The sequence below is a fragment of the Artibeus jamaicensis genome, unplaced genomic scaffold (genome assembly GCF_021234435.1).
Source record: "Artibeus jamaicensis isolate MK-2021 breed Jamaican fruit bat unplaced genomic scaffold, CSHL_Jam_final scaffold_847, whole genome shotgun sequence".
Lineage (NCBI taxonomy): Eukaryota > Metazoa > Chordata > Mammalia > Chiroptera > Phyllostomidae > Artibeus > Artibeus jamaicensis.
In genome coordinates, this window is record NW_026522057.1 from 9,394,801 (window position 1) to 9,465,054 (window position 70,254).

Here is a 70,254-nt window from a genome sequence, read left to right on the forward strand (position 1 = left end):
AGCTCTGCACTCATGTTTTACCAACAGCGTCTCCTTTTATTGCTACAACAACCCTAGGTTCTGTCCCTTTGCCTCTCTGCTCTGTGCTTCCCCCTTCTCCACCCTGCTCTGTGCCCTGGGAGGCTGACCGCCTCAGTAGGCGCCCTTATCCTCTGGCTTCTGGTGGGGCTGGATCCCTGGAATGCACCGGTGTGTGAGCAGGAGATGGCAGAGTGAAGTTGGGGTATTTATTTGGTCACAGCCCACAGCTCCTGTGTGTTAATCCTGTCCACTGCTACCCTGGTGCCAGCCCCAGGATACTGCAGCCCGTTGTGGATCTCCTCAATCATGCAGAGACCTTCAAAAACAGCCCTCATCCCGGAAACTCTTTTGAGTTATTTGGTTTGAATGCGCCACCTGTTTCCTGCCAGGACCCTGCAGTCAGGGTCCCGCCGTACTGGTGACAAGACTGGTGATAAAACCCCCCTGTACTGGTGACAAGACTAAGGTTCTGTGAGCTTGTCGAGCTGTAACAAGGTGAAGCTGTGATCGTGCTGTGGTTGTGCCGTGATTCAGACCTGGGGGGTGGTGTCTGCCCAACCCTGGGCCCTTGAACTGGGCTGGTGTATTCTCTCACTGATGGCCACCCTTGAGAGCGAAGGTGAACCGCAGCCTGTTCCCTCTGCACGGTGACCTGATCTCTCCCTGCCTGCACTGGCTCTTGGCTGACTGCCTCCTGGACTTCTGGCTCCTGGCCTTGGCTTTAATAGTCACTGAACGTTCCTCCAGGTCAGTACGGACTTTGCACCTCCTTATTCTTTGTATTCAGGTCTGGATGTCGATGTTGGTGTCCCCTAAATTTCAGGGCATCACACAGCACTGGGGACAGGGCTGTGAGCCACCCCAGAGGGCTGTTAACGCAGACGAGTGTGCTTCTGGCTCCCCCAGGCTCTTTGGGCTCTGCTCCTACTCCCTGTGCAGCCCCAGCATCCTGCCAGGGGCCAGCATGGAAAAAATACTCAGGAAAAATGAAAAGAGCTGAATAATGCTTGGGTGAGGCTGGGACCACGTGCCTTCAGAGGAGACAGCTGGCCTGTTGGGAGAGTGTCCAAGGAGCGAGAGTATGACTAACAGGGGTTTTGTGTACACAAGGTGGGAATGCAGTTGTAAAGACAGTGACTGTGTTACGCGGAGCAGGGACTGCGATTTGTCTGTAATGAGAGGGCAGTGATTGTGTGTGTGTACCAGGTCAGTCTTCCTCCAAAGTGCTAGAAGCCTGGTTGTAGTGGGAGCATGGCGCCCTCTTGTGTCCACACGTCCAATCACAGTAGGTTCCACGCCAGCTCCCACCTGTCAATCCCAGCCCAAATCTACCTTCAGCCCACACCCTGGCTTCTCCCTAGCTCAGAGGGCCACCTTTCCTGCCCTCGGGGTCTTATGGGTGGGACTGTGGGAGAACAGAGGACTGAGCCAATTTGTATAAAACACAGCCTTTATTGATTTTGAGGAAACTGCCACGGGGACGTTCCCATCAGGACATCCACCTGAGTCCCCTGGAACAGGCTCTGAAAGGCTGGCGCCAGCTTGAGCACATTTGTGGAGAAAGGTGGGAGAAAAGCTTCCTGAGGCTGAGAGAGTGGAGTCGGGGAGGGGACTTTCTCTGAGAGCAGTGGTGGTGACTCAGAGGATCCCTGATTGCTGCAAGGAGGGGTGGGGTCAGCAGAGCCTCTTCCTCCTCTTCCCAAATCCGTTCTCAGGACTCCAGCCCTCCTGCTGCTGGGAGAATTTTTCCTCTGCACCGCACGGATCTGGGTGCTTCTTCGGAGGGAAAGGAAACTCTCTTTGGTCTGGTGCATCCAGCCCAGGGCAAGCATCTCCCTTCTTGTGACCTCCAGACTTCTCTGCACCTGCCATTCTCTCTTCTTGGAAGCACCTCTCACCCCTTGAACCGTACGCCCCAGGGAAGCTGGGCTTGATCACCCCCTCCTGGGTTAGGTGGAAGCCCTGCCACGAGTGCCCTAAGCGTCCCCTTGCACAGTAGATAATGTGCTTGTTTCAAGCACATTCAAAGTCTGTCTCCCCCCGAGGGCGGGCACTGGGGCTGTGGTGTGACCTATACTCAGGTATGCAGCACAGTGCCCAGAGTTCAGAAAGTATCTGCCTACAAGAAAATTGGATAGCTTGGTGAATTCAGAGCGGGGACTCCCAGCACCTGTTGGACCCCTCCATGGGCGCAGTACCTCCTGACCTGCCCCCATCGGCAGACGTAGTATTGCTTCCCAGCCTGTGGTCAGATGGGGGTCAGGGTGGGTGCAGAAGCATGCAGCTTGTCACGGTCGGGGTCCGGGACCAACTCCCCAGCCTCCACCAGCTTCCCGTGGCAGCGGCAGGTGGAGGCCCGGCTGGCAGAGGATCTGGGGTTGCGGCCGCCTGGGGGCCTGTTCTTGCGCATGCCTCTGAGGACCCTGTGGAAGATCAGGTAGCAGATCTCGCTGATGGTGAGCACGATGCAGATGGCAGAGGCACCCACCATGAAGTAGGTGAAGACCTTCTTCTCCGTGGGCCTGGCAATGTAGCAGTCCACAGTATTGGGGCAGGGCGACACGGAGCACTGCACCAGGCGCGGGATGCTGAAGCCATACCAGAGAGTGTGCAGCAGGTAGAGGAAGAGGAATTCGATGGTGAGCTTGAAAATGAGGCTGAGCAGGTAGGTCCACCACAGCCCGCCGTGCTTCTTGCCTGCATTGTCATACAGCTTGGTGCACTGGTCCCCGTGCTTCTGGCGGTGCCGCCGCTCCCGCTCCTCGCGGTAGGCCACGTGCAGGATGACCAGCAGCGAGGGGCAGGTGACGAAGATGAGCTGCAGGGCCCAGAGGCGGATGTTGGAGATGGGGAAGAAGTGGTCATAGCAGACGTTGGAGCAGCCTGGCTGCTTGGTGTTGCAGTCAAAGTCCTTCTGTTCATCCCCCCACACGCGCTCTGCGGCCACCACGTACACCAGCACGCGGAAGACGAACACCACCGACAGCCAGATGCGCCCGAATGCTGTGGAGTACTTGTTCACGCCGCTCAGCAGGTTCTGGAGCGTCTTCCAGTCCATGGTGCCGGGTGGGGGCGCCGGGGGCCCGGTGTCTGGTAGGGGTGCGGGGGGCTTTGCACAACTGACGGGATAATGGAAAGACCATGTTAACAAACAGGTGACATTTATCAAGCTTTTACTCTGTACAAGGCACCGTTTTAAGCTTTTTATGCGGTAGACTCATTTGGTCATTGCAAAGGCTCTGTGAGATCAGAAATATTTTCCTTCCTAAAGTACAGATAAATAGGCAGAGAGGGTAAGTGACCTGCCCAAAGTCACAGGGCTAGTGTACCAGGAGGAAGAGAATGTGCACTTGCTGGTAATGACAGTTGCCATTTATTATTTACTATGAGCCAAGCATAGAGCTAAAATCTATGTGCAGGATTTCATTTAATCCTTATAACAACCCCGGGAGGTAGATACTATTATGCTCCTCATTTACAGATGAAGATAAGGGTTGCAAAAACACTTAGTACATAGTAAGTGCTCAATAAACGCTGGCCACTTGGGGAATGCAGACGGGTCAAGTCACTCATTTAAAACTAGAGTTGAACGCCCTGGCCAAGTTGCTCAGTTGGTTAGAGTGTTGTCTCAATACACCGAGGTCATGGGTTCGATCCTTGGTCAGGGCACACACACAAAAGAACCAACCAGTGAATTCACAAATACATGTAACGACAAATCAATGTTTCTCTCTCTCTTTCAAATCATTAAGTAAAAACATATTTAAAAAACCCTAGAGTTGGATTCAAGGCTGGACTGTGGGTGCCAGGGCTGTGCTGACCACCATCTTTTCTCCCCTTCTCTGCTGGATGTCTGCCTCAGTCCAGCTTCTTAGAACCTACCTTGCTGATGCCTTGCTACCGTCCTGTGAGGCTGGGGCTGACTCTTACTTCCCAGAGAGGACACTGAGGCTGGAAGAGGGGAAATAACCTCTCCAAGGCCTCACAGCCCGCGGGTGGCGAAGTTGGGAGCCATTTCACGTTGAGGGGTGTGTGAAGTGGGGCAGTGGTCTGGCTCTGGGGGATGCCAGATCCGGAGAAAGAGCTGGGTAGAGCTCCCTGCGCCAGGCCCCGGGGGAGCCCAGCCGCCCCGGCCACGCTGGATGCCAGGGCTTTGTGGTGCAGAAACATGTTTCCTTCACGCCTCCAGATCACACACCTTCCTCAGCCCCGGAGTGACTCAGAGGGTGTGGATGGGCGGTTCTGCCTGAGAGCACCTTGTGTCTGGGTGCTGCGTGGGTGTGACGGCATGTGGCCCTGTGTGTGTGTGTGTGTGTGTGTGTGTCTGTCTGCATGCACATGTGAGAGCTCCTGGAGCTGGGTCTGTGACTCCGAACATGCGTGGTGCCTGCTGGCCCCCCCCCCGCCTGGCCACATCTCACCTCTCCACTGCCACTAGCTTGGTCCAGGCCACCGTCAACTGTTGCTGGTGTAATTGCTATGGATTCCTCTCTGGCCTTTCGCTGTGGCTCCTGCACCCCGAAAGCCCATGAAATCGGGTCCTGTTACTCCCTTGTTTAAAACTCTCTGCCAGCTTCTCATGACACTTAGATGCCCCCAGAGTCTACGTTCTCACCCTTCTCTCCTACATCGTCTGTCACCCGGCCTCTCTCTGCGCCAGCCACCCTCGGGACCTCAAGAGCTTTGTAGTTTTTCCCACTGTCCAGAATGCTCTTCCTCCAGAACCTTGCGTGCATGGCTTGACCCTCCCCATCACTGAGGCCTCTGCTCAAGCATCTCCGTAGAGCAGTGGTTTTCGACCTTTTCATCTCACGGTACATGTAAACTAATTACTGGAATTCTGCAGCGCTGGCAATCTGACCAACAAAGTGGGTATAGTTTTGATTCATTCACACTGGACAGCTAGTGTTGTGTTGGCGGTTGTCATTTCTTATTCGACAATCTGAGGGAAAAGAGGTCAGTGCCCCAGACTAACTAGCCAGGTATTGCATGTCTTAAAAGTTCTTGTGACGCACCAGTTGGAAATCGCTGCCTTAGAGGCCTCCCCAGAAAACCCTGAATCTGGGAGGCCATTCCCTCCCAGTCACTCTGCTCCTGCCTGCTTTATTTTCTTTATAGCATTTACTCGCCACTTGAAGTGAAAGTATTTACAGTTTTTAAATTATTTATTGTATCGTCTCTCGCACTAGAACGTCAGTTCTGTCTAGCTCACTGCTCCATTAGCGCCTAGTGCTGCGCAGGTAGTAGATACTCAATACTTGTTGAACCAACAAACGAACGACTGCTGAATTGCTGGGGAGGCCGCTTGGAGGGAGGGGCTGGGCGTGCAGGCAGGAGCCCTAGGGGGCGGTGTGGACCAGGGGGCTTGGGGGAAAGGCTGCCCTTCTCTGGAGACAAGGAGTGGTTCCCTCTCTGCCCTTCAGTCCCCCTGAGGCCTCTTCCCTGGGAATCTCGGACAGGACAGGGTGACTGCGGAAGACCCCACCCCTGGACACCCTCCTAGTCTCTCCTGACACCTGAGCTTCGGGGAGTGGCAGTGGGATGTGCGTGGAGTGTGGGGTCACATCTGGATTTAAGCCTCAGCTCTGCCGCTTGCTGCGGGGTGACTTCCAAGAATCCCCAAACTCCCTGACTCCATGCCTGTATCTCTAAAGGGAAACAGGTCCTGCTTCCTGGGGCCGTTGTCAGAAGCATGAGGCCAATCGCTCCCCAGCCTGCCACTCACCTGGTGGGAGGTGGAGGACACTGAGGCGGAGGTCAGAGCCCTGCGTGCCAGCCCTGGGAGGAGAGGGAGGCTGCCACGAGCTTCCGCTTGACCCCCTGCCCACGGCAGCCCGCGCAGCGCAGCCCCCACGCTCCACCGCCCCCCCACCCTGTCTGTTCAGTCCTGCCTGACACACCCCAGGGACGGACTCACCAGCAAAGAATTTCCCTCCGAGCCCTGGCTCGGGACTGGTGGAGCCGGTTCTGGTTCCCCACCGCCCACGGCCCCCCAGTACCAGCTCCCAGCCGCCCGTTTTCCCCCGGCGCCTGGACGGAGCGCCGCCCAGCGTTTGTGCCCACTCGGTCGCGCCCGCGCCCCCCACCACCCCGAGGACACAACTACGGTTGACCATCGTGAACAACGCGGCGGGCAGGGGCGCCAGTCCCGCGCAGTCGAAAATCCGCGTATAACCGAAGCTGGTCCTTCGCTTTCGCGGATTTCCAACAAAATCTAAAATACTACACTTCCTCCCTCCGCCCACCGGCCTCCCGCGTTTTTTTCTGTCATTTCAGGCATCTTGGGAGCCTGCAGAAGTAGGAGGGGTGTCTGGGAACCTCCTGGCAGTTGGAGCCCCCACTCCCTCCTGGAATCGAGGGGCACGAAGGCAGCACAGAGGATGCGGTGGGGGCCCCCATCGCCCGGCTCCCCGGCGCCCCATCCTCTGCCTGGCGCGGTGGGCAGGATCCGGTCCCGCGGGCGCTCAGCGTCCTGGGGGCCGGGTGGGGGCGCTCACACTGGCACTTACCCGCGACAGAGCGGCCGGCGCGGGGCCGGGACCCCAGGTCCTGGAGGCCCACAGCAGAGGCTCCGCAGTGGCGAGGAGGCGCGGGAGGAGGCAGGCACACCCTAGGGACGGTGGAGGAGGGAGGGTCGGGGGAGGAGCCCGGCGCCTGCAGGGCCGAGAGGGTCGGGTCCTAGCCCCCACGCGGCCGCGGGTTCCCAGGGCAACCTGGGCAGGAGGGAGCCCCGGCTTTTTCTTGTGAGCAGGGGCATCCGTGGCCATGGGCAGGGCTGTTGCAAAGTCTCCAATGAGATTAGGGGCGTGAAGCACGTTAAACTGCCCAGTGCCGTGGCTGGGGACGGGCTGCAATCACGACTCACCCACGCGCGTTACCACTGAGACTGCAGGTCACGGTCCCCGCCCGGCCTCGACCCCGCGTGGGGGCACCCTTGGGGACCTGCCTTGCCAGCACGACGGGTCCTCCACGGGCTGGTGCCTCAGGCTGTGTCGTCCTCGGAGGAAGCGCGTGCGCCTTGGAGAACCCCAGTGGGAAGGGGCGAAGTGAATCCTGTCGTTGCGTGGAGTTCCTACAGTGGGCAAATCCTGTGGGAGTAGGGTGTGGTGGGTGGGTGCCCCTGCTGCCCAGGGAGGCAGGCCTGCAGCTGGCTGGGCTCTGCGGACTGGGACGCTTTGTCTCATTTACTAGCGTGCCCTGATTAGGAAACCGAGAGCCCCTGGAGCCCCAGCCTTGTCCGAAGAAGAAACCCCGGTGTCCCTGGTCTCCCTGAGGAGTCCCGGGACCTTAGTCATGTAGGGCAGCCCTCGCAGGCTCTGCAGCGATGATGTTGCTGGCACAAGAGTGACTCATTTTCCCCAGGACTGCTCACGAATGCCCGTGGCTCTGGTGTAACTAACGGCACACCCCTTTACTCTCCTAAGTGCCCCCAAAGATTAATCACACCCGTCACCCTACTCGTTGTGATAGAGCAGTGATTTTCAACCTATGTGCCCACAAGAATTTTTAAAACCTGTGATACCTGAGTAGTTTAGTCCCAGGCACGGAGCTCTTATGCCTTAGACTGTAAAAAAAAAAAAAAAGACAATAGCCAACACAACAATAGCTGTCCAGTGTTAGTGGAGCAAAATTATACCTATTTTTGTCAGATCTGAAAAAATATATATATTTTGGTGTGCTGCAGCATTCTAGTAATTGGTGTATGTGCCGCCGTGAGATGAGAAAGGTTGAAAGTCTCTGTGACGGAGAACTAACAGCATCGGCAGCTCTGAGACATCTTCCTGCCAGGCAATGTCCTGTGGGCTTTATTTCATCTTCACAGTGCCAGATGGTGGTGGTGTGATCTTCTCCACTCTTATAAATGAGAAAACGGAGGTGCAGAGAGGTCAGGCGACTTGCCCATGATCAGAGCAGAGCCAGCTCTGGAGGCTTCCCCAGTCACTGGGTCATGGCCTTGAAAATCGACCCGAGACTCAGCAGTGCTGGGCGGTCCAGTGATTCTGTGCACACGCTGGTGTGGGGACATGAGTATGACGGGGTCTGTGACTCCGCCACCTGCTCCCAACCACCTGCTGCTCCTCTGCACTTCAGAGCAAATCCAGATCCCCACTTCCTCACCTGCCGGCCACGCTTCAACCCGTTTGGACAACGTTTCTGTCCCTACCCTGTTACTAAAGACAACCCTGTCAAGGTCACCATGGATCTCCGTGATGATAAATGGAATCGTCACCTCTGTGCTTCTGTCCTCCGGGGCATTTAGAAGCACCTGCACAGCTGACCACCCCTTGCTCCTCAAGACACTTTCTTCCTTTGGCTTCCTTGATACCATATTTTCTGTTCCCTTGTACCTTGGAGGCCTGCCATTCTGGTCTCATGTGGGCACGTCCCAGGGCTCCGCCTCCTGGCTCCTGGGTCAGCTCACCCAATCCTGGGGCTTCCGATACCGTCCATTCAGTGATGAACCCTGCATTGGTAGCATGACTCCTGACTTCTATCCAAGCACCAGACTAGGTAGCCAGGGCTGCCCCTCGCCCACTAGGTTTCTAGTTACTTGTTTTTCCTTCCTGAGATCAACTGTGCATCTCTGACTACAAAGACGTTCTCCTTCATACATTTACCTGGTGACGGTATGCTATGCACGCGTGCTGTGCTTCACTGTGTTTGTGTAACAAAGTGTAGCACATTGTTCTCAGTAGCTAGTGAACTAGCTCATTCTTTTTAAAAATAGCTGAATGGTATTCTATTTTCCCTCATCAGTAGAGATAGAGCTGCTTAAAAACAAAACAAAACAAAACAGAAAAACCTCCCCCAAACCAGAACAACAGCAACCAAAACGCCAGCTGAATAGTGTAAGTACCATGATATATGCAATCAATTCTATAGTAATGAAAAGTAAGGCTGTTTCCAATCCTGTATTTACTTCCATTATAAAAACCATTTCAGTAAATATCCTTGGACAAAGCATGGTGATCACATGTTTTATTATGTCCATTAGATGTATTTCTAGAAGTGGAAGTTTTTAGTTAAAGTTGTAGGCTCATTTAAAATTTTGCTAAATATTGCTAACTCCCCTCCACAGATGTATCAGTTTATTCTGCCAGTCGACACAAGAGGGCTTGTTTGCTCATATTCTTGCCAATATAGAACATGATAAAACTGAACGATCCTTGCCAGTGGTATCTCATTATAGTTTTCATTTGCATTTCCCTTCTGAGTGAGAACAAACAGAGTGTGAACTGTCCTTTGCCTTTGCTCATTTTTCAATTGGATGATTGACTTCTTTATTATTTATTTCTTAGGAGCTCTTTACATATTAAAGAAATAAGCCTTCTGTCAGTGGTACAAATGGAAAGGATTCCTCTCTCCCAGTTTGACACGTGTATTTGACATTGTGTAGAATTAATTTTTTTGATGTAGTCAAATGTATCAATCTTATCTTTTATGGTTTCTTGATTTGCTCATAACTAGAAATGCCTTCCCCACTCTGAGAACTAAAAAAGAGTTTTTTTCTCTCATGGTTTCTTCTAGCTAAGCAGTGCTTCATTAATATTAGCCGGATCATGCCATTCCCCTATTAGAACCTTGTGGTAACTTACCATTACCTTTATACTAACACCCACTCTCCTGACACTGGCCTGCAAAGCCCCAAGTAACCTGATCCTGCCTCACCTCCTACCACATGGCCCCTTGGTCTCTGCTCACCGATGGTCACACCAGCCTTATTCGGTCGGCCTCTGGCCTTTGCATCTGCAGTTCCCTCCACCTGACCTGCTCTTCACCTGGCAGGCTCCTTCTCCTCCTCACCAAGGCCTCAGCTTCTTGTAGAGTATTGGCTGGTCACCCCCTCTGAAGCTATCTCACCCCACTTCTCAGCAGTCACTTGTCAGAAAGCCCCCCCTGAAACTGCCTCCCAGAGAGCAGGGAGCTCGCTGGTTACGCTCCTGCTCCATCTCCAGGGCCTGGAAGTAGCCAGAGCCCAGTTATGATTGATACCTGCGAAGTACCTGTTGGCTGCACATAGGGTTATGTGTGTGAGCTGTTTGTACTTGAGACTGGGTAGCTGTGTGTTAAAGGGGCAGCATGGGGTGTGGCGTGTGTATATTTGGTGTGTGTGGTTGTGACTGTGTGGGATTGTGGGATTGTGGAGGTGGTCTGTGTGCAGCGGGGTTGTTCTGCCCTGGTGACCCGGTGATTTTGTTGCCTAGGTCCAATCGTTCAGACCCTTCTGGATGCTGCCCCCTTACTCCTGACATTCAGCAGTGACCCTGACAGCCGGCCTTTGCCCTTTCTAGAGGGAGCTGGGAGAGTCTCCATTCCAGGAAGAGGCTCTGGGGCCCTGCTGCCCCACATCAAAGCCCTGCTCCCCGGCAGGGTGACTGCTGCGTGGGAGGGCATTTAGGCCGTCCCCCAGCCGCAGGGGAAGGCCCCGCTCTACCTGGGCCTTGGCAGCTGTCCCAGCCACCCCCACTTCCCTCAGGGCCGACACATACCTGCTCTCTGGGGGTGGCAGGTCCTTAGCCTGTCACTGTACTCCTTCCAGCCCAGGCTGGTCTTGCTCTCAGATCTGTGTCTGCAAGTCTGCCCCGGCCTCAGGCAGGGGCTTCCCGGGAAGGGGCAGGGCCTTGTCCCTCTGGCTGGGATTGTCCCTGTGTTTGTGTGTGTGCAGCAGGGCTCTAGGCCTTCTCTTCCATTGAGCAGAGAGGTGGGGCAGCTAGAACCCACTGGAAAACAGGCCAGGTGGAGGGGACTTCCAGCCTTGCTCCGGCGTGTCTAGGGCTGTGACTAGGGAGGAAGAGATGTCCCAGGCTCAGGCTGTAATGTTGCTTCCCTTCTAAGACATCCCGAGTCATGTACAACTTCTGCCTGCACAACTTTATCCTCAAAGAAAGGAGGTGATGTGTGACTTCTCTAAGCTGCTGCCAGAATTCGACCATTCTACCCGTACGCTGGATCCCACCCCTCCTCACCCACCAGACCTCCCTCCACCGCCTCTTTCTCCTCCATCGCTGCTCTTTTGCTCTTCATTGAATCTTTCCCATTATAACAAATATGCTGGTATCTCTCCATCTTAAGAACAAACAAATAAACAACCCCCCTTGACCCCATTTTTTCTAGCATTTGCCCCATTTATTTACATTCCTTTATAGCACAACTCTTCAAAAGAGTTGTCTTGATTCATTATCTCCATTTTTTTTTTTTTTTTGCGTTTCTCTGCTCTCTTGAATTCCCTCCAGTCAGGGTTTTTTGGCTCCTCATAGACCACCCAAACTGCTCTTGCCAATGTTCCCATAGCTAATCCCATGGTCAAGTTTCAACCTTCATCTTTCCCTGAACTCCCAGCAGCTTTTGGCCACCAGGACATCATACTCGCCCATTTTTTTCTTCCCTTCTGGGCTTTCTTTCTCAGTCTCCTTTTGCTGGTTCCTCCAGATCTCCTGACTTCTAAATATGGGGGTGCCCCGGGCCAAGGGACTAGGACTCTCTTCTCTGTCTCCATTCAGTGTCTTGGGAACGTCATCTGGTCTCAGGCTTGAGATATCAAAATTAGGCTGACAACTCCTACTTACCTATCTTCAGCCCAGACGTTGCCCTGAACTCCAGACCACTGTACCGATCTGCTTCTCAACTTCCCCTTTGGATGGCTAGTAGAAGTCACCAACCTACACTGTCCCTAATTAAGCTCCTTCCTTCTCAGGGTTGCCAGGTTTAGGAACAAAGAAAACAACAAAACAACAACAACAACAACAACAACACCCCAAACCAGATGCTCAGTTAAATTTGAATTTCAGATAGAGCATGGGGCATATGTGTGCTAGAATAGTTATTTATTTATTCTTAATCTGGAATTCACATTTCATTGTGTGGCCTGTATTTTATCCGGCAGCCTACTCCTAATTCTCATCTCCAGCCTTCCCTTCTCCCTTCACTTCGAATAAATGGCAGTTTTTCTTACCTACTGGTTCAGGCCCAAAACCTCAGAGTCATTGTTGACCCTTTTCTCATACCTGGCGTCCAGGGCCAGTGAATCAGTTCGGTGATACTTTCAAAATATTTTCAGAATCTGGCCACTTCTCACATTCATGTTATCCTGTTAACGTTTAAGCCATGAATCATTCCCCCCACATTATTGCATAGCCTGGAACTGGTTCCCGTGCTTTATCCTTGTTCCCATTCATCTGTTGCTAACACAGCCACAGAGGAGACCACACCCCTTTCTGTTCAAAATGCTTCCATTGGCTCCCTGCTTACTCAGAGTGACAGCCAAAGGCATCAGGATGGCCTGAAGGAACCTATGTGAGCTTGTCCATCCTTCTCAGGCCTCAAACAAAAGTTCTGGCCTCATTTTCAGTGCCTCTTGGCTTTCCTGCCGCCCCATCTCGTTGGCTTCCTTGCTCTCCTGGGTGCTCATGGGTCTTCCCCAGCCTCAGTGCCTGTGGACTTGCCCTTCCTTCTGTCTGGTGCACTCTCCCCCAGACCTCTGCCTGGCTCGCCCCTGGCCTCCCTAACTCAAATTGCAGCTCCCCTCACAACACAACACTCCTTAACCCCTTCCTGCTTTATTTTTTCTCTTAGCTTTATAATCACATAACATATTTAATATTTTGCTTATTCTTCTGGTTGTCTTCCCCGTTGCTAGAATCTACAAGGACAGTGATTTCTGTCTGTTGTGTCCATGGGTGTCCTCCCAGTGTCTAAAGCAGTGCCTGGCACCTGGTAGACAAAAGAACTTGCAGAATGAGTGACTGAAACCCACCAAGCACACCAAGTTCCGGTCCCAGGCCAGCACACAGCAGCTCTTTGCTGTTTCATCAGTTCCCTTCTAGCTTAGCATCCCATCCTCGTACCCTCCAGAAGTTCCTCCCTGGCCACCTTCCCCCCTCCAGGAAGTCTTTACTGACTGAGCCTCATCTTTTCCCCTCCTTGCCCACAGGCCAAAACCCCTGGTACTAGAGGATTGGCTGTCTGGCCTCACCTAGCCTTTGCTCTCTCTTGGATGGGAGGAGGCTACTTTCTTGGGCTGTCCTTCGAGCTGCAAGGGTGTGGGGTATCGGGGTGGCTGGGGAAGCCAGCAGGGGGTGAGGCACATGCAATATGCCTGAAATCAGCCTGCCATCTGCAGTGTGGGAACTTCCAGAGCCTTGACCCTGGGTCGAGGAGGTGACGGGCACTGGACATTGGGGAGCAGAGCCTAGACTGGGTCTGGGTTGCAGGCCCGTGGTCCCTGAACTCTCTGTTCTTATCAATTGAAGAGGTCTTGACATAGGCACCTGAGTAGAGGGTCTGCCACAAGCTGAGCTGGGGGCATAAGGACAGGAGCAGGTTGGGGTGGTGGAAGAAAGTGATGAGGTCGTTGTGTCTGGAGCTGGCTAGAGGACATGTGTGTTTGTAAATGATAGTCCAATCCAGACATTTGGACAAGGCCATCAGGGCTTTCTGACATGGCCTGTAAAAACCCTTTCTGATGATGCAAGCGCACAACAGACAGTTTCACCCCATCCCACACTCCATCCCTGGGCCTCACCTAAGGCCCGACACCAAGCCTCCCAGAGCCTCAGATGTCGGGTGTGGTTCAGAACTGGTTGTTTTCACAAGCTAAGTTCTCTCTGCATCCACACGCCTGGCTGGGGTGGTCTGAGGATGTTCAGGGGCAGCTGGATGCAAGACACTGGGCCTCAGGAAAGAGAACAATGGGTACCCTTGTGCACTGTAGGTGCAAATGCAAAATGGTGCAGCTGCTGCTGAAGGTTTGGCAGATCCTCAGAAAGTTAAATATGGAGTTACCAGGTGACCCTGTGAATCCATGTCTAGGTATATACCTGAAAGATCTAGAAACAGGGATTCAAACCAATACTTGTACATGAATGTTCGTAATAGCACTGTTCATAATAGCCAAGATAAATGTCCACAAAGGAGGAATGGGTAAACAAAATGTGATGAATCCGTACAATAAAATATTATTCAGTAATAAAAGAGAATCAAATTCTGATACATACTACAGTATGGATAAATCGTGAAAACATTTGCCAAGTGAGATAAGTCAGATACAAAAATATAGGTAGCGTATGATTTCATGTGTATGAAATGTGTACAATAGGCAAATTCATGGAGACAGTGTTGTTAGAGGTTACCAGGGGCTAGATGGAGGCGTGAACGGGGGTTACTGTTTAAAGGATACAGAGTATTTGTTAGGGGTGATGAAAAAGTTCTGGAAATAGTGGTGATGGCTGTACAACCTTGTTAATGCAATTAACACTTCTGAATTGTACACTTAAAATGGTGAAAATGGTAACTTCATGTTATGTATATTTGGTCACAATACAAACATTTTTTAAAAGACAGAAGAGGGATGATTTGGGTGTCAGCAGTGGGCAGCAGCATAGGAGAGCGCAGGCTCACCCAGGGAGGGTGTGGAGACTGAGAAGAGTGGACGGCCTGAGACAGAGCCCTGAGTACCTCCCCAGGGAAGGGTGAGCATGGTGATGTTGAAGGAGATTGAGGAGGGGTTGATTGGCAGGAACCTAGAAGAGTGATGTTCGTGAAGCCTGGGTGTGTTAATTAGTGCTCTCGAATGCAGAAGACAGAAATCCAGGTTGGATGCATTTGGGCACAAAGGGGAGTTGACTGGTTTGTAGAAACATGGGAAGGGCAGGAACACCTCAGGGATCTGGAAGTACCTGGCTGGAGTCAGGTCTGGATGTGTCTGGATGTGTCTAGCACCTCTCTCCTGATTGTCTTACCTGTTGGTTTCTTTCTCTCCAAGTACTGATCAGCTTTTGCACAAGGTTTTGCTCATGGTCACCAGAAGCTCTGAGCTCACACCTTCCCAAGTTTTGTGGCTACATGCTTCCCTTAGAAATGACTCACGTAACCTGGGGAAGAACACTGAGCGGCCTCACCTGGAGTACCTATCCACCCTGAGGTGTTGCCTTTAGCACCCCAGTTTAGAGGGAAGGAGAAGCATTGGGTGGACAAAACGCATAAAGTGTTGATGGCACTTGGAAGAGGTTCTAGAGGGAAGGCCATCTACTTTGTTAAATGGCTCATTGCACAAGACAAGGGCTAGAAATACCCACTGGGCTTAGTGACCAAGGAATTGTAGGTGCACTGGGCAAGGGCGGGGTGGTTTGAGTGGGGTGGTGGAGTACAGACTGGACCATAGCTGGTGGGGTGGGTGGGAGGTGAGGAAGTCGCCTTAGTACGTGCAGGCCTCTGTTTCAGAGGGCACAGTGGTGAAAACCGAGAGAGATAAGGAGGGAGCTGCGGAACACATGAGGTCAGGAAGGTTTTTTTATTTCTTGTTTGGATGAGAGAGGTGAGCACGCTTGAATGCTGAGAGAGCCGGAGAGAGTTAGAGGTTGAAAAGACCAGAGAGTATAGAGAGGTGGGGAGACAGGGGACCATGAGCACAGGTGGGGAGATTAGAGCATTAATAAAAGTGGGCTCAGCACTTTCTACTGTGTGGGGGGAAGGGAGGGAGGACTTGTGTGGGCACTGATTGGTCTGTGGGTCTGATGGCCATTGACAGGAGAGCATTCTTCTCAGATAGCTTCTGCTTTTTTGGAGAAGGGGGCTGAAATCGAGATGGAACTGTCTAGAAGGTTTGAGGGGAGTAGAAGGTTGAGAAGGCTAGCCCCATGAAAAACAGCAGGTAAGGATGAGGATGGTCAGATTGTGCTGGAGAACAGGAATCTGCAGTGGCCTCACTCTGTGGGATTCACTCTACAGATCCTAGCACGGGGTGCAGATATGGTAAAGCACAATTGGATTGATCTGGGCCTGGAGTTTTGCTAAGCAGGAGGGACAGAGGGACAATGGGGATATTGACTGGATGGCAATTCATTCCAGTCATTATATGCCAGCAATTATTTATGACCCTTTTACTGCATGCCCAGCATAGTGTGGGGTCTAAAGGTACTGGTCCTGCCCTCGTAGAGCTTGCAGTCTAGTAGGGAGGGCAGACATCAATTTAGAAGTTCTCACGTGAAATGGGAACACCTCCCAACCTGGTGGGAGATGGTGGAGCTCAAGTTCAGGCTGGATACAGAAGGAAGCAAATGGAGGGGTCTGGCGGATTGGGAGAAGGTTGCATGGTGGGGTTTTGAGGTGCCTACATAGGAGGTTGCCTGTTGATCTGTTGAACAAACATGAAGGGATGTTGAGGAAAGAGCTAAGTGGGAGGGGAGCTGTGGTTAAGAGTGGGATGACTGCACCTGTCTCACCGTTTCCTCCTTCCCTCTCGTTACGATAGCCCACCTGTGGTTTTCCTGTTGCCACCTGAGCCTCCATCTGGGCTCTGCATCTCATTCCCTCCGGCTCTCTTGGAGCCCTTGACCTTCTTTCCCCTCTACTGAATTTATTTCACCATCATTTAAATATTGCCAATTCTATCTCAGTGTAAAAAATATTTTTTCTTGACTGCTTCCATTCCCTTTCAACGAACACCCTTTCATTTTCTCTGCTTCTTGCAGCCATTTTCCAATCAGTTGTCCACACTTGCTGTCACTGCTTGCCTGGCCTTCCCTGTCCCTTCTTTTCACTGGCACCTGGATCTCTATGATCATCGTCCCACCATGGATATCAGTGAGCATCTTTGTTCACCTGGTGAGTGCTTTTCAGCCCATCTGATTGGACTCATGGCAGTTCGACCCTCACGATCACTTTCTGCTTCTCTAGACATGCCCCTTCTAGAACCTCCTAGTTTTAGAAGCTTCTCCAGAATACTTGTCTTTTGGCTTCTGTGATATCCTATTCCCTTGGTGTCTATGATATCAGTTTACCCCATAGTTCCCTTTCTGCTGGCTTGTGCCCACTCTAACTGGCCTTTAAGCCTGCACCCTAGAGCATCATCTCATCTCTCCCCCAAAGTCCCTGTTTAATACCCGCCACTTTCAAGGCTTATGTTGCCACCCACCGTAGAAGCCCAAATCTAAGATGATTCCAAATAAAAAGCAGCCCCTATATTCTCTCCAATGAGGCGGCCCTCCAAAAAGTTTGGGGGCTGATTGGAACACATAAACTTTAGCATGGTTGAAATAATTTATTGACTTAGTTTGCTATGCATTAAAAAAATCACATTATCTAAACAGTGTAGTAAGACATATTATTTTTCTCCACTCATAGTTCATGAAGCAATTTTATTTAAGCGTTTAACATTTTTTAACACTTGAGTCAATGTCATTAGAGTCTTGTTGACCAAAATTGATCTTTTACAGAACACACAAACTTTATTTTTGCCCCAATATTGGTGACATACACTTTTTCAAACTGGGTATGATGCTGGGAACTTTATTCTTTGCCACAAAAGCCTTGTTGCATAACGTGAGGTTTGCATAAATTAAAAACAAATCATCTGGTAGGTGTTATGTATCATCTCTACAACATAATCACTTCCTTTATTGTTCGAGTAATTTTTTTTAATGGGCTTGCTGAAAAAGACAATACTTGCAACACCCCCAGGAATAATGATTGAATCTATGTGTAATGTGTTTGCTTCCACTTTTTTTCTTTATTTTGCCAAGAGACCTCCATGAAAATCCAAAATTTCATTGACTGAGGTTATTTCAGGCTAATGAGTTTCCCCCAAAGAGAGTTTTGTTGTTCAAAAGGCAGTAATTGAGAGCATGTATCATAATATTGACTTTATAAGGACTTGAATTGTAAGACAAATCCTTCCCACCTGAGGGATAATTTTGGAGCAAAATTTTATGTTATATTCAGGCATTTTGCTGACAACTCCCAAATCCATATCTCCTGACCAGTTCTTTTCCACCTTCTACCCAATAGCCTCCTACACATTTCCATCTGGGTGTCAATCATTCAGTCAGTTGACACATTTTTACTGAGTGCCTACTATGCTGTATGTTAAGCACTGTTCTAGATGCTGGTGGGTAAAAGAGGAACATGATTGAATCCCTTTTCTCAAGGAGCTCATCCTGGTGCGATGACACAGAGAATCAACATGTAAACAAACAAGAACATTTCATTTACTAGTAAATGCTACGAAGAAGATGAAATGGTACCATGTGTTAGAGAGTGGTGGTGTGTGATATGTGCTTCATCTGGGGAGGGTGGGTCAGTAATGGCCTCCTGGAGGAGATGGCATCTGAGTTGAGACGTGGATGCAGAGGAGACAGTTGTGTGAAGGTCTAGGGCAAGAGTGTTGGCAGCAGAAGCCAGTGCAAAGACCCTGAGATGGGAGAAGGCCAGCGTGGGCAGGGCCTGCGGGAAGGGAAGAGCCCAGGGAGATGAGTTTGGAGAAGTAGCCAAAGCCTAACCATGTAGGGACTTGCAGGCTGTGGGAAGGAGTTTTTTTTTTTTTTTTAATTCTTATGGCCATGATGAGAAGACACTTGGAAGGTTTATGCAAGGAGTGAATTGACTGATCTGATTTATATGATAGAAAGATGTCTCAGGCTGCCTCATGGAGCAAGAAATGCAGAGGAGCAAGAGTGGGGGCAGGGACCAGCTGGGGCTGGCATCCAGGTGTTCAGCGAGGTGGCTTGGCCTGGCAGAGAAGCACTCTGAGATGGTAGGAAGGGAGTGGACTTTGAACATATTTTGGAATTATATCTAATGGGACTTGCTAATTAATGGTGGATATAATTAGGAGGAAAGAGACACGCAGGTTTGTTAATTGAACAGCTGGGTGGAGGGGAGTGTCATCTTCCAAGGTGGGGAGGGCAGGGAGGCAACATAAATCTGTGGGGGGGATTAGGAGTTCTATTCTGGATGACCAGTAGGAATTTGGATACATGAGTCTACAACTCTTGGGAATGTCTGGGTCTCAACATGTACATGTGGGAGTCATCAGTTTATAGGTGGTTTTATAGATGGTACCAGATGTGATCACAGACGGGTAAATATACAGAGGAGGAAAGTGGGTAGAGAACTGGGTTCTGGGGCATCCTACATTTAGAGATCAGCAAGGGAAAGGAGAGGCATTCGATGGGGATCAAGAAAGACCCATCGGTGAGGTGGGGAAAGGCCAGGAGAGGGTGCTGCCTCAGAGTCAAGGGAGGCTGCTGTTCAGGAGGGAGCTCCCAATGGCCAGATGTTGCTGAGGGAGCAAGATGAGGGTGAAGGACTGCCCATTTTGATTTGGCAGCTTGTTGGCCACTAGTGACCTCAACAAGAGTGGTCCTGACTAGAAGAGGGAACTGTGATGTGAAAGTGGAGACAGCAGGTACAGGTGGCTTTTGGAGGATTTTGTTTTCTGTAAAAGGGCCAGGAGCTGGAGAAGGATGTTGTGTTAAGAGGGGATTAAGTAAAGGGAGAGAGGAAAACATTAAAGCACATTTACTGAAAAGGGATTGTGAGGCAACAACTGTGGAACCCAGGCCAGAGTTAAGTGAGAGGTGGGGGGCCCAGCACACAAGCAGAGGGGATGTATTCAGAGAGGAACACCTCGTCCATGTTACAGAGGGAAGGCAGAGTGAATGGGCACTCAGACCAGGAGGAGGCTGGCAGGTTTGGGGGTAGGGGTGGATAAATTAGTGCTTGCCTAAATTAGTGCTTGCCTATCGCCTCTGTTTTCCAGAAGCGGACAATGCCTGGCTGTCAGCCGAAATGGAAGATTTGGAGAATGGATGTCAGAGTTCTAGGGAGAGAGGAAAAGGCATGATAAAGTCATCTTTGAGAATAGTATTAAAGTGTTAGGAAAATTAAGAATTTCTTAGAGGTGCTGAGTGCCCCCTTGACCTTTGTGGTCAGAGGTTCCCATCGAAATCTTTCTGTCCTGTTGTCTGATTCTCCAGATGCTCTGGAGCAGGTGCTCGGGTTTAACTAGAGTTAGGGTCCTGCCTGGTAAGTAATTATAGAAGCACAGAAAGGCGAAGGAGTGGAGGATGTCTACAAGTCGGCAATCACCTGGGGGCCCCTGGAATCCAAGATGGGAATGGAGAGCAGGGTGTGAAGTGGTGGTGGATGGTGAGATAGTGGTGGGCAGTAGACGGGGCAGAGGGATTGCTAGAGTGGGAACCAGAGTGAGTGAGTCGGATACATGGGAGATGATGCAGCTCTTAGTGCAGAATAGGTCTAGGGTGTGAGCACTCATGTGGGTCAGTTCAATGGGCGGAGAAAAAGATTGTTAGAAGCAAGGAAGTCAAGAAACTGAGAGGTCAAGGTGTTGGATATGAAGGCATTGAGAATGATAATAGGCATAATAGTAAAGAGACACAAGGAGCTAAGTGCTGAGATGGTCCATGGATGAGAGGAGATGAAGAGGGTAGCTCGTCTGTAGCTCAGACTCAACCCTGTCTGAAACCTGCTCCTCCCCTGGATAAATGCTCCACCACCCAGAGCCAGAAACTTGGGCGTCTTTGTATCCTGCCTAACTGATCCCCACACCCAATCAAAGCACCAGGTCTTTCTGATTTTATCTTACAAACATTTCTTAAATCCAGCTACGTCTTTCCATCCCCACGGTGCACACCCTAGTTTAGGCTACTGTGGCTTCTCACTTGGATGATTAGTGTCAGGTTCCAAATGGACAACCCTGCTTGGGCTCCTTTCTCTGTACTGTGACCACAGATACTGAAAATTACATCGCGTCACTTCTGTGCTGAATCTCTCCGGTGACTTTGAATTGTCCTTAGGATCAAGTCCAGAAGCATGAACAGGGCTTTACAAAGAAAGCCCTGTGTGACCTAGCCTCTGTCTACTTCAGCCTGACCCCTCACCTAGTTGACTCTCCCTTTCTAGGCCTTTCATGGGCTATCCCTTCTGCCTGGAGTCCCCTCTCCACTTTGCTTGGCAAAATCCTCCTCTTTTTCTAGGTGTCAACTTAAGAAGTCTCAGGGAACCTTTTCCTGGATGCCGGGTGTTGAACCCACCTTCCCCCTCTCCCAGCCCCCCATGCTTTCCAGCACACCATGAGTTTAGCAGCTTTTCTCTTCATGGAATGGAAGCTCCGTGAAGTCAGGGACTGTATCTGATTCTTCTCAGGTGAATCCTCAGCATCTAGTAGGGGGCTTATCATATGAAAGTGAACAATAACTATCTGTTGATTTGAAGTCATTGGAAGGTTCTAGAGGTGGAGCAGCTCTGGGTGAAGACAAAATCTGGGGTGTGGCCCTGTGAGTGGGCAGCTAAATGGAGTGGAGGAGGAGGTCATGAAGGACCAGGAGCGCATGGAATGAAAAGGACAGAGTGACACACAGGTGGTCCCCCTGGCCCTGAGAACACCAGGAGACCCTGAGTCATGTGCTGAAGTCTCTAAGGAATGAGAAGTAGGTGGCAGTGATGTGGGCCGGCAGGAGGTAGAAGAGATAGATGGCAGGGGCCTAAGCTAAGCAAAGAGTTTTCAAGAGGGTGGAGGTAGAAAGGTCTGAGAGTGGTACTGAGGGCAGGGTGGGGGTCTTGAGAGTGTGGGCAGGGCCCAGGATAAGAGTGGGATAACTGAAATGGTCCCTGGAGGATTCTCCAGCTCCCCGCAGGGCCCTCAGGCTGGGCACAGTGCTCAGTCTTCGTCTGGCTCAATGGCTCAGGACTGGAGACCTCTGGGGACAGTGCACATGAAGAGGACTGCCGTGAGAGCAGTCGGGTCCCGGGATGCCCTCGCCCCGGAGTGGGGAATCTAGGATCTCAGAGGGAGCTGACTCTGGCTGGTCCGAGGGCCTGCACGTGGGAGCTGCCTCGGTCTGAGCAGCGTGGGGTCATCTGGTTCTGCACTGGTTGTTCTCCAGGATTGGAGGCAGAGTTGCCCTTGATTCTTGGAGTTCAGTAGATGGCACTGGTGACCAGCCCATGCCCCCTTTTCAGGGGGACACCCATTCCCCAGCTGCTATGAATGCTGGTCACTCATGGCTTACAGCTGCTCCTAGAGAATTGATCCTGAGTGGGTGGGAACCACCAACTCCTTCCTGCCTGTCCTGTTCTTCAGGTGGCCTGAAACCAGTGACTGGCTGATCTGGGATTTCAAAGCCTGATGCCCTTGTGTCCAGAGGGACAACTCTGTGGTGGGGTTTATGATCCAAAGGCCCCCATCCTGTGGGGCTCAGGCCGAAGCTAAGTTTCCCTGAGCCCACACCCTGGGCAGCTCTGCCTCTTCCCTATCCTGCTTCCCTTGCTCCTTCCTTCACAGGCACAAACATTCCTGCTGCTGGCTATGCTTCCAGAGGCCCGGACCTATGGACACGGTGACTCTCTGGTCTTGTCCCATAATCAGAGGTGAACATGGAGGCCCTCTGTAGACCACAGGGGACACAGCCCCCACAGGCTCAGCCCATCTGTGTGGATTTGGATGGTCCCTTCCTCTTCTTAGGCCAAAGTTTCCTCATCTATAAGTAAGACCTTTAGGCTGGACTTTGTTCATGAAACAACAAAACATACCTACAGACAAAGAGAAAACATGTTGTGCCCTGGCTGGTGTGGCCCAATGGATTGAGTGCCGGCCTGCCAGCCAAGGGGTTACTGGTTCGATTCCCAGTCAGGGCACATGCCTGGGTTGTAGGCCAGGTCCCCAGTGTGGGGCATGCTGGAGGTGGCCGCACACATATGTTTCTCTCCCTCTCTTTCTACCTCCCTTTTCCTCTGTCCAAAATTAAATAAAATCTCAAACAAACAAAAAAAACAACAAAAACCCCCACTTTGCTGAACTCCCTGGGCTAGGCGTGTTGGACAATTCCGATCAACAACCCAGTCCCTTCTGCCAAGCAGCTCATAGCCCATTTACTCAGTCAATAAACATTTATTGAAGGCAGCTGGCCCAGGTGACTCAGTGTCTTGTCCTGTCCTGCCCGGACCGTGAAGTGCTCACAGGCTGATGGGGAGAAACAGCCCCTCCAGTTTGGGGGGAATAACAGAGGCACAGCAAGTCTGGTACATGGAGAAGGTGGTTAGGGTTGTCCCTGGGGTTCTAGGGAGGGCCCCAGAGGAGGGAGGAAGGGCGTTTTAGGCAGAGGCACCAGCATATCTGTGGGCACAAGGCACGGCATAGCATGATGTGTCTGGCTGGGGAACCATGAGCCCTTTGGTATTTTTGGTGGGTGCAAGGAGGGAGGAGGCAGAAGGTCAGTTGGGGAGGTCAGAAGGGTCCAGGTTTGGGCAATGGAGGGTGGTGCTGGTAGAGAAATTTTTAATGAAGAAGGAACAACGTGGTCAGATTCATATACAGAAAAACCATCCTGTCCTTATAGTAGAGGGCAGACGGGAGGGCCCTGGGAGATGTTACACTGTGGGGGGGGGCAGATGGGAGAGGCAGACTCAGGAGGCATTTGAGGGCCTGGGATCAGTGGGGTTTGCTGCTGCTGCACTGGGCTGAGGGTCGTGAGGGGCTGGGAGAGGGGATGTCAGGCAAGCTCCTGGCTTAGATAACGAGGTGGATGGCGGTGCCATGTGTGGGGTGGGGAGTCATCTGTGAGGAGGGCAGGTTTGGGGATGCTGAGTGGGAGGCCCCCGGGGGCCTCCTGGAGGGTTGTCTCATGGGCAGCTGGTGGGGGCTCAGGGACACAGGCAGGTTCAGGCTGGAGGTGTGATTCTGGGACTTGCCAAGGTCTGAGTGGTGGGGTGGGGGTGGGGGAGTATCCAAGAAAGAGAAGGAAAGTTCCTGAAACTTGAGGACCCATGAGGGACCCTCTGGCTTGGGCACTCTCCACAGGTCCCTGGCCTGTGGGCACATGCCTCCTTGCCACCCTGGACTTGTGCTCAGCACCATCCAGCCTTTGCTGGTCCTTGCCTCCCACCATCAGAGGGCATTCACCCACCTTCGACCTCTGTTGGGCAGGGTCAGAGAGGCCTGGATGGGGGAGGCAGAGGCCTCCTAAGCATGTTGCTTCCTAAGCAGCACTCTCTGGGAATGGACATGCTGAGCGCAGGGTCTCCTGGGGCCCCTCTCCGGCCCTGGCCAGCTGGTTAGAGAGTCTAGAACCCCCCTAGAATACCCTCTGCCTTTTGGTATTCCCCACCATGTCCCCACTCACACTCTGTGTGAGTATGACAGTGTGTACGTGTGTGTGTGCACGGTGTGATGGGTGTAACAAGATCTGACATTCTGGGGCTCAGGTGCCCAGAGTGGTCCATCCTATACCCCCTGCTTTCCTACCCATCATTCCCCACCTTGACTGCAAAGTACTGAGAAAATCATATTTATTAAGGTTTTTTGACATACCCTATTACTGTGTATAAAATCCTTGCCATTAAAGCACCTTCCCCTGGGGTTCAGAACCCTGAGACAGAACTGTTCCCCAGTACTGGCCCCCAAATAGGCTTCCTGAGCCCCATAACCACTTTCCTTACATGTCCTGCTGTAGAAAGTGCCACTGCTCTGCTGTGGCCTTCGGGAGCAGGTGGGGGACACGGTGGTCCAGTCGCCAGCTTCACAGGTTATGGATACCCACCTGCATCCACTGAGGCCGAGCTGGCCTTCATTAGAACAGAGTTCCCATCTTGGGGGTGCTCTGCCTGGGAGAGGGCATACGGTGGGCACGAATCATGCAGGCGACTCTGGTGCCGAGACCAGCGGCGCTTGGAGCTAAAAATCTCCAGGCACCTCTTGCTCACCAGGTAGATGACCTCACTGAGGTTGAGCAGGATGCAGATCACAGCAGTGGCCACCATAAAGTAGGTGAAGACCTTCTTCTCCGTGGGTCGGGAGATGAAGCAGTCCACCGTGTGGGGGCAGGGTGACTGGGAGCAGGCCACCACTCGGGGCATGTCGTAATGCCCCTGGTAGAGGACGTGGAAGGCGTAGAGAAAGCCAGAGTCCACGGCAGCCTTAAAGATGAGAGTCAGTAAGTATGTCCACCAGAGCCCACCCCGCTTCTTGTTTGGGTTGTCGTACAGGGCCGGGGCGTTGGGTCCATGTTTCCGGCGGTACCTCCGCTCTCGCTCCTCCCGGTAGGCCACGTGCATGACCACCAGCAGCGAGGGGCACGTGACCAGGATGAGCTGCAGGGCCCAGAGACGCACATGGGACACGGGGAAGAACTCGTCATAGCAGACGTTGGGGCAGCCCGGCTGCTTGGTGTTGCAGACGAAGTCCTTCTGTTCATCATCCCACACATCCTCAGCTGCCACCACAAACACCAGCACCCGGAAGATGAACACCACGGACAGCCAGATGCGGCCCAGCGCCGTGGAGTACTTGTTGACCCCACTCAGGAGGCCCTGCAGGGAGGCCCAGTTCATGGTGACGGCCCCTCACGTGGACGGTGTACACCTGTGCGTGCCCACTCAGGCCTGGGGGCCGCGAGGCCTGGGAGAACCTGGAAATGGGTGTCCTTTATTAAAGGTGTGATTGGCAAAACTGTTTCGCAACCACTGTGTCCTCATGCCTTTACCCCAAGGACTTGGAGAGGCAGGGGTTGCCCTAGAGGCACCTGCTCGAGGCCCTGCAGTTGGAAGCGGCAGAGCTGGTCTTGAACTTCCACCTCCCAGTTCCAAAATCCGGGAATAATCTATTCTATAAAGTGATAGACACACATGAAGAATAATTGTCCTGCGTGGGTGTGACCGCCAACCTCTTTGACTCTAAGTTTCAGCCCTGTGGGTCACCGACTTCTAAAGAAGTAGCAGGAAGGTGTGGATTGGCTGATCCACTCGCCCACTGGCTGCCAGGGCTGGGCCAGGGTAGGAGAGGAGGGGTGTGTGTCTCTATCCTCCAGTTTCCCCCAACTTTTACTGAGCACCCACATGAGCCATGGCCGGAACCAGGCTCGTTTGTATCAGCTCCGAGGCAGATGCCTGAGTGATATGCATTCTTGTCTCTCCTCTCTGGCCCCAGGACATCCCCTTCTTGACTTTCCTTCCCAAATGAGACAGGTTCTCTCTTTGGAGAGAGCCACCATGGTGGCTGGTATCTTGCTGCCTGTGCCCCTCCACCCACCCCAGCGACATCTCCCTGCCATGGGTGCTGGTTATGGTCACTGACTGTCCTGACCTCAGTGGATTCCTCTGGAATTCCAAACATTCTGGCTTTAGGGAGGGGCTGGGGCAGTGACAGAGGCAGAATTCTGGCTCTGGCAGGGTCCTCCACCCATTTACCTCTTCTCTCAGGGGGACCCCCTTCTCCATTTGCTGGCCAGATCTATCACTTCCATTCAGGCCCCTGGGCTGTGTGTTCTACCCACCACACCCCCTACCTGGAGTGCCTTCCTGTGCCATCTCTGACCCTGGCCCCTCCTCTCTGTCCCTGACTCAGATCCCAGCATCTTCAGACCTCGTGCCATTGGGCCATTTTTCTGAGCAACTTCCTCTGTCTTTCATGCATCATTGATACTCTAGTCGTCTGTTTACCCAGCTTCTGTGCTAGACGGCTGGCTTCTGGAGGGCCGCCCCCTTGTCTCTTTGCCCTTATTTTCCCGACACTCAGCACTGGGCATGGTCCAGAGAGCACACCATGGACGTTTGCTAAACCAAATCAGAACCTCACATCTCCTGACTCTCCCTCTTTCTGTCTGTCCCCTGGTCCTCTGTCCTCCCTTCAGTCTGGAAGGACTTTTCTTTCTCTCTTTGGGACTTCCCTGGGTTTTTCCCAGTGATTGGCAGTGGGGATTCTCAGCCTCATTGGTACCTGCTTCCCAGCCCAGCCTCGTACCCAATTTGATCCTTACCTTTCTTTGGTCCAGCAGCCTCTCTCTGGTCCCCGGTCTGGTCCGTCTGTTTGAGGGCCTCCCAAAGGCAGCTTTTGTTCTTTAGTTCCCTGCTGGGTGGGGCTTTATGAGCCAATGAGCCAGGGAGAGTGAGCAGGTGGGCAGGCCGGCAGGCGGACTTCCCCGGGCACATATTCAGAGCAAACACCTGAGGCTCTCCTCTCCTGGCCTACACCTCCTCTTCAGGCTGGCTGGGCATGGCCAGGTCTGGCTCCCTGGTCTGGCAGGTATGTGGGTGAAACTGCAGTGTGTGGGGGGTGGGGGCAGGAGCCTAGAATCCTCATTCTCCAGGCCCAGGTCAACAGCAGTAGCATGGACCCTGTCCCCTTTCCATCACCTTAATGCCCTCTGTCCAGGCCTCGCTCCTGCCCTTTTCTGAAGCCCTCAGCAGCTGACATCTATGGAAAGGGGCAATCTTGATTCAGCCCAGGGTCACACCCACCTTGTGGGGACAGTTCTGGGGACTCAAGCTTGGGCTGCTGGTGAGCTGTATAGGGGATGGGAGGGGCTGACTTGGTTCTTCTAGACAAGGGAACCCCACTGCCCTGGTGGAGACAAGGTCGGTAGCATGAAATGCCCCAGTTGTCAGGGGGCCAAGCACAGTCTCAGGTTTATCCCCGTGGGCCTGGTTCCCTGGGGCAGGCCTCCAGGGAAGTCAGAGGTGACTCAGGGGGTGCTGCTGAGGGGCCTTGGGGCAGTGAAGGTTAATGTGTAGCCAGGGAGGGGCTCCTCTTCCTCATTTCCCACAGGCATTTCTCTAGCACTTCCTAATACCAGTGATTAACATTTATGTGGCCTTTCACAGGCTGCTAACCCCATTCACAACCTCATGAGCTTTACTGGGTCCTTGTTACAACCTCACAGACTCAGAAGTATTAACCCATTTTAGAGAGGGGCTGACATCACTTTCCCAGAGACCCAGAGGAACTTGGGCTTGAATGCAAAGGTTCTGACTCAAAGTTCATGGACTTTCTATTGCTGAATGCCACTCCCCATTACTAAGATCCATTCTTTTTGCAGACAACCCACAGGCCTAAAATGGCAACTGGGGATAAAGGCCTGAGAAGGCAGCATGACCCCCAGGAGTGCTGGGGACCCTTTCTGGAGAAGAGGATGGTCCCTCACCTGGCTGGAACAAGTACAATTCTCTGCAGGGGCAGAGAGAGTGACCCAATGACCTGATAAGTGTCCCAAAAGCCGAAGGACCAAAGGACACCTTGAATCACTGGAGGAATCAACTTTTGTTTTTTTAATCCTCACCCAAAAACATTTTAAAAAAAGATTTTATTTATTTAGGGGAAGGGGAAGGCAGGGAGAAAGAAAAGGAGAGAAATGCCAATGGGCTGACATGGACACTGGCCTATAGTGTCTGTGGCATTATCGATGAGATACAAGATAAATTCACATGGACTACCAAGTCCTGTGGAGGAAGAGGGATGGCACAGCTACCCCCTCAAGGGGGGAGCACCTCGGAGCAGCCTGGCCACTCTCTCAAGAGGAGGGCGCCTTGGCCCTTGCCTGGACAGGGTTTATTGGGTTCAATTAGCACAGGAATACAGGTAAAGCTCATCAATCATTGTCAGGCAGTAAGGATCAGACCATAGATAACATACAATGAACTATGAGGGCTTATTCTGAGTCAGGGTCTGTTAGCTAAAGGGCTACAAAACTTTGGGAAACACTCATTTCCTGCTCGGACCTTTATCATTTAATTGAGAGCATTCTTAGCAAAGCAGGTTTCACAGGAGTTTATATATTCTTTCTTAGGCTTAATCACCCAGGGAATGCGCCCTTTTCAGCACAGGGCTACACCACCCTCTGTCATTGTTTCAGGCTTAAGTCAGGCAGGGGAATAAGGCAGCCAAGAGATTGGGAGACTTCTTGCTGACAGAATGAGGACTCAGGCTATGTCAAAGCTGAGGGGTGAGGGTCCATCACCCCCTTTTGCTATAGCCCCCCAAGTCCTTCCCTGGGGCTTCCATGTGATTGTGCCTGTCTTAGGTCGTTCCCCCCTAGAGGAATCTTACCCATCATTTTCTAACCAATCTAGCCTTGGGGGAAAGTAATGGATGAAGTAAAAGGAGCAGAAGCAGTGCTCCTGCCAGGGAGATAAGCTTTGTCTCTTTAGTGGCTTATGGTCCGAAGATCGCTCATTCAGCCTTAGCCTTGGGGGGGTTACAGCTTCTGGGGGAAATCTGGGGGAAACCCGGCAGGGTGGTTCCCAACAGTGCTAGAGGTACATTGATTGGTTGCCTCTTGCACACCTCCAACTGGGGGCCTGGCCTGCAACCCAGGTGTGTGTCCTGACCAGGAATTGAACTGGCAACATTTTGGTTTTCAGGCTGGCCCTCAATCTATTAGCCATACAAGCCAGAGTCTGAGAATATGTTTTTCATTGCTCTTAGAGAGAGAGGACAGGAGGGAGGGACAGAGAGAAACATCAGTGTGAGAGATAAGCATTGATTGGTTTCCTCCCATGTGTGCCTGGACCAGGGATCCTATGCACTGGGACCAGGGATCAAATCTACAACCTAGGTATGTGCCCTGACTGGGCATCAAACCCTTCAGATGTGGGACAACACTCCAACAAACCAAGCCACACCAGCCAGGGCTGGAGGAGTTGGTTTTTATTAAGCCCTGACTGTGGGTCCCACACATTAAACTTGCTTGCACATCTGTTCTCTAATTAGACTCCTTCTCATAGCCACAAACCTATGAGGTAGGCCTCACCATCTACATTTTACACAAAGGGACACTGAGATGCCCAAGGCCACACAGCTGGGGCAGGTGGCAGGAGCCTCCCACCCCTAAGACTGTCCCCGTGAGAGATGCCGGGCCCTCCCAGCCCAGGCCTGCCCCGTCTGCAGCCCCTCACAGGATGGTTTTCTTCATGTAGTTCTGAGGGCAGTCTGGTAAGAGAGGAGGGTGAGTGTCTGAGCCCAAGAAAATGAGGTCGCCTGAGAGGAGGTCATCCCGTTTGCAGGAATTGGCACTGGTGGCCCTGGCTTTCCTCGCTGCCAGGCACTCACGGCACCTCTTGCTCACCAGGTAAACGAGCTCCACGAGGTTGAGTAGGATGCAAATGGCGGCTGTGATGACCATAAAGAGAGTGAAGATGTTCTTCTCCGAGGGCTTGGAGATGAAGCAGTCCACCGTGTTGGGACACGGAGCCGCGTGGCACTTGACCACAGGGGGGAGGGTGTATTTGGGGTAGAACAAGTGGAACACATAAAGGAAGATGACGTCTACGCTGGCCTTGAACACCAGGCTGCAGACGTACGTCCACCAGAGCCCACCCCGCTTCTTGCCGGGGTTCAGGTAGAGGCGCCCACCACCCTCCCCCTCGGCCTCTTGGTGCTTCTTCTCCCGTGCCTCCCGGTAGGCCACGTGCATGACCACCAGCAGCGAGGGGCACGTGACCAGGATGAGCTGCAGGGCCCAGAGACGCACATGGGACACGGGGAAGAACTCATCGAAGCAGACGTTGGAGCAGCCCGGTTGGCGGGTGTTGCAGTCAAAATCCTTGTGGTCATCACTCCACACACGCTCAGCCGTCACCAGGTACACCAGCACTCGGAAAATAAAGACCAGAGATAGCCAGATGCGCCCAAAGGCTGTGGAGTACTTGTTGACCCCACTTAGGAGCCCCTCGAAGATCCCCCAGTTCATGGTGGACCCAGGTGTTGGCTGCTGCTGCAGGGGAATGATAACAATTTTCCACATTTATAGAGTACTCACTCAACATTTTACAGAAACATGTCATCATATCTAATTCTTACAGCCACAGAGGAGCTTGGTTCTGTTGTTGACCCATTTTACAGATGGAGGAAACTGAGGTGTAGAGGGATTTTACAAGTGTACATAACTATTATGTGGAGAGCTGGAATTTGAGCCTAAGTAGCTAAGCCCAGAACCCAACTCTTACCCATAAAGTGGGTGAAGGCGGGTCCAGGGACCACTCATTCCTCCCAGGGCTCTGGGCTTGCAGTCCTGCAGAATGAAGCCTTAAGGAGGTTGACCATCCTGCCTTCTGCCTCTGTTTCAATTCTGGCCCTTCTCCTCAGGGGGGCTGAGCCTTGGGAAGGCCTCTCTCCTTTCTACACACTGCTCTTTGCCCTTAGACAGCTTCTCTCAAAAGGAACCTGCTCTTTTCTTTTCCTTTTTCTTGACTTGGAGGATGAGGTTGGAGAGGCTGGAAACTTATCCCCAAACTCCCACCTGGTCTAACACTCAGTGTAATTATCCAGGCAGCGTTCTGCTCGGGTGCAACTCACTTGAAGCAAGGCCAATGGCAATCCAGCTGAAAGATAACATAGCGGGCAATGGTTCTCTTTCTACAATAAACTTCCTGGAGAACTTTATTCTCCAGGAATAAAGTTCCTGGAGAAACTTCTGGTAATACAGTGTTTCCCAGACTGGTGTTCTATGGAATCCTGTTCCATAGGCTGGCTACAGCAGTGAGAGAAAAGGAATCTGTGTTTGAAAAAGGGAGGCAGCCATCGTGTTCGCAAAGGTCAATAGGTCCCTTTACTTGACCATGCCAATGACTTTCCTTTGTGGATCTCTGAAAGGGGGACAGAGTAGGTAGCATTGTCCAAACTCCTTTGGCCATAGAGCCCCTTGTCATCATCGTGCGGAACGGCCTTGTCCAGACACTAAGATGGGAAACGCTGCTTTCGTTGCTTGTGCTGGTGAGTGAGTTTGGTGTGCTAGGCACACAGGGGGCAGATTTACCTCCATTTAAGGAATGCGACTGCTGATCAGAGTGAGGGGTACCCACTTCCTCTCTTGGAGTTCCTCTGGCTGGTTCTTGGGGGAACCCATTCACCAGTCCCACTCTGCTAGGCCTCCAGGATCTCAGGGAATCTCTCTGCACAGCCTTCTGCTTTAAGGCATTCCTGCTGCCCTTCTGACTCTGGTCCAGGATGAAGGTTACACACTGTCCTGACCCCCTGTAGCAGCTGAGCAGGGCAGAAGTAAGTGCCAATATTTGTTGGGCGTCTATGCAGAGCCAGGCACTGTTCTGAGCACTTTGCACAAACCAATACAGCAACAACTATAGGAAAGTGTGTGATATTTTTGATTCCAAGTTTACAGGTGAGGAAAGTGGAACACAAAAGGGTTAATTAATTTGCTCACTGTTAAACAGCTGGTAAGCGGCAGAGGCAGGATTTGAACTCAGGGGCTGGCTCCAGAACCCACACTCTGGGCCTGGGCCCCTTTCCTGGAAAGCTGCCTGGGTGCCTGTTCTGTGCCCACCCCCCTCCTACACCAGGTGGGTCCTGGCTGAGGGAGGCTGGGGTGTCTCTGCTCCCTACCCTATCTCTTCATTTTTCTACAACACCTTCACTTGGACGTGGGAGCCCAGCTCTGAATCATCAGCTTGTCTTTGCTCAGTCCTCCTTAAGGTGGGTGGACTCCTGGCAGCCTCTCAGGGAACAATCAGGGAGGCTCCAGCCCTTAGCTCCTGGGTCTAGGCCCAGCCCACCTGGGGTGGGACAGGGTAGGGCTGAGCAGGCCCGGGCAGAACCGCTCCGCCTGCCCCGCTCTGCCTGCCCAGCTCCTTGTTCCCCTGTGAGTGCCTGTCCTCTCAGCCCCTGGCTTCCACCGCTGCTTGGTTGGGGAGAGTGGGAAAAACTCAGAGCAGAGGCGGGAGGAGCCCCGTACTCCACCATCAGGTGGTGGGTGCGTCCAAGCCTCCTCCTTCCACTTCCCACCAGAGAAGTTTCCCTCTCTCAGGTGTACCAAGGAACAGAGTACATTTGGATGCAGATGACCTTACCTGAGCGGCTACTCCTCAGGGCTCTCCAGGTACTTGCTCCCGACAGCCGGCCGTGGACTCAGAAGGCACCTGGAACTCATGTCAGAACCAGAGAGGGTGTTTGGGGAAGCCTGTTCCTGGGACAGAGCCTGCGAGTGAGCCTCAGCCTGGGCGTGTCCCTGGTCTAGGAATAGGAGGAGCTGCACCCAGTAAGGCCATTGGCTGGGTCCCAGCCTTCCCAGACGGCTTCCTACCTGACCCAGGAAGCTTAGGAGTTCCCTTCTCGCAGGGGTGCTGAGCCCAGAATCCTGACATCCTCTCAGGGGGGAACCACAGGTCCACCCTGAGCCCCTGCTTGTCCTTCCCATCCCTGGCCTTGTGTGGGAGGAATCCCAATTCCTGAAATTCTGGAAACTCCCTACTGCTACCTCTGGGGACTCTCTGCTCTCTAGGCTCCCTCTGTCTGGTCCCTTCTCAGTGGCCTTTCATTCCCATGGCTTCCATTACCTTTGGAAATGCTGAGATGCCCAAACCCTGTCTTCAGCCTAAATGCCTTTGCTCTGTCAATTGCCCCCACTCGAATGCCCTTCTCTTACCTTTCTCCTCACTTACTCTACTCCTCCAAGAAGCCTTCCCTGACTGTGCCACTCCAGGTGGCTTGGAGCCCCACCTCTGGGCTTCCACATCATTGTCAGATTGTATTGGAATAGCTGATCTTAACTGAGCTTGTTCCAGGTACGACCCTTCTTCTGTTGAATGAACAAGTCAATCCACACCAATAGACTTTTTTAGGGGATTGTTGTGAGCACAAAGTGGATCAGCCCCTGACCCCCAGGACCTCACCAACATACTGATGGTTACCAGCTAGTAAGTCTAATACCAGCTGCACAGCCTCTTGTGACAGCAAAGAGGTCATGGAGCAGCCTCCCTATTCGCCACCATCCTGTTGCTGCTGGGATCTGGTTGAGGCTTTGCACCCCAATGCTGAATGCTCAGTGAGTGGCAGAGAGAATTACCCTCTCCCCTGCATACACGGCCCCACCCTTCCCGTAAATATGCACACTAAGCCTGTCCCTAGACCCTGCATGGATGACCACCCTTCCCCACTACGGGGCTGCTTTTTACTTCCAACAGCACACACATCGGTCTTTCCACTAACACTTGTTTGAAACTCAAAAATCATTGCTGTGTGCCAGGTGCTGCGTTTGGTCCCGGGCTACACAGAAAAAGAGAGGAACAGATGAGGCTGGGCAGGGCCCCCAGGGACACAGATGAGGGGTGCGAAGACACGCTGATAAAGTAAGGAAGGCCTTGAAGGTGAGCTCTAGAGGGAAGAGGCTGGACCGCACAGGTCTTGCCCAGAGAAGATGCCTCCTGTTTGATGCAGATGGCATTTTAGGGGACTTCCTTAAGGCAACGGACCTCTGCCTTTGGGCCCCACACCCCCGCATCTAGAGTCTCATTCTGCTGGATTCGAATCCTGCCTCTGTTCCTTTTAGATCTGGGCAATCTCCATTGCTCCGCCGTGGATGAGACCTGTCGTGCTGTGAGGGGCATCCTGAGAAGACACAGAGTGTGATGCAGTGCAACCTCATGGGGTTGGCATCCTTACTGCCCCAGCCAGCGGAGGAACCGTGTGAGGACAGTACCTGGCACAGAGCAAGGCCTTCCTGCCACATGCCTGATGCATGTACACTGTCCACACACACCTGACACGTGGTGGGTTCCCCTAAAATCTGACTTTCTCCCCGTTTCCCTAGTCCCATGCCACTTCTTGCTGAGATGTAGGGTGGCAGAGAAGGGAGGGGGAGACAGATACATTCGCCAGAGAAAATCTCATGTGGATGGATGCCCTCTTTGGGTTAAAAAGGCAAAACCTGGGCCAGATGTTGGCTGTTGGAGAGCTGGGGAGGGCGCTGTCAATGCACAGACACAGCCTGTTGGCCTAATGAACCCTCAGACGCCCTTTATCTGCAGGTTGCATGGGGCCAGAATTCAAAGGATAGTGTGTCTAAGAGCCACAAACACCACAGGGCCACAACAAGGGCAACAGTCCTGCATGTGCACACGGCTCCTGAACACAGGCCACGCTACGGGCACTGTGTCGCACACACGGGGGACAGTGCTTTGTTCAGTTCACCGCTGTGCCCCTGCTGCCTGGAAGGGCTCCTGGTAGCAAGCGAGGTCTCCATCTGTGTTTACGGAATGAGATATGTATAAAATGGCCCTGGCTGGTGTAGCTCAGTGGATTGAGCACGGGCTGTAAACCGAAAGGTCGCTAGTTCGAGTCCCAGTCAGAGCACATACCTGGGTTGCAGGCCAGATCCCCAGTGGGGGCCACGTGAGAGGCAACCACACAGTGATGTTTCTCTCCCTCTCTTCCCCTCTCTCTAAAAATAAATAAAATCGATAAAATCTTTTAAAATATATATATGAAATGCATACACCTTATAAAGAGAGTCACACACATCTATCCCCCTTCCACATTCTTCCCCCAAAACTGTTGCCAAGTACAGGAGAGAGGAGACACACGAACGGGTCAGGCACAGCATGGTGAGAAGTGCTATAAGGACTTACAACATAGAAGGGAGTGTCAAGGTCTGTGGGAGGGAGGCCCAGACAAGGCGACGTGGAAGCTGTGTCTCGAAGGCTATGTAGCCGGTCACCAAGGGGAGGAGAGGCCTTTCTGGCAGAGGGCATGGCGTGTGCAGAGGGCCTCTGTGAAAGACAGTCAAAGAGCCTTCCAGTGGGGCTGGCTGGGGAGTGGTGGGGGCACCAAAAGGCGAGGCACCTGGGAGGTCAGCAAGGACCTTCTCAGCCATGCAGGCCTGGAACGCTGTGCTGAGTTTGGATTTATCTTGTGTGCAGAGGGAGGCCTCGGGGAGCAGTCAGACGGGCACAGTCCATTCCATTATTCGTGGTAGTTAGGTTGTGTAAAGTCACGACAAGCACCGAAGTAGGAAATCCTGAAGCTTTGCCCATGGGAGAAATACAGGGTTAGGTTCTTACGAGCCTCTGGTTGGAACACTTTCATCAACGGAACACAAGACAACCTTGTTTTATGTGCATTTCTATGTTATGACACCTTCTGTAATATACAGTGTCCTGTTGAGTCATGAACCCCGAACTCACAGCTGACAGCACTGTGACTCACTGTGGAACCACACTCATTTTACGCCAGCATCTTGTCCCTGAGGTGTATCACAGCCTTGCTGCACGGAGAACCGCCAGACAGGACAGCCACACTGTGCTCGGGGGCCAGGTTAAACTGTAATGTCACTTTCTAAAGGTTCAAAAAAGTGAAAAGGTGGCCAAAAAGTTGACCTGGAATAGAACATTTCTTTACAGTAGAAGAGCTGAGACAAGAAGGCAGCTTGTCATCTTGTTCATCCGTAGCTGGGGACTTGTGCGTCAGGTGACTCGAATTTTTTACTGTGCTATGTGTGTCCATGAATGGGTGGGAAAGCGCCGTGGTGATGGATTTAGGAGTGAGGCAGATACGTTTCAGTGAGTATGCAAACACACTGACGCGGAAGCCATGAACGAGGATCACTGTATGTTTAGAAAGCTCCCTCTGTTAGAGAGAGGAGGTTATTGCAATGGTTTAGGCGGGAAGTGAGCCAGAAGGATGGGTCTAGAACAGCTGGTAACTACAAGTGGTGGTGATGGGGGCCTGACCGGATGCAGGGGTATCGGGGGTGGTAGGAGGAAGCCCAGATGGTCCCCAGGTTGCTCTATCGGTGAACTGGCAGGTGGTGGGTGTAGTAAGGACTCTAGGAGGAAAAGCAGGTTTCTGAGGGGGGAGGGGGAGGTAAGGCACAGGTTCCTCCCAGATGTTCGGGAGTTAGTGAGTTCAGTGTCTTGTGTGCTCAGTGGAAGGGTGTGGAGGATGGCCGCGGGGACTGTCCACAGCCAGTAGATGGCAGCAATGGCTGGAGTCCTCAGCCCTGAGGGGTTGGTGAGGCAGCCTTGGGAGAGTGTGCTGGGTGAGAAGAGAAGAGGGTCCAGGCAGAGGTCTGGTGGGCACTGACATTTTAGGAAGCTGGTGAGAACTCACCTGTTCTCGCCAGCTTCCTAGATGCCCGTGGAGGAGAACAGTTGGTGACAGAGAATAGCCAGAGGTCAAGCCACCTGCAGAGAGTCCTGCTGAGGTCTTTGGTGACTTTTGCCAGCATGATTCAGCAGAGTGGTGGGGACAAAGCAAAGGACAATGGGCAGAGGAGGTGCAGCTGCACCTTGCCAGGGAAGGAGAAAGTCAGGGCAGTAGGCAGAAGGACCAGGGTGTTTCTGGACAGGCGCCAGCCCCGAGCGCGTCAGCCGCAGGCTGGCCTGTCATGTGTGGGTTCCTGGCTGTGTGTGGGAAAGATTTCACAACACAAGTCCGGGTGATTCTGAGAGCATGTTTATTAAGGCTGGGGACAATGAAACAAGGGAAAAGTGTAGGGTGGAAGGCGTAATAGGAGAGAGCCCAGGTGGGGCTGCTGTGGCTCCCTAGAAAAGTTATGGGAAAGAAGTGAGTCCAGGCGGGGCTGCTGTCAGCTCACCGGGAGGTCAGAGAAGAGGGGGCCCTGGAGACAGGGTCAGGGCGTAAGCCTGGGTGGAGCCGCCACTGCCCACTGCTGCTCTGGCTGCAAGTCTCCTTGGGATCCTCGGAGTTCAGGGGGAAACAAAAAGTTCGTGCCTGGGGAGTGGCAGGGGCGTGCTCTAGAGTGAGCCCACGACACGTTCTTTGTCCTGCTGGCTTTTTGTATTTCTATCAGCTTTCCAGGTACATCTTTAATGTGCTGATGTGTCCAAATGAGTGCGTTGGGGTGGGGGTGGGGGGTGGGGAATATTCTTTGGTTTTCTATAGCTTTTTACTTTTATCTTGAGCCTGTCTGGCTTTTAATGGGGTATTTGTTATTAGTTTTCCTGACTTCATCTGTCCTTGGGTTTCGCTAGCAGAAATGACATTCATTGGGCCTCTGTTCTCTATGTCCCGGACCAGGGAGGTTTAAGCTGTGTGTTCTCTAGTCAGGGAGGAGAGGTATAAACCACTTACTCTCAAGTGTCCTTGGTTAGGGGAGGTACCAGCTGGTTCTTGCGATTTACCAGCTGGCTGTAAGTTGTTCCAACTGTTTGGCCTTGTTTTATTTTCTTGTCTCAGTTTTCTCACTCCCCTTGCCCAGGAATTTTCCTAGCTTCTTACTACCTGCCTCAACGGCCAAAGAAGACTTTACTTCTTCTCTTCATCTAAGTGCGCTCAGACGGCAGGGAAGGAGCCGCCGGAGAGCCATTTGTGTTCTGTGTGTCCCCCAGTTCTCAGCCCAGGCGTCTCTTGTTATGTGTGTGGTGTGTGTATACCTTTTAATTTCTTATTGTTGTTCAACCAGAGTTTCCCCCATGCCTTCCCCGTTATGTTCCCCTGCCCTATCCTCCGCACCTTCCACATTCAACACCCCTCATGTTTTCCCTGTCCATGGCTCCTTTATATATGTTCCTCGACTTGATCCTTCCCCTTCTTTCTCTCCATTACCCTCCCCTCCCCCTCTGGTGACTGTGAGTTTGTTCTTTCTTTCCACGTCTCTGGTTCTATTTTGCTTGTGTGTTTGTTTTATGGATTAGGTTCCACTTACAGGTGACATCATTTGTCTTTCACTGCCTTCAGCCCAGGCTTTTCTGACTCTTAGTGTCATCTCAACAAGTTCTGGCTCAGACTGACTCTTCCCTCAGCCCCAACTTCAGAAGAAGGTCGTGGCCTCCCCACCTCCTGCTTGCTACCCCTGTTAGAGGGTGGGGGTGGGGGTTGGACTCTCTCTGGACACCAGGCCTCCCTTCTGAATGCAGCAGGCCAAGGGCAGTGTAGGCACTGTGGCTTGGTACACCACCAGTTAACCATCAAAACTACTGTCCCCAAAGGAGGGACAACTTTTGGTCCTGGGGAGGAAGATAAGCCGGCCTGTGGGGCCGAAGTGGTTTCCATTCATGCCACTGGGGGGGGGGGTAGAAGAGTGAATCGACACCCCACAGGGAAGAGCCCTCGACCAATGATGGATTGAAGTCAGGGCGTAAAGCCTCCAGCCTCCTCGCCCTCCAGCTGAGACAACTGTGAGGCCCACGTCCTACTCTTCCCCGGACGGGCGTCCCCAGCAGGATGCAGCTCAGGGGCCGTGGAGGCAGCTCGCTCCATTGCACACCCTCCATCAACTTCCTCCCCTTCCCTGCCTCATTCCCCATCCCCACGCGGCTCTTTCCTGGGATCACCTGCCAAGTAAACAACTGGCATGCAAATCCATGTCTCACACTTGGCTTTTCAGACTGATCGATCAATCGATCAATTGATTGAATTTATTGAGGTGACATTAGTTAATAAAATTACATAGGTTTCAGGCGTACCATTCTATAATACATCATCTATATATGTACTGTATTTTCACCACCCCACATCGAGCCTCCTTCCCTAACTGTGTATCCCCCCTCACTCCCCTTCACACTTGGCTTTTGGAGGAGCCCAAACTGAGACATCTTTTGCTGGAACAGACAGCAATCTCATTGCCTGCAGAAGTCACCAGTCCTTCAACCAGCTGCCTCTCACTCTGTTGATTGGCCCAGAGTGGGAACGGCCCCAAATTGAGCTAATCAGTTATCCTTCCCTCACTCAGTTGATTGGCCCCGTGTGGCAACGCAACCCACGCTGCTCTACTAAGGGTGCTTCCCTGGGACCTCTGCACATGGAACAGTGAGCGTCCGTCTCATGACTAACACAGTGAGAAGGGAGGCTCTGGGCCTGCCAGTGGCCTGCTGGTGGCCTGCTGTCGGACATGCTGCTCTGCCGCGTGGGACGAGTCCTCCTGTGACGGAAGGGGGAGCAGAAATGAGAGAGGAGCACGTGAGTGCTCAGAGGACCTGTGTCCCCAGCTGTCTAGCTTTGGAGACCAGCGATAGCGTTTTCCTTCCCACACGCAGGTAACCCCCTGCATTGTCGCTTTATCTGAACCTGTTGATTTAAGTGTCTGTCACTTGCAACCAAAGATGTCCTGTGTAACAGGTTTATCATTTAACAGAGCCTGGTGCACAGTAGGTATTTAATAAGTATTTGTTGACTGCCCTCTGTCCTCTGGACTCTACTCTCCTCCTTTGGGTGTTGGGTCAATATAACTACCTAATAGGTATTTAAAAAGATAAACGTGAACATGAAAGAGAGAAGGCTTTGTCAAGGATGAAGCGTCAGGCCCAAGCCAAGAGCTCTATCCTGCCCAGTCAGCCGGGGGGTGAGGCGCCTTGGCTGAAGGGCTCAGAGCTCTGCCTGAGTTTGTGGGTGGCTGGGGCTGAGGGCTGGTGTCGGGGGGACTGCATGAAGGTGACAATGATGGGAGTGGAATGGGATGGATGGCTTGGAGAGACGCTTTTCTTTTTTCCCTTTTGAAGGAATCGATAAGAAAGGCAGAGAAAGGAGTTAAAGTTTATTGACTGTTAGGTACATGAACTAGCCCAGCTCCTCACATACATCAGAGTACAAACTGGGGACCCAGAGGCAACCGTTTTGTTCAGCCTTCGTGATGCTAAAGAAACATTTCACTTAATTGCCAACCCATACAAATCTGAAGATTCCACAGGAAAAACATGGATGGGGGCCGCGCTTGAAAAAACAGAAAGTTCTGGAAACACAGGACCCATATTCCCCGTGGCATCGATAGCCGGAGTGATGAACGGCTGCCCCCCACCCACCAGGCCCCTTCATGCATGTATGTTACTAGCTTGGCCCTTAGTCAGTTGGGATTATAATCATGGACATTCTCAACCAACCTTCCCAATGGCCTTGGAAAGTGGGTACCCTTAGCCCCATTGTACAGATGATAAAACTGAGGGTCAGGGGTTAGGTCACAGAGTTAGGGAATAATGGAGCTGGAGTGGTAGCTCAGTTCTTCCTGACCTCAAAGTCCACTCCCACGTCACAGTGAGGGGACTGTGTGGCTGCATGTGGGCAGAATAGGAAGAGGTGGAGGGGTTTTATCAGCGATGGGAAGTGGCGGTGGGGGTGCGTGCCATGGAGAGAAGCAGGGAGATTTGAGGGGAAGCTGATATAGTCAGACTGGGACGTTGCCAGTCTAAAGGGACCACAGGCTGTCCAGGCAAACAGGTCTGCTCCTGGGTAACTTTTAGGACATGGAAGCTGGGCCTGGTGGACTGAGGTAAATAGAGAAATGAATGGTTGTGGCTGCTTAGCCAAGAGAGAAAGGCAAGAGTGATGTCTGGGTCTTCCCGAGAGCCTAGTGGCAGGTGCTTCAGGAGATCAGGGGTGGGGTGCGGGGAGGAGAAGGGGAAGCAAGTCTGGTGGCGGAGATGGCACATCCAGGTTTGGAGGTACTGGGTTGGAGGGCCTGTGGGATGTACAGGGAGGGTTCCCAGGGCCAGCTGGCTGGACAAGGCTGGAGCACAAGTGAGAGCACCTGGCTGGAGACAATGGTCTAGAGATGCAGCCGTGATGTCTGAGACAGACAAGAGGACTCAGCCTGGGGGGATCAGGGCCCTGCTACTGGTGGAGGCTGGGGAGATGCATCCTACTCACTTGCTCTGACCTTCTACAAGGTAATGAGGATGCCCACCCCTCCTCACCCAGCGGCCCCTCCACAGTCGGCTTCACTGGGGATGTCTCAATGAAATGGATGAGAGTGAGGCAGACAGAGAAGGAGGAAGGGAGAACTGATTATCACTTCCCTATGGCTCCAAGTGGATAATTACACAGCTCTCTCGGTCCCAGGACTGGGCCAAGCGGCAATCCATAAAGACAGCCTCTCGAAATTAATGGGACTCCAAGGGGTTTGGGATGGGGAAGAGGCGTGGCTGAGGGAGGCTGAGGCGAGATGAACTAGAGACAGGAAGACACCGTGTCTGACGGAAAGAGCCTGAGATGCAGGGTCTGAAACTGAGATGGAAAGAGATGGAGGGAAAGAGCAAGGAAATGGAAGCCCAGAGAGGTTAAGTCACCTGCTCAGAGTCACACAGTGGTGAAGCTGGCGTTTGGTCCCGCCTACCTCCGGAGCACGTGGGCTTAACTCACTTACTGGCTCACTGTCAGTGGGAGGTGGGCCCACAGGAAACCCTGGGCTGGTGCCTGGGGAAGAGTATTGACTTCTGGAGATGGAGCAGGAGGAAGAGGGACCAAGCACTACTTGTCCTTCAAGGCTCAGCCCCAGCTGGAACCCCTCCCCAACTGGATCCGAGGGCTTCCCTTCTGCACCAGCAGGCCTTCCTTCCTTTACTCAGACCTTGTGGAACAGTAATGATTTTACTCTCATATCTGTTCTGCTCCAGACCATGAGCGCTCGAGGACGGAGCTGGGCCTACAACATCTCTATTCTGGCACAAATGGTGTGCAAATTTAAAAATCAAGCAGAAAAGGGACATTAGTGGAGTTAGAGTCGGAGTGCTTCTGGAGTTTGGTTTAAAGTACTGTGCCAATGCTATTTCCTTGATTTTGATAAACATACCATGGTTAGGTAAGATGTTAACCATAGTGGAAGCTGGGTGAAGGGCATATGGAAGCTCCCTGAACTGTATTTGTAATTTTACATGATCCCAAAGTTAAGTTTATTAAAGAAAAACACCAGAGCAGATTTCAGCTGTTGTAGGGCACGGAAGGGGGCTGACAAGGGCTGGGTCAGGTCCCCAGAGGGAAACTGGGGTGTGAAAGTCAACTCAGGGGGCCCACCAGCAGTGTTTTCACAGATATGGGGGCACACAAGGCCTTGCGAGCCGAGGGCGGCACCACTCACCTAGGTGAGTCTCCAGGGTCTGCTCCAGTGTCTCCAGAGCCCCAGCCTGAGTCTAAACTGCACTCACCCAGGACTCAGTTCAGCAGGAGGGTGGGGATGGGATAAAAGCACCGGAAATAGTCTGATACAATCTACCATTGACGTCACACCTAAGCTGCTTCACATACAGTTTTTATTTGAATTCTCACAAAAGTAGTCTGAGGCTCAGAGAGGTTAAGTAACTTGTCTGAGGTCATGCAGTATGTTCTAACCAAAGCTATTCTGATAGGGAGACGTGTTTTCCAGCTCACCCCACACAGGGGACTTATTGTAGCTGCAGCAGGGTCCAGGTCTCTGAGGGCAGGGGCGGCTGGACCACCAGTCCTCCAGCAGCTTGGAACTGGAGAGATGGCAGGATCCAGGCTGTCTCCAGGCCCCTTCCTGGTCACCTCTTGGTCATCTTATCTTAGTTCTTGTCTCATTGTAGCTCTGTCCTCTCTGACACCTGGCCCTGAAGGCTGTTCTTTGCCCGGGTCTTGATGGTGACGCTTAGCTTCCTTTGGCCTCTGAGACCATTATTCCCCATCTGGCTGAAGGAACAAATGACTGACCCAGCTCCTCCTCCTGTGGACTGGCCACTCTTGGGCCCAGATGGCTGTGGTCTGGATGGGCAGGGCACACTGACTGGTGTGGCTCAGTGTGCACTCAGCTGATGGATCGAATTCCCCTTCCTCCCCATGTGACCTTGGGCGAGTCACCTCACCACCCTGTGCTCTTAATTCATCCTTGGAGGTAAAAATGGTACAGGCCCATGGGGTTGCTCAGAGAATTGGTCTTAGGATAGCGCCTGGCACAGGGGAGGCACCTCCCCCCACTGATCAGTGGTATTATCGTCATTCCATTATAGTGTGTCTATTTGGCAGGGCTGCTTGACTGTCCTCGGGACGTGGCAGCTGGCTTCTCCCAGAGAGAGTGGCCCGTAAGAAAGACGGCGCCTCAGGAGGAACCCACGATGCCGTCTGTGCCCCATCTTGGCAGTCACACGCGGTCAACACACCACAGCTTCTGCCGTATTGTTTTTATTAGAAGTGAGTCACTAAGTACGGCCTGCGCTAAGGAGCTTATGGGGAGAGAAATTAAATTCTACTTTTAGAAGGCAGTGGACATATTTTAAAAGGAGCTGTGAATATATTTAAAACCATCACACCTGGCTTCAGAGAGGCCGTCTCTGACCATCAGTTTCTCTCCCCGCTGCCACCCTCCCAGGGCTCTCCCCATCACTTAGTGTATCACCATCTGACATTACTCGCTCATTTATTTATCTGATGTTCAGCTGCTCAACTAGAGGGTGTGCTCCCTGAGATGGGGATCTTGTCTGTCTGTGCACTGCTATTACCCCAGGGCCCAGCATAGAGCCAGGCACCTATGAGTCTCCTTGTAAGTATCTGATGAATGAATGAACAAATGTGGTATGATAGGAACCACTTTCAGGGGGCAGAGCGGGGATATGTGGAGAGGCTGAAGCTGTCCTGGAGGTGGTTGTCTTGGGATGGGTCCCCCAAACGCAGGGGCTTGGGAAGAGGAGAGGGGAGTGGTAGGGGGATGAGGCTGCAGAGCCTGTCTGACCAGAGGGCATGCGATTACTCTGCAGGCAGGAACCTCAAATTATAGAATCTGGCAGGGGGATCAGACACAGGAACAGGTAAATTACAAAGTATAAACACAGACGCATAATAGAAGGGTGCTTAGGACTCACTAGGCTGGATCCTGACACTGTCACTGCAGCCTGAGGCCCTTGCTTTTGGCCCCACCTTTTACTGGACCTTGCTCACCACCGGGGAGTCCTAGGGAGATGGGCTCCCCTCCTGGGTTGCTGCAAAATTAGATCACCTGCCTGTGCTGCTCCATTCAGCCTCTGGGAGGCAGCAGAGGCCCAGTTTTGGTTGTAGCCCCCAGGCTCCCAAGGACTCTGCTATCAGTGGGAAGAAGCATTCTTTGCTGCCAGCTCCAGCTCAGCTGAGTCGGAGGGGTGCTCTGCCTAAAGGTTTGGGGTGTTTACACGTCTTCTTTCTGGAAGATGTGAGTTGGGGGCAGGGCTTGGGGAGATGCAGAACTTGTCTGACTTTTATAAGGGAACTTGTATTTTACCCTAAGAGCAAAGGAGTTTACTGAAATGAGGGAAGCAGGGAAGCAACACCATCAGGTTTGTGGTTTTAGAAAGGTCACTCTGGCTACAGGAGGGAGGATGATGGGAGCTGAAAGTTCAGACAGAAATCTGTGGCAATAGTGCAGGAGGGCAAAGACCAGGGTCTGCAAGAAATCGCCCAGGCCCTAGGCAGGTGGTGGAGGTGGTGGGAAGCTTCCTGGGGAACAGCGTGATGGGGGTGGTACCAGACCCCAAGGACAGGCTCACCTCTGCTGTGTTGGCAGAGGGCTCGGGACGTGGGAAGGGGGCAGCCTCCAGTCACACAGGGACTGGCTTGCTAGGAAGGGTGTCACGTCAGGACCAGAGGCCAGGGACCCACAGCTGGAGCACACGGGATGTGCTGACCTTGGCACCAGGTAGAATCTCTGACCAGACATGGTCCAGAAGGGCAACTGGCATTGTGGTACCTACAGGCTTTTCCCCCTGCCCATGTACCCCAAAGGGCTGTTGCCAGGCATCAGGGGAAGTGTGGGGAAACCCTAGAAGGTTCACTGGGGCTTGGCCCTGATCTAGAGTTGACCGCAGTCCTGAGCTTTCCTACCTGGCGCTGAATCCTTGGGTCCCGCCAGCCCTCAGCCCACCTGGCTCCAGGCTCTCATTCCGGGCCAGTGCTGAGCTGGAGTGTGGCTGTGTGATCACAGGTGGTCTTGTGCCAGGAGACCACAGTTGGGCTGCGCCTGGCAGAGCACCTGGCCGCCTCCCGGGTTCTGGGAGGGGCTGTTCCTGCTTCCAGCCTGCCAGCTCTTGCTGTGGAGGATGAAGGATTCATCTCCAAGCCTCTGGAAAAGTTTGGGGTTTGTCTACTTTCTCTTCTCACACGGGTTATTACCTGTGTCTGGAACATTCTCCCACTGCTCCCTTTTACCTGGCCAGCTCCTATTCATCTTTTATGTCTCAGTTTAAATGTCACTTTCTTGCAAGCAATTTTAATTCCCCAATTATTCTTGCTCAGTGCACCCTTTGCTTTTCCTGCAGTGCATTTATTACAAGTCACTATACTTTTATTTGCGTGTGTGTATCTGTGTGTGTTAACATCTTGATCCCTTGAGTAGACAGACTGTGAGGTCCCTGGAGGGAGGGAACATCTGTCTTTTACTTGTCCCGATAGCCCCCCCCCACTCTGGCCCCATGCCTGGGACACTGTAGGCACTCCAAATATATTTGCTGAATAAGTGAATGAAAGACGAACGGGAGGCGTGTATTGTGGATGCCTCTGGGGGACACCCTATGTGTGTGAAGAATTCATAAAGCCACGGAGTAAACCTAGCATCTCCCTGGGTCCTCAAATTTACTTGATGGTAAGGAATTAGAATTCTTAATAATTACTTATTAATTGAATATTTTATATTACAAAAGTTAATACATCTTCCTTGTCAAAATTCAATCAATAGGCATTTTTTTTTTTTTTTACAAAATTGAAACAAACACTGACACATTATGGAGTGGAATGCAAAGTTCACCTGGCTTTTAAAGAGAAGATATGAAGCTTCCGAGACATTTTGAGCTTCAGGGGGGCTGTGGCCAAGGTCCCTGCAGGTCTGGGGCCACCGGCATGGACCGGGCACTGCCGTGGTGCAGTCTGGGAAATTGCTGTCTGGCGATTGCGCAGCTGTGGGTGTTGTGGCTGCAAAGCACCAAGTGCTGATTCTCTCGGTGAGCCTGCGCCTCTCTGGACACCAGAAAGCAAACCCTGGTCTTACGTAATGTGGAATCTGCTGGCTACATTCCGGGCAGGGCCTGGAGAGAAGAGTGTTCGCATGAGGTGCGGATGTAGGGAGGCACTGTGGGGGATTAGGAAGGGAACCTCCCTGGTGGGGAAATAAATATCTTGCAAGCAGCTCAAGAAAGAGAGTTCATTTGCTGGGAGGGGTCCGGTAACAGATCACCTGTTTCCGAGGTGCAGAGCTGGGCGTCCAGGCTGGGGCCCTCGGAACTGCAGAGGACTGGGATGGAGTATGTGTGTGGGATGTCACTGGGTTGGCTGGAGTGGGCAATATATGGCCAGTCTGGGAGACCAGGGCTGAATGACAGGGCTTACATGCAAAATGCACAGTGTGGAGTAGAATAAAGAACACGGACCAGAGCTCCGGGCTCTGATCCTGGCTGTGTCACTTTTTAGTTCTGTGACTTTGGCCAAGCACTTTCCCTCTCTGAGCTTCAGTTTCTCCACCTGTACAAGGGGGAGTCCCAATCTCCATCTCTAAGGAGTTTTGAGGGCTACATTAGGGCTTGCTCTAGGCACATTAGAATTACCTGGGCAGTATTTTAAAAATAGTGATGCCTGGGCTTCAGCCCAGATCAATGGAATCACAACCTCTGGGAGTATTTTCTGGCAGGTAGGGTGCTTTGAAAGCGCCCAGGTGATTCTCCATGTAGCCAGAAGGGAGAGCCCTCTAACAGGTGATCCGACTGTAGCCTTGTGATGTCTCCAGCAGAGGAAGCAGTGAATGTTTCCCAATTAATCCACAGCAGCCTTCCCAGGCATTGTGGTCAGTAAATGATGCTGCTTTGAGCTTCTAATTGGGCAGCTCTCTGTTTCTCAGCTGTCCTCTCTGTGTTTGCATTGGAGCTGTTGGGGACAAGGAACAGCGAATGAAGGGCTGTCGTGGGGATGCAGCTGCTTCCTGTCCAGTGGCCTCGGGCGTGACAGGCAGGGACGGACCTACAGGGAGAATGACAGAGAGAGAGAGACAGGTCTAGAGGAAGGGGACTCTTCCATCCCGATCTCCCAAGAAAGCCAGAAAGAGATTGGCTTAATGCTTGAACTTGACCTGCAGGAGCTCCTAGCCACCTGGAGGGGCTTATAGAAATGCAGAATGCCGGGCCCTTTTCCCAGAGTTTTGTCTGGGTATTAAAACAAAACAAAACAAAACAAAACAAAACAAAACAAAACAAAACTCAATGATGCTTGTTAAAGTACTGTAAGGAAGACTTCATTCAAGGTTAGGGGGCTATCATGATAGGTGTAGGGACAATTGTGATGGGATTTTGCAGTGAGGGAAAAAGATTGGGCTCAACTCTGAATACAGTGTGGCCAAGTGGGAACTTACGGGCAAGGAGCAGGAGCAGGGTGGTGACAGTGGATGGAAGGTCACTGAGAGGAAGCATCGAGGGTAAGGGGGCTCTGGCTAAACCGACCTCATGGGATTCTTGCTGAAGCAGAACAGGGTGATCAGACACCACCAGGGGGCGGTGGAGGATGAGGAACCCGTCAGACAGTGAGTGTGCTCAGATGTGGAGGCTGGGGCATCCTGGCTGAACTGAGTTAGTAGGGTTCTTGCTAAAACCGGACAATGCGAGAGGAACATGGAACTCAAGGCCTCTCTGAAACAGCACAGGGGAGCCCGGGTGGAACTGGGTTGAGGAGGAATCTTTGTAGGGGTGGGATCAGGAATGTGTATTTCTGCCACTTGAGCATCACCCACTTAAAGGCCCGGGGAGAAGTTAGGCAGGCAGGCAGGCTGAAGTTAGGCAGACAGGCAGGCTGACGGATGACTCCAAGAGAGATCCAGATGCCACTGCCTCCATTCCATTCACACATGTTCAGAGCCGAGAGAGAAAGAGAGAAAGAGGTCAGAGGGAAGGAGGGCTGGATGGTTTCGTGGAAAGGGGAAGGGATTGTGCAAAAAAATGAAAACACAAAACCAAACCTCATAGAGATGACAGGGAGGTGATTACCAGAGGGAAGGGGCGGGGGAGGTGAAGAGGGTGAGGGGAGATAAACAACAATGGAAGGAGACTTGACTTGGGGTGGTGAGCACACAATACAATGTACAGGTGATGTAGCATAGAATTGTACACCTGGCCCCTATATAATTTTATTAACAATGTCATCCCAATAGATTCAATAAAAATTAAAGTAAGAAATGGGCCCAGAGAAGTGACAGCCCCACAGATGTGCCCCGAGGCAGAGGCACTGGGGAGGCCAAGAGACCCAGACAGGCCTGAGCAGAGTTGGGCAGAGACAGGACCCAGTGCACAGATCCAGGGTGGGCACCCCTCCTGGGTCCCTTGCCCCAGCTTGGAGAACCACCTGACACCTCAAGAAAGAGAAAGACCACCTCCAAAACACATGCTGACAACAAAAAAGCAGAGAAAGGGAGGCCGAGGGGTGGATCTGGAGGAGGTAGAAATTCAGAAGGAGTGGGTGCCAGGGATGATGGACCAGGACCTGGCGGGGAGCCCCTCCAGGCTCTCAGTCTGGTGTCAGCTTGCACCAGATTGTTACAGGGTTCAGTAGTTTGCCGGCTGTGAAAACTTTGATGTTTACGTTGGCCCTGGTGGGAGTGTTCACCCCATGTCAGGACCCTTGGGGAGCCCATTTTGGGTGGCTTTATAAACAATGGCTCCTCTTCTCTGCTTTGGGTTTGCTGTGACTGGACCTCACTCTCCACTCAAAGGTCGGTCCCTGTGTCCTCCTCCAGGAAGCCTTCCTGACTGCACTGTCCATGGGGACAGTCCACTGTCTCCTGTGGAGTTCTGTGGCTCCAGCTTGGCGGGCTTAGGTACCTTCTTTCCGATGTCTCTCCACATGACATGTGACTCCCTTTCTGGCCCTCAGTATCCCACGTGTGAAATGTGGCTGGGGCTTGGCCGAATGGCCCCAGGGTTTCTTCCCCTTAGAAATAATTTGTGTTACTCTTTTTTGAATCATGTTCCCTGTTCTTAAAACTTGAGTGAGGCCCCTCGATATGTATTTACTTATAAGATACACACAGCATAAGACATACATAAAATATAAATTAGAAAGGATAAGATAAAAATTCAAATAGAAGTTAAAATATGTATATATTTTTTCTCTCCTGGGAGGCCTCTGCACTAGTTGGCAAGGCCCCTGGAGCCATCTCTGTCCCGTGCAGCCCACAGGCCTTTCGTGGCTCTGGGGAGGCTGTTGTGGGTTTTTTTTTATAGTAACAGTAATAGAGTATTTACTCAGCGCTTGCTATGAGCTGGGTGTCATGCTAAGCACTCCCATGAATTAACTTTATTTATTTATTTATTTATTTATTTATTTATTTATTTATATCCCCATCTGAGGACATGTCCATTGATTTTAGAGAGAGAAGGAGAGAAACATCGATGTAAGAGAGAAATATTGGTTGGTTGCCTTTCATATGCACCCTGACCCACTGGGGACCAACCTGCAACTCGGGCACGTGCCCTGACTGGAAATCGCACCCACCACTTTTACGTTTACAGGACAGCGCTCCCACCACCTGAGCCACACCAGCCAGGGCTGAGTTAATTCTTTAAAGCCCCATCACAACTCTAAGGTGGGTACCATCCATATCTCTACTTCCTGGGGTTGGGGTGGGCGGGAAACTCCGGCACAGAGAAGGTGAATAACTGGACATTGTCACACAGCCAGTAAATGGCACTGTGAGGATTTGAACCCTGGTCAGGCCACCAAGTTCTCAGGTGATGGAGGGTATTTCTGTCTCTGAGACGCAGCCCTTGAGCTACATGCTCCCAGACTGGGGGGGGGGGCGGGCATTGCTGGTTTGTTTCCATGGAACCGTTATTACGACTGCTAGCTAGTCACAGAGAACTTCCCGTAGCCTGTGCCAGGAGCCGTACCAAATAATGTCACTTTCTCTTTCCCCAGCCCCCCCGAGGTCAGTGTGACTATTCTTAAAGAGCCTGACCCGGGCGGCCAGTGCCCTCCCCTGGGCCTGGCCCAGCCGCAAGGTGTGATTTAGCCACCGACACATTAAGAGGGATGCCTCAAGTTGCCCTAGGAACTAGACTCTGGTTAAGTGCCTGAAAAGTAATTATAAACTCCAGAATATCTTTCAGCTGAGCAGGTGGCTGGAAAATTAGAAATCTATTTCTGAGACACCTTATGCTTTCCAGAAAGGCTGAGGTTACGTTTCCGGCAGGCGGAGTGCCGGTGGCCTCCGTGGAGTGCGCGTGGACACGCGCACTCGGGCACGCACGTGCGGGCGTTGGGGAGGCGGGGAGGGTGTGCGCCAGTCCGGGGCGTAGCGGGGGCGCCTGCTCTTGCTTAGTGCTCCCTGCAGTGCGGATGTGGCAAACCGCCTTCTCTCTGGTGTCACACCGAGAGCTGGGTTGCTAGGACACCAGAGCTGAGGAGATGCCAGCTGATTTGCCAAACAATTTTTCTTCCAATTAGAAATAATTAGACAAAGGGAGAAAGTGTGCACTTGGATGGTGGCAAACAGGCTTGGCGCTGGGACCCCGCGGAGCCATGAGGGCTCTGTGGCTGAAGGTAGCCAGGAGTGTCTCTCTGAGACCCAGCCTCCCTCCGGACCCAGAGCACACACTCCCCTTTGGGAGGGAGAAAGAGAACTCACATTTATTAAGTGTCTACCACATGTAGGTGTCATGCTCGCTGTCCTACAGTCACAATCCTCTTTCTTTCTTTAAAAAAATAGTGATTTTAGAGAGAGAAAGCGGGAGAGAGATTTGTTGTTCCATTTATTTATGCATTCATTGGTTGATTCTTGTACGTGCCCTGATTGGGGGCTGAACCTGCAACCTTGGTGCATGGGGAGGACACTCTAACCAACCATCCGTCAGGACTTGGGCATGACCCTCTTTCATGCTCACGACAAGCTGGACAGAGTGACGAGGACCTTATGCTGTGGTCTCTGCACTGCATGCCTGCCAGCCAGCCAGGCCGGGCTCCTCTGGTGCCCACACTCCCAGGGGTCCTCGCACGTGCTTGTCCCTTGGCCCAGGTGTTCATGCTCCTCTCTGTGTGGACGGCTCCTTCTCATCCTTCTGGTGACCACTCTTATTATTCAAAGTAGCGCCCCTCCCCTGCTTTCCCTCTTCAGTCCCTCGTTAATTTCCTTCATGGCACTTATCACGGCTCAAAATTATTTTGTCTGCTGACTTGTTTTCTCAAGTCTTCCAGGCTAGAGTGCCAGATTCATGAGGACAGGGGACAGCGTGTGTGTCACACATGGCACATAAAAGAGTCTGAATATCTGTTTGTTGAGTGAATGAATGAATGACTATCTCTGAAGATTAAAAGGAAGCCCAGGTTAACTGAACCTAAGGTTCTTCCCTAAGGTCTGCAGCTAGGGAGTGGTAGAGCCAGGCCTTGGCCCCATGGTGACCTTACTCCTGAGTTGGTTCACTTCCCGCAGCATCAAGCTGCCTGGGTCTGGGTCCCTCTCCAGACAGGCCGGCTGCATCTCATAGTTCTCCCCCCATAAGAGGGAAGGTCTCAGGGTCTCCTGTCATCCTTAGATTTGGGATTCTAAACAAAGGCTACGTGGTGGTGTAGGGTACTGCTCCCTTGAGTCGCCTTGCCTGGGTTCAAATTCCAGGTCTGCCAATTACTAGCTTTGTGGCTCTGGGCCTCAGTGTTCCCATCTGTGATATGGGGATGTGAACAGAATCTATTTCCTAAGGCTACTGTGGGGATATAGTGGGATAGTACACAAGGAAAGTTAGAACGGCGCCTGCCACGCAGGAAGTATCTCCTCTAATCTGAGTTCTAGAAGAAGCAGGGGTGACACATTGTCCACTTGTATGTCGGTGACACATCAGAGGCCATATCATGCAGCCCTTTGGGCCCCTGGTATAAATTATTCACCCTGACATCTGAGCCCCCAAGTTTTCCATTTGGGGGATGATGAGAGTAGCTGGCAAACGGGGAAGATCCTAATGCAGTGCCTGGGGCATAGTAGGTGTTCAGTAAATGACCATTGAGCTACTCCTGAGGTAGCCGGGCCGAATATCCAACTGACTGTTGAAACTCTCCACTGGGGGTGCCATGGGCCCCTCAACTGCAACAGTAAAAATAGTTACTGAACAGTACTGTGTCAGGCGCTGAATTATTTCTATATGTCATTTTGCATTTGATTGTAAACTCTGTGGAGGTAGAGTCATTTGTAGTCTTTTTCAGGTGCATAGTTGGTATTCAATACACATTTGTTGAATGAATTAATGACCTCATTTAATGTTCCTGATAATTTTACAGGACAGATATTATCCCCATTTTTTGAAAACTAAGGTTAAGAAAGGGTAGGTTCCCCTTTTGAGGTCACAAGGTAGCAATGACCAAGGCCTGTACTTAACTGCCACTCTCTGTTGCTCCCCCCTTTAAGTCTAAAATTGACCTCTTTTTCTCTCTTTCCCCCTCTCTCTTCCATCACTGCTAAAAAAAAAAATGAGAAAGCAAACAAAACCGAGACTTATGCCCCCTCCTGTTTTCTGCTTCAGTGAATAGTCCTATCGCAATAACCTGCTTCTATCTGCCCCTGTACTCAGCAGTGAGTGATATGGAAAAGAATTGCCATCAGGCTATGTCACTTCCCTTGTCCACCGATTCCCCGTTACCTGGGAACACTGTCCGAATTCATTACCGTGACCCATAGGCTTTGTACCATCTGGTAGCTGACCTCCTTCATGACCTCGTTTACAATTCTCCTCTTTGCTAACTTGCTCACTCTTCTCCGGCCACACTTCTGTCCTCAAGTTCTCCAAGGTCATTCCCACCTGAGGGCTTTTACAACTGTAATGACCTTGGTGTATGGGGTGGATCAGAGATGAGCACAGATTATTTGCGTCTCCTCCCACTGAGAGATGGATGGAGTCTATTTTTCTGCCTCCTGGAGTCTGGGCTGGCATATGATTGCTTTGACCAATAAAATGTGGTAGAAATGGCACTGTGCCAGTTTTGGACTGGCAGACTGGCAGCTTCTGCTTCCTTCCTTTTGGAACTCGGTTGCCATACTGTCAGGAAGCCCAAGCAGCCTTGTGGAGGTCTGTGTGGAGGTTAAGTTTCACACCCCACCAGCAGCCCCAGAAGAGCTCCCAGCTGACAGTTAAATCAACTTGCTAGGTTATATAGGTAAACAGTATTAAAGTATATTCCCAGCCCCAGATGGGCCATCCCAACTGATGCTTCATGAGCACAGTTCCTGCTGAGTTCTGCCAATATTTCAAAATTGGGAACAAATAAATGGTGTTGTTATAAGCCATTAAGTTTTGGGGTGGTCGGTTATGGAGCAAAGGTTAAAACCATACAGTTGAAGATGCTCTTCTCCCAGATGTTTACCTGGCTAGCTCTTTATCATTCTAGCCACCTCCTTACAGAGAGGTTTTCCTGACCACTCAGCCTGAAAGAGTCATGTCACCCTTTCTTATTTTCTTCATGTACTTTTTAAAAATATATCCCATTCCCCCACCTCCCCACAGTTTATTCCCCTCCGCCCTGCACACTCCCTCACATTCCCCCACTTTAGTTCATGTCCATGGGTTGTACATATAAGTTCTTTGACTTCCCCATTTTCCATACTATTCTTAACCTCCCCCCTGTCTATTTTCTACCTACCATTTATGCTACTTATTCTCTGTACCTTTCTCCCACTCTCCTCCTCCCCCTCCCTCACTGATAACCCTCCAGGTGATTGCCATTTCTGTGATTCTGTTTCTGTTTTAGTTGTTTGCTTAGTTTTTTTTTAGGTTTGGCTGTTAATAGCTGTGAGTTTATTGTCATTTTGGTGTTCATATTTTTGATCCTCTTTTTCTTAGATAAGTCCCTTTAACATTTCATGTAATAAGGGCTGGGTAATGATGTACTCCTTTAACTTGACCTTATCTGGGAAACACTTTATCTGCCCTTCCATTCTAAATGAAAGCTTTGTTGAATAGAGTAATCTTGGATGTAGGTCCTTGCCTTTCATGACTTTGAATACTTCTTTCCAGCCCCTTCTTGCCTGTAAGGTCTCTTGAGAAATCAGCTGACAGACTAATGGGAACTCCTTTGCAGGTAACTGTCTCCTTTTCTCTTGATGCTTTTAAGATTCTCTCCTTTATTTTAATCTTGGCTAATGTAATTATGATGTGCCTTGGTGTGTTCCTTCTTGGATACAACTTCTTTGGAATTCTCTGAGCTTCCTGGACTCCTGAAAGTCTATTTCCTTTGCCAGATTGGGGAAGTTCTCCTTCATTATTTGTTCAGATAAGTTTTCAATTTCTTGCTCTTCCTCTTCTGGCACCCCTATGATTTGGATGTTGGAATGTTTAAAGATGTCCTGGAGGTTCCTAAGCTTCTTCTCATTTTTTTGAATTTTTGTTTCTTCATTTTATTCTAGTTGAATGTTTCTTTCTTCCTTCTGCTTCAGACTGTTGGTTTGACTCCTGGTTTCCTTCCTGTCACTGTTGGTTCCCTGTAGATTTTTTTTTATTTCACATAATACGCCCTTCATTGCTGCCTGGGTCTTTTTTTATGCTGTTGAAGTACCCAGTGAGTTCCTGGAGCTTCCTGATAATGAGTGTTTTGAACTGTGTATCTGATAGGTTGGCTATCTCTTCGTTCCTTGGTTTTATTTTTTCTGGAGCCTTAATATGTTCTTTAATTTCGGCCATTTTTTTTTTTTTGTCTTGGTGGGCCTTCTATGTAGTAAGGGGTGGAGTCTTAAGTGTTCACCAGGGTGGGGCAACCCACATGGCTGTATTGTGGGGGAGGGGACCCAGAGGGAACAGTGCCCCTTGCTCCGCTCTCTGCCAGCTTTCAGTCACTTCCACCACTACTCTCGAGCAAAGTGGGCCCTTCTGGTGCAGATTACAGGGTGAGTGGGCTTCTGTATGTTCTGGAATCCTGCAGGTCTCTCTAATGAACTTTTCAGTGAGGCTGGGAGATTTTTCTGCTGCTGTTTCAACCCCCACAGGTGTTTTCAGTCAGAGGCTTTGAGGCTTTATATCCTTGAGCTGGAGCCCTGGGTTGCTCAGTCTGTTTCTTCCCCCAGTTCTTCCCGGTTTATCTGCATGCAAATGTGGGACCCAGTCCTCCAGCGGCCGCCTTATTGTGAGTCATCTCCTCCTGGCTGCCTGTCTCTGTCCCTCCTACTGGTCTGGATGAATGTTTCTTCTTCAGCTTCTTGGTTGTTGGACTTCCATACAGTTTGATTTTCTGTCAGTTCTGGTTGTTTTTTGTTTTTAAATTTGTTGTTGTGCTTGTTTTGGTTGTACAAGGAGGCACAATATGTCTACCTATGCCTCCATCTTGGCCGGAAGTTTTTCATGTACTTTTAACTATTTGAAATCATCCTGTCTCTTTGCTCACTTATTTTTTCTGGAGCCTTGATATGTTCTTTAATTTGGGCCATTTTTTTTTTTGTCTTGGTGGGCCTTCTATGTAGTAAGGGGTGGAGTCTTAAGTGTTCACCAGGGTGGGGCAATTCACGTGGCTGTGTTGTGGGGGAGGGGACCCAGAGGGAACAGTGCCCCTTGCTCTGCTCTCTGCCAGCTTTCAGTCACTTCCGCCACTACTCACAAGCAAAGTGGGCCCTTCTGGTGCAGATTACAGTGTGAGTGGGCTTCTGTATGTTTTGGGACCCTGCGGGTCTCTCTAATGAACTTTTTGGTGAGGCTGGGAGATTTATTTTTTCTACTTTCTCTCTCTTCCCCACCCTACTGCCCATTTGTTGTGAGAATTTTGTCTGTCTTCTCAGTGCCCAGAGTGGTGTCTGGCACATAGTAGGCCTTCTACAATTCTGTTGCATTAACCGCCCTCATATCTGTTATGGATTCTGTACTTGTTTCCTATTGTTATTGTGAAAAATCACTCCAAACTCTAGGGCTCAAAACAACAGCTTTATTATATTACAGTTCCAGAGGTCAGAATCAGGAAGGCTAAGCGTACATACTGTGTTCTTTCTGGAGGCTCTAGGTCTAGCTTCTGCAGGCTTCCTGCATTCCTTGTCTTCTCGTCTCGCGTCACTCGAACCTCTGCTTCCACTATTGTATCTTCTATTTTTTTCTCTGACTCTGATCCTCCTGCTTCCCTCTTATGAAGAGCCTTATGACGACATTGGGCCCACCTGGACAATCCAGGCTACTCTCCCCACCTCAAAACCCTTAACTTAATCACATCTGCTAAGTCTCTATTGCCTTGTAAGGTAACATTTGCAAATCCTGGGGGTAAAATGTGGACAGCTTTGGGGGATGTTATGCTGTGTACCATTGGCCTGATACCCATCTGTCTTTTTCAATGATTTATTTTTTCTACTTCCTCTCTTTTCCCCACCCTGCTGCCCTTGACCCCAACCCCAGGCTTCACACTATTGAGAGGTTGCCTTGGTGGAAAGATCATGGGTTCTCTACCCAGATAGCTCTTCACCATGAAATCTGGGAGTGATAAGGGGATTCTAACATTTTTTAGAATATAATATTCTGGTGTTCTGGTACACTGCATTGTTGTTAAGTACTGAAATCCAGGCAATTTTTGTTAGTATACCAATGTTATTTCAGTGTTAAAAAATTCTGAATCATGGATGTCTGAAACCTACCCAGAGAGTGATATGCCACGTTAAGATTTCCAACTGAACAAAGGTGCACTCATTTGGAAAGTATTCTAAGCACCTCTCGGCCCCCTGTGAGACTCATTTAAGATCTCTTACTGCAGTTTTAATTCCCACACTTAGATAATAATGAGGTTGAGTGGCTGAGCATCTTTCCCCATATTTTGGTTACTTGTATTTCTTCAAAGCCACTTTGAGTCTCTGATGGAATCTGCCTAGAATCAGAGGAGGGGAATGGGATGGTTGGGTGCAGAGAATTTTAAAGAAAGTGGGAAGAAGTTTTGCTAAGAGGATTTAGTGGTGAAGAAGGGAAGAGGTGTAGGGAGATTCCCCAGACTCAATTCTTAGTTCTCCTCCACTCTTCTCACCCACTTATTTAACAAACTCACATAGACTGCAATATGATCTGTGCTCTGTTCTAAGTACTTTATAAACCTTAACTAATTCACTCCCCAAACAATGCATTGAAGTAGGTGTAATTATCCCTGCCTCACAGAGAAGGACAATGGAAATGCCTTTGTCAAGGTCATTCAAGCCTTGGAGGAGCAGACTGGGACTGACATCGCAGTCCCTGCGTTTACCCCTGCACAATACTGGATTTTACCCAATGACTAAATTCCCTCTGATCTCCCTTCCTGTTTTCCTCCTGAGCCAGCTGCTTCCTCACGGGGCCTGTGCTCCTTCCTTTCTGATCATTTATTTTGGGCAGGACTTTCTTCTTCATCCTCTTACTTGAAGAGACTCAAGCCAGAAGGACTGAGGCAGCTCAGTCCTGGACCCCACCCTGTCTTGAGAAGAATACATTTGAGGACCATGTGTGTGGTTCCTTGGTAATCAGAGACTGTTTTTAACAAAACATTGGTATGAGTTCTAGTCTTTCAATGTCATGTAAACTAATTATTGAGACACTACCATTGATTGTTTTACTCCAGAAGTGCACCACTGGGCTGGGATCAGAGACTAGGTGATCATTAGGTCATGTGGGTAGTAAACCCGGAACGCTCATTTATGAAGAGTTTCAGACATCGCTGGAATAAACTGAAATTTTCACACGAGACTGTACATCACTAGCAGGATATAAAGGAGTCCTCCTCCTGCTGAGGTAGACAGAGAAGACCCTCTAAGGGAATACTGTGCAACATTTTCAACATACATTCTCTCTTTTACTCCTAAAAGCACTTCTGTGAAATGTGCATGATTATGTGCATTTTACAGATGAGGAAACTGAAGCTCAGAGAGGTTCAGCAAGCTACACAAGTCACAGCTGGTAAAGGCTGAGCTAGCGTGGCTTGGGATTGCCTGTGTCCAGGGTTAGTAAAGCAGTCAGTCACTCTGTGGCCTCCAAGGAGATGGATAGTGAGGGGCCTTGATGGGGTTATGGCTTAGGATACCTTCTCCTCTCCTCTCATCGCATGGCCAGAAAGGGGTAAAAGTGCCTGCAATGAACTCAGGTCTGTGCCCAATAAAGTCCCGTCTGTCATGAAGGTACAGTCTTCAGACTGGGGGAAAAGGGGAAGGGAAGGATGACAAGGCTTCAAGAGAGAGGTGGTATTTGAATGCAAAAGGGCCTATCTCCTTTTATGATTGTGCACGTGTGTGGTTCATTGAATAAATATTTCCTGAGCCCCTACTGTGTGCCAGACACCATGCTGGGCATGGAGTACCATTAGTGAATAGAGGCAGCATTGCTTTTCCTGAGCTGCAGTCTAGAGAAGCGCCATCCAAGAGAACTTCCTGCAATGATGGAAAGGTTCCCGCTGTGCAGTGGAGTAGCCAGGAGCGACAGGTGGCTAATGAGCACTCTAAGTGGGGCTAGTATGGCCGAGGAACTGAACTTTGGTTTTATTGAATTTTAGTTAATTTAAACTTAAATAGCCACCTGTGGCTACTCTCTTAAACAGGATAGGCATAGAGAAAAACACAGACAGTAAACATAAAGAAATTGCTTAAGTGCTATGCAGGAAACAAGATAAAACAGGTTGAGAATAATATGGGTTGAGAACAATGAGTATCTTGTTTAGACTGGATAATCTGGGAAGACCTCTTGGAGGAGGTGACATTTCAATAGAAACATAGAGGATGTGTGTGGGCAGGAGTCAGGGAAAGAGCCTCCTTGGTGGAGGAAGCAGTACATGAAAAGCCCTAAGGGAACTGGCATGCTTGAGGCTGTGAAAGGAGGCCAATGCAGTGAGAGTGGGCAGGGGCTGTGCAAGCTGAGGTCTGGCATCAGACGGACAGAGGTCTGATCATGTAGACTGGTAGGCTTGGGCAGGGAGTCTGCATTTTATTTAAAGTGCCATAGGAAACACTGGAAGGTCTTTTGCCCCAGACTGCCACGTGGAGGATGGATTGTAGGCGGCATCAGTAGAGGTGTAGCAGTGGTGCAGATGAGAGACAGTGGTATGGAGGGGAGTAACGGTGGCTTCAGAGATGACAGACATGGTGGGTTTTCCAAACGGCCTGGATGTGGAGGGTGAGAAAGATTGTGGAACCTAGGGCGATGCTCAGGTTTTTGGCTGAGCCATGGGGCACGTGGTGGCACCATTTTCTGAGAAGAGAAACTTTAATTAAAGCAAGAGTCCAGGCTGTTGGGTGGCCACCCAGATGCTTGTTGAAGTGGGCAGGAATGAGGGGTGCTTATCTGATTATGTCGCATCTCTTTAGGCTGTATATATATAGATATAGATATAGATACATATACATATATATATATATATACACATATATATATACACACACACATATATATACATACACACACACACTCCACATGGGTGGGTGTGCCTTCATCTTTGTGCACATCTTTGCTTTGGACAAAGTAAATCCATACCTTTGGTGTGGGATGCATGTGTATGCATATGAATGCCCATATTTTGAATAAGTCTATATGGATGTGCAGACACATTTGTGTAGATGTGGGTGGGATCAGAGTGTGTGAGCGTGTGAGTCTGTGTGTGGGAGGAGAATGTCTGTCTCCAATCCAAGGTGAGCCTGGGCCTGCGTTTATCTCTGTGAGATGTGTATAAATAAGGAGGTGTGTGTATGTATCTGTGTGTGTGCAAAGTGAAGATGTGTGCATGTCTGTGGGATGACTATGGTACAAATCTGTGTGCATATGTGGTTGTGGCAGGTGCATGTTTTTATGCACAAGAATGGGGCTGAATGTAGTCACATATCTATTCCTGTGTGAGTGTGTGTGCCAGCTCTGTGTGCACATCTATTTGGGGGACTGTGTGCACAGGTCTGCATGTGTCTGTTCAGGGGGAGAGTGCAGCACATACGTGCACAGGTATGAAGGAGTGTGTTCCAGGGATGGGTGTGTGTGCTATGTCTGTGCAGTGAATGTGCCTGTCTGTGCCCTTTGGGGGCTCCCATGCCTGCAAGTCACAGAAGCAGCACCTTGCAGAGCATGTTATGACATGTTTATAGGGCTCTCAACCTTAATGCATTTTAAATTTCCAACCCAAGGCGATCCCAGTGGACTGCAGAGCCATTTGTTTCTTGCTGTGCTTTTAAAAGAAAAGTTTCTAGAGTAAGATCCCTTTTGCCTCCAGCTCAGCATCCCTACCTGATTCTTCAGGACTCCTGATGGTAAGGAAGACACAGGCAGGAGTTCCAAAGTTGTGGGTGGGGGGCATTGAAAGCGAGCCGGGGGCAGGAGCTCTTTGAGTGTGGAGAAGGAGGAGGGGGTGGAGACTGGAGTGGGGTAATAGAAATGACGAGGTGGGAAGAACTCAAATCTCCCCCTTATTCATTTAGGCCTGGTCATGGAGGATTGCTCATCCGGGCTCCTTGCAAACCCTTTTTCTCTTCTGTCCTTCTGAGGGCTCCCACTTGGCTCTCTGCCTCCCACACCACATACTGTCCCTGGGCAACTTAACCCCTAACTGCGCTGAGGCAAGTCCTGGCACCATATATCCCTTCCCAAGTCATTCTGGACACCCCAAGGACACCACATGTGTGTCTGACAACTACAAGTGTCCACCACTCCCCTGCTGCCCCTATTGAAGTTGAAAGTGTCAGCTGTGTCCCCTGGGCTGAAGGGGCCACAGCTCCTGTGTCACTATGTATGCCGAGGACCCAGAGGGACTGTTGCTGACTCAGCTGCTTGCAGGAGCCCTTGGAGGTAGGACACGAACAGCTCCTCAAACTCTGACGTGTGTTTAGAGAGGCCTCCTTGTACCAGGTCTTAGACATAAAGCCACTGGCGTTGTGCTGGGTCATCAGGTGACACTGCAGAGCTGGACTCAGAAGCATCTCTACCCTCATCTTTGGACCAAGCTCTGGGCCTCAGATCACGTACCGTTAGGATGAGTTTTCCATGGAGACTCCTTGTATCCTCATACCACAGCTCCTGGGGTCCTGCCTGCCCTCCTGCTGGCATGCCGGCATCCAAGGACACAGACTGGACTCTGGCTGGGGCTCCCGCATCCTTTGATATCACCTCTCTGGTGATCTCATTCTCTAGGCATTGGGGTCTCATTTGAAACAATTTTGTATCATAAGCTTTTCTAAACTTGAGTGGGACCTGGGGGCAGGAGCTGTGGCTTGGGTCTGCAGACTCTAGAGGTCTCTTTCTCAGCCTTTGGTCAGCCACAGACTTGAAGGACTCCTCACTCTGACCTGAGAGGATAAGCCTCCCACTGGGCTTGTCATCCCCCTTGGACTTTTCCCAGTAGGAATCCTGTCTGTAAACCCACCTGAGTAATGAGGCAGGAAGACCCTTCACAGGGACCCTTCTGGAAACTGAGAAAATCTTGAGACCAATTTGGTGACTTTAAAAATAATGGCTTCATTGTTTTGGTACAAGTTCTGTATCAAATATCGTGGAGAGACTGGGTAGCTTGGTGGCTAAGAACATGTTCTCTGGAGTCTGACTGTCTGGCTTGAGCTCCGTCCTTTGCTGTTTCCTAGCCACGTGGCTGCGGAAAAATTGTGCTACCTCTCGTGCCTCAGTACCCTCATCTTTAAAATGGGGAGAACAACATTATCCACCTCATAGGGTTGTTAGGAGGATGAAGTGCGTTAACACACATAAAGGATTTACAACAGTTCACAGCACATAGTAGATATAAGCTTCCTCATCATTATTAACCTTTTTAACATGTTAGAGGAAAGCAAAATTCACACCAACTGCTACCACCCAGGGGACCTTCTTCCAGCCATTGCTCTTTGGGCTGAAACACACATAGTTCTGTATAAATGCGATTTACAATACGTATGGTTCAAATACTTTCCACCCATTTACAGATTTTTCCATATCAATTTCTACAGATCTACTTTATTCCTTGAAAATTAGCATCGATGAGCTATAATTTATTTGCTTAATCTATCACCCACTTGTGGGCATGAAGGTTGTTTCCAATTTTTTGCTATTATAAACAATGCCGTGTGTACCTGCTTATGCATATGTCTTCTTGCATTTGGGCTGTTATCTCCTTGGGCTAAATCCTAGAAGTGGGAATGCTGGGTCAACAAATATGCGCATTTTACATCTTGATACATACAGCCAACCTGCCCTTCAGAAAGGTTGTACTAATTTACATTCTCTGTCAATGACATCTTCTTGTTGAACTTCTTCTGTGTGGTTTCTCAGGCTCCCATCCAATTTACCCTGTGCCCCAGGTGAGGCCACCAGAATGCAGAAGGAAGCTGGGTGAACACGTATTTTTTTAAAATCATTTTTAATTGTTATTCTATCACAGTTGTCCCATTTTGAGCATACATTTTTTGATTAGCCCATGAGATCACGAGCTGCCCAGAAAGCGTTGTTACTGAGGGCACTTCCTGAGGGTGACTTTTGAGGTGTGTGCTACAACTGTTGTGACTCTTTCTGAAGCAGAAAGGGTGAACTGTGAAGCATGAGGAAGCCTGTTGAAAAAGTGACTTTGATGAATGTTGAGCATTGTTCTTTCCAGGCTGCACATTGAAGCAGCCGGGTTGATTTGACCCGACTTTGCATGTGAGCAGAGGCTTTGAGTGACAGATTGCCCTTTGCAAAGATGGCTGCAACTCCAGCTCCCATTGCATAGGCTTCTGTGCGACAAGAAGTACCCAGGACAAATGCCCTTGTCGTGCCCTGTCAAGAGGTGGAGTCTAATTCTTTCCTTTTGGATCTGGGCTGGCTTGGTAAGTGATGTTCTTACCAAATTGCTGAACCGTAAATTGGGAGCAAAATAAAACGGTGATTGCTTTATGTTGCTAAGTTTTGGGGTAATTGGTTGCATGATAACTAGAACATTTAGTCACTGTGTGTTGGGGAAGACAGTTCAGTGAAGGGCAGCTCTCGTTCAACTTAAGGTGGCTGAGAATTAACTTGAGCGCTCATCAATAGTGCAGATTCCTGGGTCCCGTCTCCAGAGTTCTGATTCACTAGACCTGGGGTGGGGTTGGAGAACCTGAATTTTCAAATGAGTAGCCCAGGAAATTCTGACATAGTTGGTGCTGAATCAAACTTTGGCAAACTGGAAGAGAGAGAGACTTGGATTTGAATTCCGATTCTGTGGCTTCCATCTCTCTGAGCCTTTGTTCTTCATCTGTGAAGTGGGGGCAAGAATGGGTCCTGCTTCATGGCAGTATTGAGGGGGTTAGATGAGAGAATACCTATAGTGTTCATGTATGATTTCAATTATTAAATTAAAATGGATTCATATATCCTAAAAATTAATTTACTTTAAAATTATACTAATTATACACATGATTGTGAATTAAGGTTGTTAATAACAAAGATACATGCAGGTAATCTAATTTTTATTCCTATTTTTTCTCTCCTATTCTCACCCTTCTCTACAAAGATAATCATTTAAATTTATTTTTGGTTTATCTTTCTATCATTTATGAAAGCTATACAATGCATCATTATGTTTCCAAACTGCCTTTAGATCAGCAGAAGGACCCAAGTGTTACTTACTTTCCCAAATTTCATTTTAAGTGATCTTTTTATTGGTGTATGGACTGCACAAATCTTCAGTGTAGAGCTCTGGGGTTTGAACATTTGGAAACTCTCAGAGTGAATGTGGCCATCTAATTACCTCTCAGATTAGGAAAGAGAGCGTTGCCAGTTCTCCACAAGCACTGCTCACATGCCGTGTGTTTGTGAGATGTTTGAGCATCTTCTTTCATGGAGTGCCTGTTTAAGTGTTTGGCTCATTTTTCAATTGCGTGGTCTGTCTTTTCACAATTGGTACGTAGGGCTTCTTTACATAGTCTGGAAGTGAGTCTGTTGTTGATGATAAATATTGCAACCATTTTTTACTCTGCGTTTTTTTAAAAAAATAAATCTCCAAATGGTGTTCTTTGATAAACAGAAGTTCCTCATTTTAAAGCAGTCTGGCTTTTCAGTCTTTCTCTATATGACTAGGAACGTTTTGTTCTGTTTAAGAAATCTTTGAGCCCCAAAGTCGTAAAGAGATTCTCCTGTGTTCACCTCTCGGAGCTCAGTTGTTTTATCTTTAACACGTGGACACCAGGAACTGCTTTCTGAGGGCAGCGAAGATGGGTTTAAATTACATTTTACCCAAATCGATGTCCTGTGGACCCAGCCTCATTTATCGAAAACACAACCCCCTTTCCAGCGCTGCAGGAATCCCATTTTAAAAATTTGAGTATCAATCAAACATCATGGTTTGATGTGCTCATTTATTTTTCTCCTGTGTTATCTTCTAGGGGGTTTATCGTTTTGCATTTCACATTTAGGTCTGTGATCCAGCCTCAGTTAATTTTTGGGAAGAGGTTTGTGTCTAGATTTATTTATTCTTGTATGTATGTGGATGCCCACTTGCCTCAGCACCATTTATTGAAACTATTTTTTTGTGATATACATTAAAATAAACATATACTTATGAAAATAAGAAATGCTTAATCTGCAGTAAACCACCGAAAATCGTCTTGCCTTCCATGCTTTAGCAAACCTCACAGTGTTGATGCTGAGATTGAGCAGCAGATGAAGGGGGCTTTCTTAGGGTTAAGTTAAAGAAATCCTTAGGACTCTACTTTTTAAGAAAATCATATTTGTTTCAGAAACAAGAGAAAATGTAGGTAACTATAAAGAAGTAAAAGGCATCTGTAATCTTCCTATTCAGAGGTGGACCCTGCCACCATTTTGGTGTACACACACACACACACACACACACACACACACGGGTTCTAGCTTATAAAGAGGGGCTAATGATGACCTGGGTGGTTCAGTGGTTGGAGTGTCATCCCGTACATCAAAAGTTTGCAGGTTCAACTCCCAGTCAGGGCACATACCTAGGTTGCGGGTTCGATCCCTGGCCAGGGCGTGTATGGTGGTGGTGGGGCAACCAATAGATGTTTCTCTCTTACCCTGATGTCTCTCTTGGTCTCTCTCTGTCTCTGCCTCTCTCTCTCTTTCTTCTTCTCTCTCTCTAAAATCAATACAAGTATCTTTGGGTGAAGATTAAAAAATATATATATATATAAAGAGATGGAAATAAATGCATATGGTTCTGTACTCTTAATCTTTACTTACTATGTTCTTAACAGAGCTTCATGCCAACAAATGACATTTTCACACAATCATGTTAATGAATATTAATGCCCCACTTTCTCGAACTCCCTTCTAAACACAGATTCTATCCCCCACCCCACTTCAAGCCCCTGCCTTCCAGACTCACATTTTAATGATACCCACCACTGTGACTTAAGAAATAAAGCCGAAGGCCTCTATGTTCCTTTTCCCAATTCTGCTTACTTTCCTGCCCCCGAATAACCATTGTTCTAGGGTTAGTGCTTCTCGTTTCCCATGCGTGAATATATTCTCATTACTATATCCAAACGTACTCATTAACAATGTATAGTATTGCTTTGTAGACCTAAAATCTGTATCTATATAAAATGATATTCTACTATATACATGCTTTTGTATGGTACTTTCTTCGCTCAGAATTATGCTTGTATCTATGTTGTTGTAAAGCAATTTCTATTTATTCATTTTTAAATGCTTTGTACTATTTCTTTATACCACAGTTGACTCATGCATTTCCTATTGATAGTAAAAATAAAGAATGATGCCAGCTTCTTGTGTAATCTGTAAGACTTTCTTTAGAGATCACGCCCAGAACCAGAAATGCAGGGTTGAAGGGTGTATGTCCTCAACTTTACTAGACATTGCCTGCCAAATTGCTCTCTAATATGGTTATGTAAATTTACAATTCTATCAGCAACGTATGAAATTTACTGTTGCTTTACATCTTAACTAACCCTTGATATTGTTACATATGTAATTTTTATCCATCTGATGGCTGTTAAATGGCATCTGCATTAGCCTGGACCCCATTAGGAAGTCAGACATCACAGAAGATGTTTCAAATAGAGGGAATTCAATTCAGGGAATTGGCTATATGGGTGTTGGGATGCACAGAGGTGACTCACAGATAGTAACTGCAGGAAGCAGGGAGCAAAAGAAACAATTTTGGAGGGGCACTAAAACCTAGGAGCTTGGAGCAGGGGTTCAGGGTGCTTAGACCTTGGAAGAAGGGGTGTCATCTGCTGCTGGGGTATCTTGGAGGAGCCTGAGGAGGCTGGAGCCAACTGCTGCTGCTCCTGCTGCTGGGAGTGTGCTGGCAGGAAAGGAGGAGATGGGAACTCAGGCCCCTCTCCTCTCCCCCTGCCTTCCCATCTTCCTGGAGCGCCTCCCTCTGCAGGAACCCAGCAGGAAGCCAGCTGGCCCTGGAGTCTGGGAAGTGGAGTGTGCAGAGTCCTGGCCCCAGCAACGGAGCAGAATGTGGGAGGGTGCATTCAGGCTGAGAGGCACTGGGTAAATAACCTGCACTGCATCTCACTGTGTGTACGCTACAGTTAGGTTCTTTCCCTTTTTATCTGTAGCTTTTAAAAACAGCCCCCTCTCCCCCCACAAACGTCCTTGCCTATACATTTTCCTTAGAATTAGTTCCTGGAAGCAGAATTAGAGGGTTAAAGAAAATGTCTATTTTTAAGGCTTTTGATTCAGGCTGACGAAATCACTGGAGGAGTAGGTTTTGCAGCAAAGGGAGTCCCTCTCAGGGTGTATTCCTGGAAACCACATCGTGGGTAGCAGCAGGGAAGATGGACTTTCTACACTGTAGAGCTGTATTACCGAGCGATCACTTTTCACCTGAGGGATGAACAAGGTCGTTTTGACTACCCTCCGTCAGAACAGCTGTTATGGCCTTAGACTCCCATGTCACTGATTCTAGTTATATTAGTCTTTGAATCCTGTACAAGACATATAAATATCCATTATCCATCGACCACAGAAAAACCAGTGCATTATAAGTTGCACCCACACAATTATAGCACACAAAAATATAATTCCATAGTGTCATTCATTCAATTTATGTCCAAATAATATATCCTTACAGCGAATGCTCAGTATTTAGTTAACTGTGGATTTGTTGACTCAGTTGGGTCCAACAAGGGCCAGGAGTATGTGTGGTGAGTATGGGGGCTGCAAAATGGGGGCTGGGGTGGGTAGAGAGGAAGATCAAAGCCTGGGTTTAGGAGGGTGGAGGACATGAAGGCCAGTTAGGGAACTGGGGATTCTAAAGCCCAAGGACAGAATACACAGTGGAAGAAGGGAAGTGTGGGGGTGAAGGTGGGCCGTGTGGAAGGAAAACCTTGTCTACGTCACCACATTTTATAGCTCTAACTACTCTGCCTGGCCCAGATTCTTTGGCCTGTGGTCTGCTCAGCTCTGCTGAGAGCATGAATCCCTAATCAGATGATTGCAATCATGAGACTCCCTACCAACAGGTAATCAGGAGGCCAGAGGCCCTGTCCAGTGGCCAGGTATTCATCTCCAAGGGCACTGCCCCTGCCACGCTCACCTTGGAGCAGGGCCCTGCAGAAGGAAGCCGGGTGTGGCTTTGGCCGGCTGCCATGAGAAATGCAGGGTTGTAGCCTGGGCCTTGAGGAAAGATCCGGTTGACATCTCTAGTTCTCGACACTTTCTAAAAGGTACGTCCATGGCACTTTGGAGAAGGACGCCGGAACCTGCTCCAGCCCTGACTCCTCTCGAATTGCCTCCTCTAGCTGGGTGTCTCATAGGCACTTTGGCATCGTCCTATCCCCAGGGTGACCTTCCATGGGGACAGGAACTGTTTGGCACATTATGATATACTCAGAGCCCCATGCAGTACTTAGCTCAGATACGCAGGAAATACTGATTAGATGAGAGAATGGCATTTTAAAGCAAAAACTATCACTTTCCAATTGGAAACAGTTCCATCTCTGGCTGCCTTGTCTGTCACTGACTTTACTGTTATCGTCATCTTCCTCCTCACATCCAAGTGGCCCACAAATCCTCTACACTCTACCTCTGTGATGTCTCTTGAATCCGTTCCCTCCTTAACAGACTGCCTTAGATTAGTCTCCTTCTGTGTCGCTCTTCTACTTCCTGATCTAAAACCTGCTGTGGCTCCCGATTGCCTCCGGCATAAACCGAAACTTCTTAGTTTGGCCTTCAAGGTCCACCACTGGCCTCCAGCATCCTTCTGTCCTTATCACCCATTTCTCCTCTGTCTGCCTCCTGTTTCTGCCAAGCTGGTCTCCTCCTCGTTCATCAAACCCGTCTTGGGTTTGCCTGTCTTTTTATCAGGGCTCATAGTCTCTGTCTGTATTCTCTTCCCTTCATTGGCCGATCCTGGATTTGATCACATCTCCTACTGAACTGAGAATTAGAATGAACTCACTGTGAGACCCATTCTGTGTTGGTGCTGTATGTCAGGTGCTTGTCATAGAAGTGAGGTTCTGGTATGCTCTGGGATGGTCAAGGTCACACAACTGGTGATAATACTACCACTACTTGTTGGCTACGTGTTTCAGGTACTCTTCTGTGTGTTTTACATACTTTCTTTCCAGTACTCCCAATGAACTTGCAACATATTCAAATGAGGTTGCAGCATTGAAGGATTACACACCAGCTGTGCTCACTGCCAGGCAAGACTACTGGAGAAGCTGGCTCAGTGGACAGAGTGAGCTATGAATGGGAGGACAGGTGCTCAGAGTCTCGCTGGAGGTAAAAGCAAAGAAACAAACCAAATGGGGGATGGATTCCTGAGCCATCCGGGCTGGCGAGTTCTTGAGTCATCCTCTCTCCTGGGAAGTGAGTGTGTGGATAGGAGAAGCAGCTCTTGTCCTGTGGAGGTAGTTTCTCCTCCTCCCTCTCTTGCTTCCCCAGCTGTACCCCTCCCCTCCTCACTATGTGATCTGACATAAGATTAGTGTCGCACCTAGAGGTTTTGTCCTTGGGGCCCAGTGGCTGAATATATCATTTCAGTTTGGGAGTGTGGTGGAGGGAAGCACAGAATGAAGAAGGGAATTACTGTTCTAGACTAGGAAAGACAAAAGAAAGGAAGGAAAACCAACATGTATTGAGCTCCTACTGTGTACAGGGCACTACACCAGCTGATTCTATGTAGGCCAACTGTTTGATCTTCCCAACGACCTGTGAAATATATAACTTGCCTCACTTTACAGATATGAAGACAAAGGCTCATAGGGACTAAGACATGTATCCACAGTCACCTGAATGTTAGAGCCAGATCTGTAATCTCAAGAACCCCTGCCGCCTCATGGGCGTTAGGACGATGAGGGCCAGTTGAATGCAATGCATTTGGGGGGCCCCTGCCATGGCTGGGCAGAAGTGCTCAGGGGCAGTGTTTGGGGTCCTAGGATTGCCATACAATAGGGTATAGTGAGAGAAAAGGGCTCAGTAGAGACCACTCTTTTTTTCCTCCTCAGTAATCAGAATCCCCAACTTTTAGCTGGATGTAGCCACCTGGAATAAAGACTTTCTACTTCCCAACCTCCTGTGAGACTGGCTGCGGCCACGTGCTAAACTGTGTTTGGTGAGGGGGGAGAGGCATGCTTTTACCACTGTTTGCCTCTTTCTCCTTCCTGGGACTAGGATGAGGGTGTGGAGGTCAAGCAGTTGTTTTGTGCCCCAAGGCAGCAGGAGTCTGAGCCCTATGACTGTGGAGCCACCAAACTCACTCAGACCTGTAGAGTTCACACCTACGAGAAACATGAACTTCTGGCTTAACTAAGCCACTGTTAGTTTGTTTTTTTTTTCTGTAAAATAAAAATAATTTTAACAAGTGGAAAGACCAAAGACATGTTCTTCAGCTAGGGCTGTGGTTCTCAAGCCCAGCTGCACCTGGGGTCTTCCTAAGACCACCTGAATGAGAGTCGCTGCTGCAGGCTGGGGCTGGATGGTGGTATTGTAAGCTCCTTCGATGATTCTAATGTGCAACTAGTCCTCTAGGGGGCATCAGAAATGACGTAGGGAGAGGATGTTCCTAAAACCTGGAAAAGAACCAGGAGAGTGAGCTGTGAAGCCAAAGGAGGAGAGAAGTTGAGTAAAAAGACTGCTGGGCATTAGCAACAGATTCTTCCATTGGCAGCTGAGAAGACGTCATTGAGTTAGGTGATCAGGGGTCATTGGTGGAGGCAGGGGGACAGGCACTGTCCGAAATGGGCTAGGGGGTGTTGAGTGCTCAGGAATTATAAGAGGTCTTCCAGTGATGGGAAGAAGAGACACAGACCATTAGCTTGATGGGGTAGGGAGCTAATCCTTGCAATAATAATGCAATTTCCTTGAGTAATGAAAGGACAGGCACGTACTAAGCCCTTTCCAGGCATCACCATCTCAGTTCACAGTGAT

The 70,254-nt window shown here is 50.3% G+C and overlaps 3 protein-coding genes across 4 annotated transcripts; all 3 read right to left on the minus strand.

Moving 5' to 3' along the window:
• Window positions 1–995: 995 nt before the first annotated feature.
• Window positions 996–6,627, minus strand: GJB3 (gap junction protein beta 3). Its single transcript, XM_037149827.2, has 2 exons — window positions 6,531–6,627; window positions 996–3,140 (listed from the first exon to the last, which is right to left on the minus strand). Exon 2 carries the CDS (start codon window positions 3,077–3,079, stop codon window positions 2,270–2,272), a length of 810 nt encoding a protein of 269 aa, XP_037005722.2. The 5' UTR covers window positions 3,080–3,140; window positions 6,531–6,627; the 3' UTR covers window positions 996–2,269.
• Window positions 6,628–24,033: 17,406 nt separating this feature from the next.
• Window positions 24,034–26,629, minus strand: GJB4 (gap junction protein beta 4). Its single transcript, XM_037149575.2, has 2 exons — window positions 26,571–26,629; window positions 24,034–25,223 (listed from the first exon to the last, which is right to left on the minus strand). The coding sequence occupies exon 2, from the start codon at window positions 25,144–25,146 to the stop codon at window positions 24,343–24,345; it is 804 nt and encodes a 267-aa protein (XP_037005470.2). The 5' UTR covers window positions 25,147–25,223; window positions 26,571–26,629; the 3' UTR covers window positions 24,034–24,342.
• Window positions 26,630–27,911: 1,282 nt separating this feature from the next.
• GJB5 (gap junction protein beta 5) lies at window positions 27,912–32,512 on the minus strand. Of its 2 annotated transcripts, none has more exons than XM_037149543.2 (2): window positions 32,392–32,512; window positions 27,912–30,299 (listed from the first exon to the last, which is right to left on the minus strand). In XM_037149543.2, exon 2 carries the CDS (start codon window positions 30,276–30,278, stop codon window positions 29,481–29,483), a length of 798 nt encoding a protein of 265 aa, XP_037005438.2. In that variant the 5' UTR covers window positions 30,279–30,299; window positions 32,392–32,512; the 3' UTR covers window positions 27,912–29,480. The 2 variants fall into 2 exon arrangements, with proteins under 2 accessions (XP_037005438.2, XP_037005437.2); XM_037149542.2 differs by having other exon boundaries at window positions 27,912–30,302.
• Window positions 32,513–70,254: the final 37,742 nt, after the last annotated feature.

Bases quoted from the DNA above. Each gene is read 5' to 3' on its own strand.
- GJB5 (XM_037149543.2), bottom strand. From the start codon at position 30,278: ATGAACTGGGGGATCTTCGAGGGGCTCCTAAGTGGGGTCAACAAGTAC.
- GJB4 (XM_037149575.2), bottom strand. From the start codon at position 25,146: ATGAACTGGGCCTCCCTGCAGGGCCTCCTGAGTGGGGTCAACAAGTAC.
- GJB3 (XM_037149827.2), bottom strand. From the start codon at position 3,079: ATGGACTGGAAGACGCTCCAGAACCTGCTGAGCGGCGTGAACAAGTAC.